The sequence below is a fragment of the Trichoplusia ni genome, chromosome 6 (assembly GCF_003590095.1).
Source record: "Trichoplusia ni isolate ovarian cell line Hi5 chromosome 6, tn1, whole genome shotgun sequence".
Classification (NCBI taxonomy): domain Eukaryota; kingdom Metazoa; phylum Arthropoda; class Insecta; order Lepidoptera; family Noctuidae; genus Trichoplusia; species Trichoplusia ni.
Genome location: NC_039483.1, coordinates 5273073 through 5344992, shown reverse-complemented (window position 1 = coordinate 5344992; position 71920 = coordinate 5273073). Strand labels below are relative to the sequence as shown.

At 35.5% G+C, this 71920-nt stretch overlaps 6 protein-coding genes across 6 annotated transcripts in view; 2 read left to right on the top strand and 4 right to left on the bottom strand.

The window, feature by feature from the left end:
- LOC113495087 (facilitated trehalose transporter Tret1-like) overlaps positions 1 to 334 on the bottom strand; it is an 18055-nt gene extending 17721 nt beyond the window's left edge. Inside the window, exon 1 of the mRNA XM_026873682.1 lies at positions 1 to 334. This exon is cut by the window's left edge and continues 42 nt beyond it. The gene's annotated coding sequence lies outside the window, so the exon portion shown is untranslated.
- A 15721-nt stretch (positions 335 to 16055) lies between these two features.
- On the bottom strand, positions 16056 to 23454 carry LOC113495023 (cytochrome P450 4C1-like). The gene is made up of 10 exons (XM_026873587.1): positions 23152 to 23454; positions 22774 to 22863; positions 22111 to 22221; positions 18935 to 19120; positions 18431 to 18601; positions 18214 to 18297; positions 17918 to 18107; positions 17139 to 17290; positions 16600 to 16779; positions 16056 to 16241 (listed from the first exon to the last, which is right to left on the bottom strand). The coding sequence occupies exons 1-10, from the start codon at positions 23297 to 23299 to the stop codon at positions 16081 to 16083; spliced, it is 1473 nt and encodes a 490-aa protein (XP_026729388.1). The 5' UTR covers positions 23300 to 23454; the 3' UTR covers positions 16056 to 16080.
- Positions 23455 to 30323: 6869 nt separating this feature from the next.
- On the top strand, positions 30324 to 35796 carry LOC113495022 (cytochrome P450 4C1-like). Its single transcript, XM_026873586.1, has 9 exons — positions 30324 to 30431; positions 31305 to 31415; positions 31855 to 32040; positions 32787 to 32983; positions 33297 to 33366; positions 33785 to 33974; positions 34595 to 34740; positions 34919 to 35098; positions 35546 to 35796. The coding sequence occupies exons 1-9, from the start codon at positions 30365 to 30367 to the stop codon at positions 35698 to 35700; spliced, it is 1302 nt and encodes a 433-aa protein (XP_026729387.1). The 5' UTR covers positions 30324 to 30364; the 3' UTR covers positions 35701 to 35796.
- A 483-nt stretch (positions 35797 to 36279) lies between these two features.
- LOC113495107 (cytochrome P450 4g15-like) lies at positions 36280 to 45894 on the bottom strand. The gene is made up of 8 exons (XM_026873702.1): positions 45666 to 45894; positions 44168 to 44335; positions 43484 to 43690; positions 42406 to 42510; positions 41775 to 41964; positions 37600 to 37751; positions 36920 to 37099; positions 36280 to 36560 (listed from the first exon to the last, which is right to left on the bottom strand). The coding sequence occupies exons 1-8, from the start codon at positions 45808 to 45810 to the stop codon at positions 36403 to 36405; spliced, it is 1305 nt and encodes a 434-aa protein (XP_026729503.1). The 5' UTR covers positions 45811 to 45894; the 3' UTR covers positions 36280 to 36402.
- Positions 45895 to 48180: 2286 nt separating this feature from the next.
- On the bottom strand, positions 48181 to 54692 carry LOC113495024 (cytochrome P450 4C1-like). Its single transcript, XM_026873588.1, has 9 exons — positions 54580 to 54692; positions 53759 to 53869; positions 51725 to 51910; positions 50771 to 50964; positions 50494 to 50566; positions 50220 to 50409; positions 49627 to 49778; positions 48905 to 49084; positions 48181 to 48456 (listed from the first exon to the last, which is right to left on the bottom strand). The coding sequence occupies exons 1-9, from the start codon at positions 54665 to 54667 to the stop codon at positions 48302 to 48304; spliced, it is 1329 nt and encodes a 442-aa protein (XP_026729389.1). The 5' UTR covers positions 54668 to 54692; the 3' UTR covers positions 48181 to 48301.
- Positions 54693 to 60467: 5775 nt separating this feature from the next.
- LOC113495105 (cytochrome P450 4C1-like) lies at positions 60468 to 65644 on the top strand. Its single transcript, XM_026873701.1, has 9 exons — positions 60468 to 60655; positions 60861 to 60971; positions 61505 to 61690; positions 62075 to 62271; positions 62765 to 62834; positions 63209 to 63398; positions 64425 to 64585; positions 64988 to 65167; positions 65463 to 65644. Exons 1-9 carry the CDS (start codon positions 60568 to 60570, stop codon positions 65642 to 65644), a joined length of 1365 nt encoding a protein of 454 aa, XP_026729502.1. The 5' UTR covers positions 60468 to 60567.
- Positions 65645 to 71920: the final 6276 nt, after the last annotated feature.

The window sequence follows — 71920 nt, the reverse complement described above, 5'->3', positions numbered from 1 at the left end:
TTTATAAAAGTTCACAATAGAAAATAAACTGTCAGAGTGGTTGCATCGGCGACTGAGTACTCAATAACACAATCTTGATAAGGCCGGACGTCGGATACGTCAAAAATAATAAAACAGACCCAGGGATGAACAAACGTGGGTCGCGGGACGGTATTATTTGACAACTCCTTCGGTGGTGACTGTATACTATGGTATTCAGTGTTTTGTTTTATTTTTCACTTTTTTATTTGTACAACGAATCTGTCATGACTATAATTTAAAAAAATCATAAACTTAGTTTAGATAGATTTAGATAGTTATTCAATCTTCAGTTAGGAGATTTTATGTAGGTATCAGTTTTCAAATCAAAAAATATTTAAATTTCAAGCGTTTCTCTTTCATTACTTGGTTCAATAATTACGGTATAAATGTATAGTCATTTTCACTGCAAATTTCGCAAAATTTTGGAAAACTCTCTATATTTTATCTGCTCTATATTTTGTCACATTGCCTATCTGATTGTACTAAGTAATCTCAAATAATATAGAACTTTAAAAATCCTCAACAAGAAATCACGTCAAGTATCTTAACGACCAATGTATTTACTTTATCTCCAAAATTTATCCCAATATAATCCAAAAACAGTTGGGACGCAGGTTCATTATAAATCGTTTAAACCAATTTATAATAATAATTTATCGTTCTATTTTCGTTCGCAACAGGTGCTTTCTAACCAAAAATATACGAAAACCTTTTGTAATAACAAATTGATTTACAATACCGTTGTGGTGCCGTTAGCTTTCATTAAAGGATGGATGCCACGAAAGCCGGTAACCGCGATCAGTTGAACCATCGATTTCCAATTCCATATCATTTTCGCCGTAAATCTTTTCAAAAGCTGTTGGAATACATTTCTCGGACAGATTCAAAAGAATACAGTATTTGTCCTGGCCACTTCACAACTCAATATCTTGAATTAAGGCAGGTTGACAGAATAATTATTCAATGTTTAGTATTATTTAATCAAAATAACACTAAGGCAGTTTTATCACAAACCCCGTTTAAAAGGAACTTTTAGTAAACCCCATTTAATTTATAGACTATCGCTTCATTAAAACTAGAATGTGCCTGCTTAAAAAGATGATGTTTTGCCTGCCACATTTAATTTTGACAATTTTGATCTCGTTCCCGAGTAACCTCGTTCTTATTACCACGTTTCCTGGTAAAATGGCCCCTTAATAACTTGCAAATTTCCTCTTTGTAATACTTCGCTGATTTCGCTTCAATAAGTTAAGGTAAATTAATTAGTTAATTAAGGAGAGGTAGAATAATTGTTATCTTTAGAACCGTTAAATGGGTTAAATGTATAAATTGTTTGTTCTTTGTTGGTTATTATAACGTTCTTGTGTACAAAACAAATTGAAACTTTCGTTATAATTACAGTTTGTCTTGTGTGTTATCGGATAACACGAGATATATTATCTTCATGGAGATCTACAAATCTTACGTTCAGTAGACGTTTTTGCTAGACAATGCTAATAATGGCTATGAATTTTATAAGGTCCGACGAACGGTGGAGGTCTTTAAGTCTACATTTTAATTATAGGAATTGGAAAAATGAGGAGAGAATATCTTATTAATTGGTAATATCTGCCGGCTTACTTGGGCAGTCTCTCATGTCTGGTTCTTTTACAATTCTTGAAATCTTGCCTAAAATTTCTGAGTTCACGGATGAAAGCGAGTGATTCAGGTTACCGCGGTGTCGCGGGTTTGATCTCCGCATAAGATAAGTAGTCTTGTTCTGAACTGGTTGATTCGTTTGTTTGAGAAACCTCCAGCGCCACAAGTACGAAAGTCCATAAGACGGCCGTCATTAAAAAAAATGAAGTGTGCTACTTGTAGTTTCAATGGCGAAGCAAAACTGAAACAACTAATAACCGTCCAAGAAATATACAAGTTAAAATATAAACAATATATAAATCTCGTCCGCTTGACTACCCCTGGCCCGATACCCCCGGCCCGTCCCGTAACCTCGCGCCTATCTGTCTTAACGCTAAACGCCCATAAACGCGAGATAAACTCCGCTATCGACGACGTGATTTTTATATTATAATAACAAGTATATTTATATATTCTATGTTATATATTTAGGTAACACAATATTAAGAGACTGGTTTAGTACCGAGTAAAAAACAAAATAGTTATATTAGGAGAAATCAAATTCTTAAGTACTTTAATTCATTGGTGAAATTAATGATTCATGATTTTCATTGGTGAGGTGAAACTGAGAAGGGAACTGATACAACACAATATACCGAACCAATTTAAACAATTTTTTCAAAGAAGAAATTATACCAGCATTTTATAGTAAAACACCACAGATTTTAAAGACGCACTGCTTATTTTTAAAACGGGATTCTTTGATTCTCGCGAAGTATCAAAAGGGCGTTTTTGAGTCGCAATTTATTCTACTAATTAGTTTAGTTATTAACAAACGAATGTATTTGAGAGCATTCTATGCACCAACGTTGTTTTGTGGTAGGTTCCAACAAATAGGTATATGGGCATGATGCATTGCCGCGCACTGATTAAATGCGGGAGACGTATCACGGCGGTTCAGTATTAGTCAGTAGGAGTCTGACACTGCCCGCTTCCTCCCTGGGTGTCCATGAGGATTCCCTCGCCTAACAAAAACCCCAAAGCTCACCAGGCCATACTGAACTCGCAAAATATAAATTTTAAAAAATTTGTCATTTAAACAAAATTTATCAACCAGTATCAACCTTAAATTTATAAACAATTAAAGGACAAAGTCGTAAAACAGGTCACCGAAATCAATTGATAGTTTAATTATAAATATTGTGTGGACCTCCAATAAGTGCCTATAACTGTACATTTTATCTCTTCAGTATAAACAATTATAAATCTTACCAATTTCGCTTAATTATCTGCCTCTTCTCATTATTAATCTCATCTGCTCGACTCTGATTCAATTTCATTACGTCTCTTTATTATTAACCTTGACCTGACTTTATTCGGGCTATAGACATTATTCGTTAAAATCTTTTGTTTCCAAAAACGTAAAAGATCCTTCAGAATCCGAGTCTAAAATTGGAATCATAAAGTTCAAAACAACACTACGTGCACACCCACACGAACCGAAACAAATGACAACCCTCGAAACAAAACACGGTGCCGAACAAATTTTCCAGGAATTTTCACACGTTATGCGTCAAAATAGAGAAGGGCCACGGTTTGTGATTCCCCCGCGCCATTTCCACTTATCTAAGGTAGCAGGACTCGGCAAATGGGCCGCCGCGCCATTATCGGGGCCAGACAAAAAACTTTTTTTTTATCTAACAGTGTTTTGACGCGATAAGCAAGGGATATTTTTAAGTTTCTAGCTGTGTCAGCTAGGAGATAAGGTTCATTATAGTGTAAGGGTAACTAAAGTACGGTTTGCGGTTTGATGGTCAATTGTTTATTATGAATATTGCTGGTGATAAGCCAGTGATGTGTTTCGGCTTGAAGTGTCTGGAGAACCAGTTTTTTGTGATAGTTTTTGGTATTCCTTATTGGTATAGTGAAAAAAAACTGCATACGTCAAGAACTAATCAAATCAAACTAATATCATAGGGCTTCAAATTACGAGTTACAAGGTGAAATTATAAATTCAAAATTGCCAGAAACATCCCTCACAAATTTCCCTTTTCAAAAAAGAGTTCGTGAGATCTTGAAATGGCAGGATTCATTTTGAAGGAACATGTCTAAGAACCAGAGCTTAAAACCCACAAATACACACACACGTTGCGGTCTAACTTATGAGCCCGGGGGAGCGTTAGATAAAATAATATTACAAGAGTTGAGTAAGAAGGACATCAGGAAGTATTGCTTTAAAAGGTGGTGACAGGCTCCTTTATTGCTAAATATGAACATCTGTTTAGTCCGTCAGACAGACTTCCAAAAATATAAGTAAGGAAAATAAAAAGCACTTAAGTTGGTAGTGGGGGCTAAAAACATAAATTGCTAGTAAAAAGCACTGGTAAGTGACGTCACACGAGGTTTTAAATCTCTGTATTCCCTTCATTTTTAAAAAATACGTATGAAATATTTTTTGGAAATCTGTCTGACAGAATAAACAGTTACTTTTTTGTCAAATAACCTATTACAACAAAAACTAAAGCTGCTTCTGCGAAATTATTGCGTAGATGGTTGATCATTCGTAAACCGTTTACCGTTACATTAAAACAATACTCATTTCGATTGAGAATAGAGTTCAAATTACTTTATTCGTTAACTCTGACACCTGTCTCAGTCACCTGTTTGAACAAGCTAAGCTGTATCTCGTAATGAGTTGCCATCAGTCAGAGTTAAGCAGCTTACAGCCGACAAGACACATTACTATTGTAATTACGAGATTCAGATTTATTAATGGCCGGGTACTGCGCTTATTACACTATCCTCAATTTAGGATGCTTAATTCAATTGTTTTTAACCCCTGGTGTAATAAGAGAGGGTGCTGCAAGTTTGTCAGCCTGTCTGTGGTGGCTAGTGATAGCTCCCGAAGGGATTGAGTGATTTTAATTTAGATAGTTTTTTTTTTTATTAAGGGTGAGTTATGTACGACTTTTATTTCTATGGTTCAACCATGCAGTCAAAATTTGAGCGGGTTTGTTTGCGTTGAACATTATTAGTTCGTCTTCAAAATACGATTTGAATTTCTCTGAAGTCGGTTGAAAAAGAAACGAGCCCTGCAGAGTATAATTATAAACAGCGTAAGTAGACCACTGTGTCCAACATGTCTCAAGTCCGACCCTCGATTGGGTATTAGATATTGCTTCTTAAGCATGGTTGTCTTTGTGCATGTGACTTGAATGTTTATAAAATCCCTCGCGATATAAGAATTAAATTCCTTAGGACATTAGTTGAGGAGTAATTTTTAATAAAAAAAGTGTGTTCCCTATTAAATATGACCACAAAATCAATTAACAACATAACATCGATCACGAAGAGATGATTAATACCTATATCTGTTAAACTTTGCCCAATGAACGCATGAATGACAGGACAGTGTCAATAAGACTGATTCGCAATGAAACTGTTATTTATGTAGTTACAATTATCAGTGGCATTTCTAGATAATTATAATTGGATTAGATAACATAATTGGATAACATAACATACATATTTAAACATGTGATTGAAGCAATGATTCGAGTTTTTTTTACCCACTGTGAAAAATAAAACCTTTTTATGTCTTAGACTTAATTATTTTCGTTTCCTCAATAGAAGTACTAAAAACAATTAAGAATGTTGTCTTTGTGTGTGTTGAACGACTTTAGACTTACATGACTTTATGATTTCTCAAACTCATTCTTGGGCATGCTATACAATTTTTAACTTTTACTTTATTTAAATTAACATCATTGTAGTATGCAGTATTGCTCTAAATAAGTTTTCGTCTTACGCTTTTTCGATCAGCATCACGTGACCCTGCCACGAGTTTAGATGTTTTTACCCATACAGAAAAAGTGCTCGGCTCCGCTAAAGAAGTTTTCACTTCAAAAATATATAGAGATGGGATATAGAAGATGGCTGAAAACTAATGTTATTTTATTATTAAAAAAAACTACAATCTCATTTTATGATTTTTTACTTAACTCCGATTATCTCGTGAAGGTAACCCTAAAGCTATTTTCACATACACACAAATATATCTAATATTAATATCCTAAAAGCACTCGCTTATATTAATCTTAATATAAAATGAAATTCGGTTGCCTTTGCAGCAACGAAATTAAATAAAGTAGCTTTTACTGAGGGAAACAAATGTGTTTGTTCAAAAATAAGGACTAAATTTGTTTTGGTATAAACATATATTTTCTGTTTCTTTACTTAAATCCTTTGACTTTTTGACCGACTTCAAAAAGGTGGTTATCAATTCGTTGTATTTTTTATGTTTGTTACCTCATAACTTCGGACTGGATGGACCGAATTTGATGATTCAATTTTCATTTATCGTAAAATATCTGTCATTTGTTATCATAATAATTTCATCAGGTTTGGACTAGTAGCTTGATTTTTTTTCTATTATAATAACAACATAGCTTTCACACGATTGGTTTAGCCAAATTACACCCACAGAGTATTGAACCCACCACTAGACCATCAGTCAATAGCACTAATCAAATCACCCAAATGTCTTTGCAAGAAAAGCACAACGACCTAGGTGTATATTTATAAAATATTACAATGTAGCAATAATTAAAATAATATATTGTTTTCAATTGATAAGTTCATGTTCACGCATGGCGTTAATGACTGAATGCATGTGGACGCGCACGTACGCCGTTATAAAAATAGGGCGTAATGTCTCTAGAGTCTCATAGATATAAAGACTCCTCCTCTCTCCTACTATTGTTATATGCCGTGCCGGACAGGGTCCATAATTGTTACTAAATTATGTATAAAGTACATGTATAAATTATGGTACGCAATAAAGAATTGAAAATTAATGGTGTTAACAGCTGATTGGATCAAAAGCGGGTTGTAAAAGAGGCAAAAATCATAATGAACTGAGAACTGCATGACAGGGTGAGTTTTGATATTTTATTTTTTAACAGCAGTTAGTCCTTTTTTGGTAACTCGCGGCGTTTTCATGAACACCTACCTTCTCAGATGAGGAAGTGGGTTTTGTGAGACTTTTAAGGGCTAAACCTGAACCGCCGTACCACGTCTCTCGCATTTGGTCGTTGCTTGGCAATTGCGCTTTATAATACATTGTTGTATGTAGCTTGAGGCAATGGTATGACTGCTTCACCAGACTTCAAAGACTTAGTTACCCATGGGGGGGGGGGTGATCAGTGTTCAATCTACATGGGAAAACCTTTTTTTGGCTTTTGTAAAATACGAATGACTTCAACCACTTAAAAAGGAGTGGGGATATATCTGACTCTCGCCGAATAGAAAACTCCGGGTCCAGGCATGCTCTGCGCGACTCTGGTAAGCTTTTCTATTTGGAATTCTTCTTGAAGAATCCTAAATTTCTCCCCTCATTTCTCATAAGTGAGGACGTCCTTCTCCGTCTTGATCTGTTTACTGATCGGGTGGAGAGATGCTCTACTCGCCACTCGCAGGCAAGATTGATGGTGGTTGCAGATCGTGAAGTGGGAAACCTACTAGAATGCATCAAATAAATTTTATTACTCAGATGTTATCAATATATCAATGTTTGTATTACTTGTTTTTCGTATCTCATGACTTTCTAATCTCCTTTACGAATGTTTTGTAATAGTGATAGTTATGTTTATTAAAACAAATGTTATATTTAATTAAACTTTGATACAGAAGTTTATCTGCAAATTATCGATTTTTTATCAGCTTGCGAATTGAAAAAAAACTTATCTTCGAAGTCCAAAATTAATTAATTTTCATAAATATTTAGCGATTGCTAAAATAAATATCGAATTATCTTGTGGCATGAACGTAACGTGTGGATGCTTTATTAGCATATAGGCAGGAACAAATCTTAAATTGACTTGACATTGTAATTAGGGAGATAAAAATTAAAATTAATTGTTTTAAAAATATTGACCTATAAATTTTAATAACTTTTTTTGCTCAGGCATATCAAGCCTAAAATGGGTGTGTGGTCTTTTTTGTTCGAATGATGTAAACTGTACCAATGTTTATACCTATGTCATGCAATAGCAGATAATTATCTTGAGCGAAATAATAATGCTTCAGACGTGATATTTTCTTTCATTGTTTGTTGTTGTTGGCAAAATGATCTTGAGTCTTAGAAGACGCCCTCGTTAGTTCTGTATTCCATTGCTGCCTGTGTTAAGCCTAGAAAAATTTAAATATTGGTATTTTTATACTTGGAACAAAGTGTTTACGTGTTTGTACATATCTTACTACTTGGAAAAAAAATTGAATAATAAAATAAAACTTCGTTTTCATTGAATTCCACATCAAACTACCACTTCAGTAGGTAGGTTTCAGTCAGTAAAAATAGGATAGTCCATACCGCTCAATCGAAGGCGGGAGAAGTAATTTGACAATTTCCCGTAAATAATAATAATATTTAAAATTCACCGTTTCCATTCGTCATTTCATGCATTCATCATTCATCATTTCATCTAAAATAAAAAAGGATATAGCCTCGAAGAGGGATATAGGTCCTTCGACTGCGTCATCAGTGCTCCCGTGTCTTAAACAGGCTAATATCACACATATCACAACGATGGTGTGATCAAAGTACGTGCAGCTATCACGTTACGTAATTGTTTGTCTGTATGTTTAGTCTAACGGGCCGCCAAGCCTTGACCCCTAATTATCTATTGCACGCTATCTGCATTCGTGGCGCCAAGGAAATAAGGTGTTTTATATCTTACTTAGATGCGTTTTAAATTGTTTTAGGAAGAGATGATTATTGTAGGTCCAGTTACGTGATGACGAGGGTTGTGGATGATGATGACGAGTTAGTTACAATTTTATTAATACAATTGGTAAACAAATGGAAGAAAATCGCTCACAGCAAATTTCTGTGCTCCGTTTATCACCAACATTTTCAAGTACGAATAGAGCTCGCAACACTTTCTTACAAGTAGGCTATAGACAAACAAATCTTTAAAGATTTTCCTTTGAAATTTGGTCAGCCATCAAGTTCATCATTGTAATCGAACGTTGCTAATCAGAAAAAAAAACTGTCATACAGCCTGGTGTCATAGTTATGGGCAGTCGGACCTGTAACGGAGGCTAAGGGTTCCGTATTCTTACTATTTTTTTAAAATTTAATTTGCCAATCTTTTTAGCTAGTTGAAAGTCATTCACAAATGCTCTACCCCTTCAAAGCACAATAGATCTTACAGATTACACACAGCGAAGAAACATTCACTACAGTTCCTTTCCAATCTTAATTACAACCCCTGAAAGTTTTAACTCTTAATCTAATCAAGGGCGCTAACGATAGCAAACAAACCACGTAGAGATTCCAAAAGTTTTGTTCCAAACTCATTAATGTACAAAAGTACGTTTCAGTTAATCCTTTGGATCGGCAAAGGGTCTAAATAAATACTGCAAAACTTTTGACGACCTAAATGATTCGCTAAGTTGTTTTTAGTCAGTTTAAGTTCAGAAGTACTGATTAAGGAATTTAATTTGATGCTTGTTACGGTCAAAACTGAACGTCGGATATGTTTCAGTGTGTTGTGTGCGGAGTTTGTATGAGGTTATACGTACGAAAGGTTAAAAAAGGTTCGTGGGCGACCTAGGAAGCGGTGGCGAAACGACCTCAACGCTTACCAACTAGACTGGTTCCATGAGGCCCAGAATAGAGAGTCGTGGAAGGATTTGGGGGAGGCCTTTGCCCAGCAGTGGGACACAGTAGGCTAGGAAAAAAAAATGAGGTTATAAGGGACCGTCCTTTATAACCTCGATATACGGTTGAAAAAAACGTACGAGTTGTGTAAAGAAGTGCAATGGATTCGGGTCTGATAAGATAGCTTCTTGTATATATGATTTTCATCTTGAATCCGATGTTGCTGAAAAGATTAACAGGCTAAAAGGATCATTAGTAAAATATGATGAGCCACATCAGCTGTAGCAAAAAGTTCAATATGCTTCACAGATAATGAGAACTAAAGATTTTTGGATTTTACAATTCGGATGCACTAGGCGTCAAGACATATAAGAAGAGGATGCCCCGAGAAAAACAGTCAACCGGTTGCTCAATGATAGAAAACACTTAAACGTGCCTGAATCATCTCATATATATATATGTGCCGCGATTTTTTGTCGTTTTTGAGTTATAAACTTTTTTGTAGTTTTTAAGTAAAGTCCGACTTCCATAAGATTACTGCTCTTACTACCGTGGTTAGAATACAAGCATTATATTTTATACCGTACACCAATGTCATGCATTAAATTTACAAACAGTTAATCTTTGTAGCCTTGCATAAAGATGAACCTAAAACCCTTCTGCAGCGCTCTTGTCCAATCATAAACAAAAAAACCAGATGATTTAATAAAAAAAAAATTTTTATTATCTCTATGTATTCGATTAAAAGATACCTCTTCGAAATAAATACGAAAAAAGCAAGAAATCCATTAAAAAAAACAAATTTCCTGACTTAGTAATCTCATGGGTTTTATCACGACTTTGCTCACCAACAATGGTTTTATTGTATCTATTTTCGATTCTGACTTTAAATTCAAATCCAAACTTGGTTTATGGAATTTGCGAACTCTGGTTCAAGTTGAATCAGGCCAGGTCCCTTGTCACCAAAGTTAGTGAATGCGGTGATAATTTTGATCAGGAAACCTTTACGAAATTGTCAAATATTTTCGTTCACAATAAGGAATGCTAATGAGACAGAATCATTTGCTTTCAAAGATTTGACATCGAAATGTTACAAAAATTCATCAAGGCTTAATTTTTTCTGTCAATGAATTAAATTAAGACAGTTTTATATTTAAATGATAAAAATTGCTAAAGTCTTATTCTAATTTTTTCTATTGTCTTAATTGTTCTATTCAAAATCGAAATACGTCCATTTATGTTACGTAGTAACTCCTAAAATAACCAAACGAAACTTTGCCTAGTTAAAATCCAAGTAAGTTAATCTTAAACGAGTTGCTGGCTCATTCTATTTAATCTTATGTCTCTAAATAGTTTATCGGTAGTACAAGTAGTTAAGTATACGGAACTTCGGGAACTTGATCTCTTTGATCTGTATGTTGGTAGCGACATCTATTAGAGTTCGTTGGAACTACTGATGCGACTATGCTGGAAAATGTTTGACTTGTATGTGAATGTTGTTTCATAAACACGACTGTAATGATCGAAGTTTTGAGTAAATAAATAAATCGTATTATTTTTGAAAGAAATCACCTGAGAAACCGAGAAAAGTTATTTAAAAAGGCACCTGTTCAGCAGTGCAATGACAAGAGCTGCGTTGATATTGTCACAGAAATACAAGTAATATTCTTTAAGAACATTTTTTTATTCACACTACCAATAAAATTACCGACATGGAAAAATTAACTTGCAATATTTTCTAATGATTATGTGCATTGAATTGGCATAAAAAATATTTCAATGCTTAGTTATATAGGAACCTACCAATCTATTAAATCCAGATTTCACTATAAGTTATCATAAAAACGAGCTAAGAACATCACTACACCAAACAAATCAACCCATATTCCCCTTCTAAAAGAAACTTCAAAGCAGAAACTCAGGAGTCGTATTGAACAAATTTCATTAAGTGACAACAAGAAAATTGTGGTTTTTAAGAAATCGCCTTAACTTCTGAGCGAAATATCAATTTAACTTATCTCCTTTGGTTAGAAAAACTTTCTAGCAGTCGTCGTCAAGTTGGATTTCGATTACTCTTAGGGTTGCCACACTCGGATTTCTTGAAACGCCATGTTATACACGGTGATTTTTTAGTCGTCTTACAAAAGCAGCCCAGTTCATGTATCCGACGTAAAATATTCCTAGGCGCGATTATTATTTTTTTATCATCAACTAAGATAATAAGTACGAAGAAAATTTAACAAGAGAAATCTGAAATATACTCTTAAAAATGATAAAAACGCCGCCGCCCCCGCCCCTCATCATTGTTATAAGGCTCGGACTGCGCTTGCAATAGAGCTGTTTCTAAAAAACTACGAATTGCATCATAATATCGAATAAAAATTGCATTTTTTTTTTCAAATCTTATAAATTTATTATTTATTATCCTATTTTTTTTATAATGAACGTGTTCTAGTCATTAGATACATGAACTGGGCTGCTTTTGTAAGACGACTAAAAAATCACGGTGTATAATGGAGTTTTCATAGTAACTATCGTGAGAATGATTCGTTATCTATACATCTATACTATCTATACTAATATATAAAGCTGAAGAGTTTGTTTGTTTGTTTGTTTGAACGCGCTAATCTCGGGAACCACTTGTTCGATTTGAAAAATTCTTTTTGTGTTGAATAGACCATTTATCGAGGAAGGCTATAGGCTATATAACATCACGCTGCGACTAATAGGAGCGAAGATACAATGGAAAATGGGGAAAATTCTAACCACGTGGACGAAGTCGCGGGCAACAGCTAGTACTAATATATAAAGCTGAAGAGTTTGTTTGTTTGAACGCGCTAATCTCAGGAACTACTGGTCCAAACTGAAAAATTATTTTTGTGTTGAATAGACCATTCATCGAGGAAGGCTTTAGGCTATAAACCATCACGCTGTGACTAATAGGAGCTAAGATACAATGGAAAATGTGAAAAAAACCGGGCAGGTATACCTAAATCAAAACTTATATCTTCTACCCACGGGGACGAAGTCGCGGGCAACAGCTAGTTAAATGATAATGATGGTTTACTCACGCGTATTTTTCGGAATTGCCCGACTACTTAGTTTTATTATTTATAAGTAAGTATATGATTAAGGACTGCGGTTAGGTCCGGAACTAGTCGGACAAACCCAATAAATACGCGTGAATAAACCGTTGTATCATTATTTGAATGACGAGAGTTGCTTTGACTTCTGGTTTGCAGTGGTGATAGGGAATATTTCGTTACGCTTAAAATTTGTATCTGTTAAATAATTTTCTTTTTATTTTACACTGATTTGAAATCTTTAGTATTTAAATTGCTTAATCGTTTTCCATGATATGCACATTTTAAGTAACTATACAATTGATTCAAAAAATACTAAACACACGGTATGCTGAATTAACGTCTTTCTTAAAGCTCATTTGTACACTTAAGGATTATTCTTTGAGAAGTAAAAGCTAATATAATTACAACAAATCCTTTTAATAACTTTGTGACATCCCTAGCGACAAACCCGACCGATTGCTGGGGCCTTAACTTCGTTGAATTAACACCCTGTGTATTTTCTGAAAACACGTTTTATTTCGCTTTTTTTTTAATTTATAATGTTTGAATTAAATAGTCCTTAACTTAGTTTTACCAAGACTTACTCTAGGAACTGCTTTTCTCTTTTAAGCGCTAGGTACTGGAATTGTCAAAGATCGGTTTTTAAATACATATCCCTCTACAAGACAGGGTCGATGTGTGATCCCCGTCACTCCAAAACTAAGACTGTTTTTTGCTTCCCTTGTATTAACCAACATGATAAAAGTGGAATGCGTAAAGGCTTACTTTATGAAAACTGGTGGTCAATTTGATAGCCTAAAGATGTATAAGAGCGAAAGTAGGTTACATGTATAGGAGAATGTTTAATGGCCATACACACTAGCGCCATATGCAGGGGGTAGCGCATTTTTATTAACATACTTCAATAAAAATGTAATAAGTAAAAGGAGTAATTAAAGTGTAAGTGAAGCAATTAAGAGGACTAAGCAAAATGAGCCTCATCATTTACTGAATAGCTTTTTTTTTTTAATGCTGACATCACACACATTGTTCTGAACCCAAAGTAAGTTGCTTAAGCACTTGTGATATGGAATTCAGATCCAACGAAGGTACCACAAACACCTAGACCCGAGACAATGTAGAAATGTGAATTTTTACATTGACCCGACCGGGGATCGAACCCGGGACCTCAAAGCTAGCGACACCTTGAAACCGGTGTGTACGCCACTCGACCACGGAGGTCGTCATTTCTCTCTCCAATTAGAAAAAAATAATCGAAACAGAGGCCCCCTTAATTACAATAACTTTAAAACATTTGAAGTCAAACATCGATCAGAGTATGCGTTTAATTTCGAGTAGCTTTTCTTGTAACTGTGTTTTCAATTACAAATGCCATCGGTGGAGGTATACACAATAGGTAATTGCAGTCGAAATAATTCGTTTCGTTTGTTTATAGAAAAAAAATATGTCTGTGATAAGTTTGATTTTCAATATTCCGAAAGAACCATTGAATAAATCTGTTCTACCTACCTCAAGAAGTGATAAATTCTTTTCAATATCAACAGTATCAGCTTTCAATTGAATATCCGAACTCACGTGAGATGAGACCCTCGTTTTGTCATCCCAAAATTTTATACCTCAAAGCGATCCAACACTCTCATATAATTCTTTTATGACCTACTAAATTTGCTCTTTTTATTCAATGCTGAGATCTTTCTCAAAAGTACGGAATCGTTGGTTAATTCTTTATGATATAATATTTGAGTGTTTAGTGCTTGTGGCTATGAGCGCTTTTTTATTAGATTCGGGGAATTTTATCATAGTCAGACTTAAAAGTTGAGCGTGGTTTCACTGACATCCAAAATACTGCACTGACTAAAGTAAATGGTCTTTTAAATAATTTTAGGTCAGTTTCATTGAATTTGGTCGCTACTTAATAATTAATTAGGCTAGATAATTATGAAATACTCCAAAATATCTGAGCGCAGAGTTATTTTTCTGAACTGGTTTTATCTTTAATATGTAAAATTAAACCATTTATTTTATGTCGCACAATATAAATGAGACAATGAAGAATGAATGTGTGCACCAGCTCAGTATCAAAAAAAATCTATAATAACATACCTATGCCTAAAACTCTGAAAACATTCTAACTTTTGCATCATGTACAATTTTTTATACAAGATTTTGCTTCATCCAGTACCTAAAGAAATTCAATTTAGCATAATTTGACAAAAGATGCCATTAAAACATGTCAAAAAATGATCTAAATATTGTCCCAAAATTAAATTTACGACACAAGACAAAAACAAGGGGCCGAAAATAGAAAACAAAAGAAAGATGCCTGTCCGAGTAGATAAAATGCAAATTCGGCGTCCCCTTGTCCGTCTGTATTAGGTACATCAACAACGACGCTTACTTAGCGGCCTAACGCGAGTTTTATCCATTTTTTGGGGCGATCCATCAATCATGTGGTGATTCGTCTTCTTCGCTGATGTGACGTCACGAGAATGACTAAACTGGAAGGGACAGTGTTTTGGAATTATCGACATTTGTTTTACATTGTTACGGAATGCTTAACATACTTTTTTGATCCAAGTTTCGTGCCCAAAATCAAATAAATATTTCTTTCCTGGCTTACCATGAAAATTGTCAATTCTACGGCAGAAATTTGTATGGGAGGACAGACATATGACCTGTGTTAGTATAAACATGTCGTGAATACCTTTATTTGTAGTGGAATGTTCTATGATTAGATTCACATTTTTCCATCCTAAATAAAATTGATGGCTTGATATTGAGACCAGGTTACACCAACAAATGCAGGGTCTGGTCTTTTAATTTAATACCTAATTTGATAGAAGCAATGTCGAAATTAACTTATCTTGTTCCTTTATCTTCCTTGATATCGTCATAAACATTATAATATAATATAATAATATATCCTGGGACAACTCACACACGGTTATCTGATCCCAAGCTAAGCAGAGCTTGTGTTATGGTAACCAGACAACTGATAAAGTTACTTATATATTTCTAAATACATACATATTATAGATAAATTACACTCAGACACCAGAACAAATGATCATGCTCATCACACAACATTTGTCCTGGGCGGGAATCGAACCCACGACCTCCGGTATAGCAGTCAGGGTCACTAACCACTAGACCAACAGGCCCGTCGACAACATTTTTTGTAACGTACTTATTATATTTTAAGCATTACGTATCCAGTTCTCTGCGTATTATTACATCCTAGTTGATACCAAGTCATCAATCATTTGCAGATAATTTTTAACATGGCGTGATGTCGGTTAGCTTTTCGTTCAAAAAAAGCAAACATTATTATTATTAATCTAACACTCTGTAACATTCAATGTTAGGTTAATGAACTAGTCATGGTGGCCTTGCAGTTATGTGCATGGATTTGTATTCACGAGGCGCATGTTCGATCCCAATGTAGGTAAAGTACCAATTTGACTCTTTCAGTTATTTGTACTTTTTTATTTTTTCCGAGACGCCTTTATCGAAATAGTGAAGGAAAAAAAGATGATGAAACCTCGGTTCCAAATATTGGAACTTGAAATTACCAACCGGCAATGATGTGTGGTGATCAATTCTCAAAACCTTCTCTAAACGAGAAGAGACCTGTGTCGAGAAGGATATATTTATAAGAAAAATAAATTTCTAATAGGAATCTTTATTTTAAAACTAAACTCGTGTTCTTAATTCCAATTTGATATGTTGTCCAGTTACTGGTTTCATCAGGATATCAGATCGTGATACCACTTTGTTGATATCCCCGAAGACACGATACCGACGCAGTATATGTGCTAAAGTTGTTTTCATTGCCATCATGCCGTATGAGCGACCTGCAATTAATATTCATACATATTAATATTATAAAAATATGTTTATTTACATTGCATTATACTAACAATTTGTTTTTAATCTGTACGGACGTTACAACACCTGATTATGAAGTAACATGTACTTTAATCAGGGATTTTAAAATTCAGTAACATGTCTTTTTCCCGTTTTTGTAACGTATTTAATTACTTACTACTTGGCACCTATCAGTTGAAATTTTATTTCTTATGTCCTTCCTTGACAAATGGGTTATCTAACACTTTGTATATTTTTTTAATCGTACCTTTAGTTTCTGGCATTAGAGCTTTAAACAAACAAATCACCTTTGAATATTAGAACAGGTATAATGATAGTACCCACCTAAACAGACTCGCTTCCCAATACTGAAAGAGGCGAAAGCGTTGGGGTTGATAGGCAAACTGTCCGGATCCAACCATCGTTCAGGTCTAAATTCTTCCGCGTCTGCTCCCCACATAGGATGCCGGTTGATCCCGTACAAAGCCAAAAAGCAAGAAGAGCCAGCTGGTATCTTGTAGTTTCCTGGAACACATATAGAAAACAGAATGAATACTAAACATAAAATTGACCTTTGTCAAATTTAAAAAAGGTGTTTTTTAAATTTAAAAAACGGAACCCTATTACTAACGAATTCTCCGCTGTCTGTCTGTCACCAGTCTGTATCTAATGATCGATTACAAATCAAAATTGTGGATAAGCAACGATTGGTAGGTACAGTCATACATTTGATGGGTCACAATTTATTTGGTTATATGTGCTTTTCTTCAGTCTATTTATAAGAAGTCCTCAGTCCGCGAGTCCGTAACACACTTGGCCGAATTTTAAGGTTATAATATGTTTTATCATGAACTACAGATTATGTTCTTGTAATATAAACATACTTATCTGAATATCCGATGTCACATCTCTTGCTACAAAGGGCACTGGAGGGTAGAGCCTTAAACTCTCCTTTAAAACAGCCTCTAGGTATACTAATTTTGGTAAATCATTTTTAGTTACATCCCTGTCTTCATCACCTAATACTGATTTCAACCTGTAATCAAATTCAGGTAGGTCCAAGATAGCTACGTTTAGACAAATAGACACATAACACTAAAAACGTTTTAAAGGTCATCGTAGGACTGTGGTAGAAGAGCGAAGTTAAGAAATGAAATACAAATTTATCGAATTTTATAAACCAGATAACAGAGATCTGATCAACTATTTTTTTAACCATTTCAAGTCAAGGCAGTCAAGGAAAACAGAACTTTGCACTGCATATGACCATTCCTGATTGTATAAAGTTTTCAAAGTGAAATCTATGTAGAGCAAGGATGAGCAGAGGCTGAAGACAAATAAAATAAGAAAGAGGATTGAAGCGACGGGAAAATTAAAATAAATGGCAATGATGATGATGATAAAGCCGTTCCTAATATCTTTTTTGGTTTCGCGGGAGAAACCGGGTAGTGTCTCTCTTAATAAGTAAACCTGAACCGCCGTGCACTGTCTCCCGCATTCGTTAGGCGTATGGCAATGCATAGCAATTCATCATGAGCGGTGGATGTTGTCGATCCCCGGTAGATGCCTCATTACATTTCCAATAAAAGTTCTCAAAATAAACAAAGTCTCTTCCCATGAATGATCCCAAGAATAAAAAAAAGATAAATAAATGTATCTTAACTCTTTCCAAATTCGTTCTTGTAACTGCGCATCTGATCCGATTAATACCAATGTATATGTCACTGAAGTTGCTGTTGTATCATAAGCTGCTGCTACAATTGTGTCTAGATGTTCCCTTATCTCTTCATCTGAGAAAGCGTCTTGATTCTCAGCCAGCTCGAGCATTTGATCCAAGAGTGGCTTGAATTTGTCTGAAGCAAAATTATTAGAAATTATTAATAATAATAAAAATTAAAACCAATTTAATACAATCTAAGCATCTTATTAGATCTAAACACATTCATTGAAAGTATTCACCTGATTTAGTGTCAATGCTCTTTTCATTATTATTTTTCAACTTTAATTCAGATCTTCGATTCTTTATAACCTGAAAAAAAACATCTTATTTTCTGCAAATTGCATACACTAATGCAAATTTCAATAAAAAAAATTAAAAACCTGAGTCAAATTAAAATAAATTAAACTACGCAAAAAAAAATATTAAGTACCCCATTGATTACTCGTTTAGTAATACCCCCGAAGTTGTCTTCCTTTTTCTTCAATGAACTTAAGTTATATAGTTGTGGTAAATGCAGCCATAGTTTCGGGATCCTCTCCCCAAATACAAGGAATAAAGCTTCAGTCGCATGAGCGTAGTCTGTATCAATCATTCTTTGATCTTTTTCTCTAAATCCAAGCGACGTCCCTATAACGAAAGGCCAATCGAAATTTTAATAAAATTTACATTACCCGTTACAAAAAAGTACGAATCCGCAAAGGAGGTTTTCACATCAAAACAAAAAGATTCATTCAGGGCTAAGCGAGGAAGTAGGCTTTGCCATATGTCAAAGTCATTTTTTACCCCTTTATACAATTATCTTAATGTGAAAGGAGTACGAAACTTTTTCGATACTACTTAAGATCTGGGATTGGCTATCCCTTATTCCAATATTAGTATTATTGGAATCTGATATCATAAAGAACGACTGTACTCGTCTACTTCAAACGATGATGTACACAGACAAACGGTAATACTTACGACACACAGTCTTCAAAGACATATTGACCAAATACGGCTGCACGTCAAATGGCTCCTTTCCTACTTTAGGTTCCAACAAGGAGACTAAATCCTTGGCTTGCACATTAAATTCAGCAATAAATGTATTCAGCACTTGCAGATTAAATGCTGGGTTTAAGAGTTTCCGATGTGGTTTCCATGTTGATTCTGTAATGGGATTTAAAATATTAAAATTTTATTGATTGTCTATAAAATATTTAATTGGATCTGATGATGATGATAGATTTTTTCATAATCAGACAAATATTTATGTCATTCCTCTATGGATTGTAAAAGTATGTCAATTCCATAGTCTCGATTAAAAAAAAAATGCACACTTTCGAATATATATTTATATATCTATATATATAAAAATGAAATGCTGTTCGTTAGTCTCACTAAAACTCGAAAACGGCTGAACCGATTTGGCTTTTGTTAGTCTTGAAATATTCGTAGAAGTCCAGGGAAGGTTTAAACGGTGAGAAAATTCGAAAAAATTGCGGAAAAACCGAAAAAATAACAAATTTAATTAACTTAGGTAAAGGCACCATATTTCGATATTGTAAAAAATAACGGTCTTATCAAAGCAATTAAAAAGTTACTTTTGTTTGCAAGATACATTATTTAATTAATTATTTAGCTGTTTTTTTTAATAAATGATGTACACACACAAATTTCAAATAATCGCTCAGTTTAAGGCTAGCAGCTACTGCTACTTAAATGCATGTTTCATACTAAATTTGCTAAATAGTGTTTTAGATGATAGTTTTATATTGTGTGACTTTTTGTTTAGTTTAAAATATTATAAGGTTTATATTATTTATCGAAAACACTTAACTCTTGAGTATTTCTTCACAAATTGAGGAGAAAATTAAGTTTTTAAATACTAAGACTGATTTAAAATCCAAAGACAATAAAGAGATTTGCCTTTCTCCTTTCCTTAATATTTTTTACACTCAGAAATAGGAACCAAATGCATCGAAATTAGAATTTTTAAATCGGCATAAGGTGCCTCAGACTTCTTTACATTTTACACTATTTAACATTTTTTATCTTTTTTACAGTCAATCTGTGAGTATATTTCAAAATTAAGATAAATAACACTTCTAATAAAAATTTCCAATTCTGCAGAAAGGTATATTCAATACTAAATTTATGTTCTTTTAAGTTATAATGAAAACACCGCGGAATTAGGTGCCTTTACCTTACTTTCCTGTCAAGCATTTGACATATTTTGATGTCATAGTTTGAAAAGTAAATTAAAAGAAGTTTTTATTGTTTTATATATTGTCATAAAACCTACGTAGTAGCCAACGGAGCAGTCACTTACATTTTACTTGATCAAGAAGTGGTGAAGTTAACTCACAATAAAACTATAACCATGACTAAAAAAAAGGTTAATCTTTCCCAACGTTTCAAAGGAGCTAAAATATGGAGGATCATAAGGTCCTAAGAATCTATCGAAGAGCGTCAGGAGAGAGTGGATGCTGTTCGGGAACATCAGGCTGCAACTCGCTCCGTAGCATTAATTGCGTTTGATTTATCAGCGTATCTAGAGACAAGTGCAGAACATGATGCGCGACAGTCCGCTAATCGTGAACATCATGCATTGTATCGGAGACGTTAATTTACCGATAGAAAATTACGCTTGAGTTCTAAGCGAATTCGCATATCTACTAATAGGTCTTTTGAAACAAGTGATGAACGTGACGGTGAACAGTTTGACCGAGATTAACATAAATTGTACCGAACACTCACACAACAAAATATTAATAATCATAAGTCAGAAAGAAAGTATAACTGGACAAGAAGAGGCAGAAGAAGAGCGCAACGAACATTTGAACTCGGATCGCCTTCGACATTCTTTGAACAATGTCGAAATCATCTGACATAACGTTTTGGATGTGTCTCAAAATGTTCCTTATCAACCTAAGGAACGGAGTGCATTTTCCTATACTCCTTTGATTGACTGTGCTACAGATTCCGCCATCAGATATGGTTCGGTACATATTATGAAGGTGTTAAATGGCAAAAAGAAACAAACGGTATGTTCTTCTCAGTTGGAAAAGTACATACTGAAATATTAAAAAATCCTTCAGAAATATTAAAACTGCTAAGCGGTGACCATTCACATTCCGTCTTTAGGTGCAACAGATTTAAGAAGGCCGACATTTAATGTGCAAGCCCAAGTTTACCCTCTTATTGGTTCATATTTATAATAATTGCCTAAAAATTACCTTAAGTTTTTACAAATATATTTTGCTTCGAATTATCATGATCAGACACAACACAAGAAAATGACCCACCGGCTCATATTTCTGACCGGCAGAAGCACGCGATCGGTGTGTAAAGGACTGAAACACTCTACCATTCACGGACACAAAAAACGCGTATTACCTTACCTATGTACATCGCATAGGTTTAGGTTTAGAAGTTTAAGATAATGTAACTTTCATCACAAGACTTGCTGCCACGTCCCCACGACGTCGTTATAAGGCGACTTTGTTTGGGTATATAAAGTGTGTAAGTGCGAAAAACCCTGTCCGATCTTTGAAGGACAAGTGACTTGCCAGACGTGCAGAAAAGTAACATGGCTTTCTATTTAGTAAAATAATTTACAAAATCGGTTCAGCCTATTATGTTGAGATTACCCCCCACGATGTCACAGACTCACAAATTTTACCTGTTTATGATATTATTAAAAAAATATACCTTAAGTTTAATTCCTATATGCACATAACCTACATATACATACTTATATTATAAAGCTGAAGAGTTTATCAAGCTTGAACGCCCTAATCTCAGAAACTACTGAGCGGTATGAAAACATATTTCAGTGTTAGTCATGATCATCAATCTATGATTAATAGGAGCAGATAAGAAATGAAATATTTTACAAATAAGGGCAGAAACGCAAAAAAACTAATCCGATTAAAAAAAAAAATCATCTAACCTAACCACGCGGACGAAGTCGCGGGTAACAGCTAGTATATATATATTTATTACTAGAAATCTTGCCTATAACCTTTGAATTGGCAGTCCTGAGTCAGTCCTGATTTACTGCTTACTAAAGAATGATTTCAGACCCAAAAACCTAAGGGCTATATTACAAGCACTGGTCAGTGTTACAAGATAATCATCGTTACTCTGATACATACCATTAGCTGTTACGAGCCCTCTACCATAACAATCCTTTGCAAATGAATAAAAGTAAGGTTTATCCATACAGGTGTTGGCAATGGTTAGGCATTCATCGGGTTCTGTCATAACTGAAAACAAAAGAAAATTATGAACAGAGTGCAAAAGTTAACTATAATTATAATAACTTTCATAAGGCAGGTTCATAATTATTTATTTAATAACAGTTTCCTAACATATTTATCTTAACAGCATGACTCGACTATGACCCAACCCTAGTCTTTAATCGAGAATCCTAAAACTTTATTATATAAATAGAGTAAGTATCGAATGCATCGTGATCGCATTTTCGATATACAGAGTGTTTCAAATTTTATTTCTAAGATTTCGAACCTCAAAGTTTAAAACGAAACCTTAACCCTATTTTGCTGTCCATCATTACCAAGTATGCCCAATAATAAAAGGGGATCATAAGCAACGGTTGGTAAGGTTTAAAATAGTTTTTCTTTAGACCTATTTACGGAATTCTGAGTGAGGAGGGTCCGACTCCAAAATGACCGAAGCAAAAGGTGTTGAATATTTATATATTTTAGATTGGTGCCAATTCCCTAATTTTTATGAATCTTTAACTTAAACATAATTTCAGATCATTTCTTGATGGCGCATATTTGAAAAAAGCTTACCAAATGCTTGATGTGGCCCAAATAGTAGTTTTACTATTCCGCCATTCTTTAGGCAGAAGTGAAATAACTTTTTTTCGAACGTCAACCAATCTGCAGAGGACAAAAAAGAAAATATAATTTACCAAAAAAGTGTAAACTTGATACTAATTCGATGAATCGATATGGAATAAAAAGAAATGTATCATAGTTTCCAAAACTGTGAAGGAAGGATGGAAATATTACAATATAGGCCTAAAACGGTTTATTTTCAAAAAAATGTCTTTACCGTATGCGTTATTTCAAAAAGCCTTTATAAATACCATAAGTAACTTGTTAAAAACGTGAAGAAAATGAACGTAAACATCCTCAAAATAAAATCTCCCAAAAAATTCAACATACGAACGGCATCTCCAATCATCTGGTGGACGTTTCCTATTAGCGGTAAAGAGCCAGGGTATGTAGGAGGAGAAGGGCTCCTGGGTCTCACCCAAGACCACACGAACATCACTGCACACCATGTCACTATCAACACGACGACTACAAACATTATGACCAAATATTCTGTCTGTAGATACAGTGCCCTTATTTATACACAATGCGCACTTACCAGATAAACAACTTCCTCGTAAAGTTAACCTTAGCTTTAGAAGGTACCGGTCTATCGGGCCTTTCGAAATTTAAATTGTTGAAAACTACCCTTCCTCTTCCTCTTCCCTTTCATTTTGAATTTCACTTTAGTCGTGTTAGTACGCAGTAAATTTTTGCCGTGCATAACACATGCACGGCAAAAATTTTGTATTTAAAATTTATAATCCTGGAAGGTAAGTATGGTTAAAAAAAATTTAGGAGCCTCTCAGATATGTCTTCTTTTGTACATTATTTTTTCAATATTTTGTGTGTACAAACAAAATTAAAAATAAATAAATGCCATGTGTACACTTCTATGCCATATATAGAATTATAATAAACATTTGGTAGTTTATGACATCATGCGATTTTTTTATATGAAGTTAGAAGAATATAATTCAGTGATATAATTTTCTCGCATCTACAGCATCATATTTTAGAATTATATAGATTAAACCTAAAATCTTAGTTTCGCTCGTAGTGAGGTCGATAGGTAGTCTTACATATAGGGGATACTAAGGCCCCCACATCAGTGACAATGTGAAATTAAATCCACATCGGTAGCTAGGTTAATAAAGATCATCCCCCGTACTAAGATGATTTGAACAAGAAAAATAAAGTGAACGATCTGGAACATTACTATAGTAGCCTCTCGCTTCCACAACAGGCGAAATAAATGACAATCAGAATCACATGATTAAAAAAGATTATTTAAGTAATACTATACAATTACTGGCCATTTACACGAAACAACCATAACTACCATCTTTATTTGATCGCTTATTATCAGCTATAATTAAAGTTAAAGCAATACTTTCTATTGCGGGAGCGAGACAGCTGATTAAATTGTGTATAACTTCATCTCGCTTCCACAGAGATATAAATCCTTTTTTGTGATGATCACAGATTATCTTTTATCTCACGTTTCAAGAGCATGTTAATGATTAACGTTTATGGTTGCTCGTACATGGCACTTAAAAATGGTTTCATACATGACGTGTTAAAAACGTGCTAATTATCAAGTTGTAAACAGTAAAATCTGAGGTAAGCATTATTACTAAGGTAGGTAATTTATTAATACCACCAATATAGGATTATAGCCACTACAAATTATTAAGGTTCCGTAAACAAAGGATATAAACGAAACCCCAAGAAGACTCAGCTGTCCGCCCGTCTGACCGTCTGTGTCGGTCATCACCAGGCGGTACTTTTTTGTGTAATATTTTCGTCTGTCACAGATCAAAATAAAAAAAATAAAGAATATTTTATTACATTTCTTATAATAATTTTCTTAATAGGGATGATGACTGTTTATAAAAAGAAAAAATCTCATTAGTCACTCAGTTAGATAATTGAAAAGTATGAGACACGTATTTTTTCCTTTTTCAGAAAAACTAGAATTGACAAAGATTAACTGCTTTAAAGTTAAGGAGAGGGGGCTTGTGACGTAACGATAGAGTAAAATTTATACTCAATCATGACGTCACGCGTAAGTTTCATTCACTGAAATTTTGTCAATTTATGTTTGCGGAACAAATTAAAAAATACGTATCCATTAATATACAAAAAAACTACAAGACGGACACTGCAAAAAAAATGTCATCATCCCTATTCCATCCTAACATAAAGTCCAGGCTCTGGTTCCATCAGAATCAGATTTTGATACCACTTTTTCGATATTCTTGAAAATAGAAGGCGTCATAAGGATTAAATTCATTAATAAGGGAGTCGTTTAAAAAATATATGCCTTTAATAATGGTTTGTTAATAAAAGGTAATAATTAGCAGCAGTTTACATTATGGAACAGTTCATGGACAGGTCTCTGATTATTTTTTATGATCGCGGAATTCTCATTTACAAAGTAGTTAATTGTTTGCATAAATATTTTCGCATTTGCAATCGAATAAAAATAATAGTATAGAACAATTTTGCTCTATTCTGCGATTTATTTTTTCTGTCCTCATGGACTCTCTCCATGTACTCCAGAAAGAAAGCACACTACTAGCTCTTATTTTCTATGATAAGACCATTATATCCTCATGAACGGATGACCATGTGACCTTAAGGATTTCCTAAAAATATAAGTCACATGCACTAGGATACCCTGACTAAAACAAACATTCGTTAATCATCCACCGATCCGCGACACGTCGCTTAAGATTTGATCCGCGGTTTTGTCGTAGTGACCTATATTTTTATGTCGTTTTTTTATTATTCTATGTCTGACTGTACTAACTAGAAACAATTATATTGACATATTAAACAATGCGTAATAAAAATTTAGTTTTCTTACATTCAAAGGTTCAAAACGATTTGTTTAGCAACATTGTATTAATACGAATGTTTCAAGGTAATCTTAAGTTACATAACAACGACTTTTATTTATAAAATCCTAGGCTTAGAATGACTTTGAGCGGTCTTGTCCGGCAAAAGAAAATAACAATCATAAAAAATACTAAACTCTCCCTTGACAATCAGATTTCCATATTCATAATTCATATCACACTACCAATTTTCTTATCAAACGAAGCTAAGAACTCTCGCGATAAGCTCATCAATATTCTTTTCCAATACGCTTTCATTCGGCTATTCTTCATTTTTTTCACCCCAACAACTTTTAAACAGCTCAAATTATTTTTCAATCAAACAGTGGGCCATAATTCACTTAGGGACAAAATTGCTGAATACATTCAGTAACTATTGCAACAGACATTTTAGAAATCACCAATTAAAACAAGATTCTTACTGCATAAAAAAACAGAAGAAAAACGCAATGTCTAAATTAAGTACAACGCCATCTAGGCTACTTTCTCGTACTAAATATGCAAGCAGTGCAGAATGAAGGAGAGCCACTGTATTTTTTATATCAAGTTGTTCGTAACGATAGCAAGATGGCAGTTAAAGCGAAATGTAAAAAAAATGTGTCTTAATAATCTATAGTGTAAAAGCAATTTGTGATGGAAAATGTGTCCAATGTCTTTTGCCACTTGATAATTGCATTTTTATTTCCGTTTTTTATTTTATTTTTGTTCTCCGATTTGAAAAATTACTCCTGACGTAAATATGACGGGATGATATAAGTTTGACTTGTCTGTGAGGTTGTCTGTGGCATCGTAGCTCATGGATTGAAAATTATTTTTTAAAGTAAATAGATCGGGAATGTAATGAGCAAATGATGAAAATCAGTGGAGTAAATTCAGGAGAACAAAAATATAATAATTCATTATCATCATTATCTCATGATACCTACTTACGGCTCACTACAAAACATAATAAGCACAGTCTAAAGTCAAAACTGAAATATTTCCTCCCATAAGTTAAATGTAAAATATTTGTCCTACGATTTGGGTTAAAAGGATTTCCTTATTTAGCCCACAAGAAAAGGGTAAAATTATGGTTTCGAAGATGATATTCCTTTTTCACGTTGAAAAAGGTTTTCCATGTGAAGTGGCAAAACATATTATGGGGCACAAATTGAGGAACTTCATAATATATCTTTATCATCCATATATCCTCATGTTCATTAAAGAAATGATAAAGTAGACAAAAATGTCGTGGTTGCCTTGCGGTTTCTTGCAAGGGGCAGGTTCGATGCGTACGCAAGCTTTCCCTTTGTAGCCTAGCCTTGTTTCCAGCAGTAGAATAAATGCAAGCTATTAGGTATTATTATTTATGACATAAAATATTTTAGTAGACAGAGAGGCAGACCCAGACGGAGATGGCGGGATGACCTGGATTCGTTCTTACCGAACTGGTCACTCGCGGCTCATGACAGAGACAAGTGGAAGAAGAGTGGGGAGGCCTTTGCCCAGCAGTGATAACATTCCAGGCTAGTAATAATAATAAATAATAATAAAATATTTTAGTGGAAAAAATAATTTGCTAAAATATTAGTGAGCGAGTTGATATTACGAAAAAGTATAAAACTAACCTCAAATGACTGAAAATTTATTATTACCTGCTAGATTCGAGATAATTATATTTTATTATGTTGACCTCCAGCAAAGGCAAAAGGAAGATTTGAAAAAAATACGTTGAAATTGCATCCTTCTTTTTTAATAAAAAGACCGATACCCGCAACAAGAATTTATGAATCACACAAAACGCTTTTCCTACGCGGGGTTCGTACTCCCTACACATCGAGCACATTGGTTTGGCCTATTGATCTCAATACAAATCCAAAAAAAAACACGTAAAGATACGTACCTAATATTTTTGAAAATCTCCCCAACGGACTAAACAGATTTTTTGTCAAATAACTGCTCTTGGTCTCTCTCTTTATATTATTGTTTCTTTGCATAAAATATAGGGCTCCAGACAAAGGGACAGGTAATAAAAGCTAATTAAGATTGAAAACTACTGATTTTTCTATGGTAACAGAAGCCTTTAGGTTACAATGTAACACTTACTTTGCTAGATACCTATTAAACAACAACTTTGAACTGAGACATTGCATCAAACAATGTTGCGAAATAAGTAGTTTTGATTATATACAGGTAAATTACATGTACTAGTTGTTGTTTTATTACGCTTTGTTGAAAATTATGGTATAGTGGTATATAGTACAGTCATCTCCTAAAGTGTCGACACAACAGGTGCGTCCCTTTAAAGCAAAGCCTCATATAGACATTACGAGAATTATTGTGCAGTAGTAATTCATGACGGTGCCACGCGTTTCTAAAAACAGAATTTTTTATCAGTTTACATTTTTGTACACACATAAACATTAACAGCCTCGCACACAAGTGTATCGATCACAGGTTAACCTGCGCTTGATAAGGTTAGTCTGTGGATGGGTGGCCATCTATGTCATAACGAGTTCCTCCGTGTTTTGGAAAGCACGTTAAATTGTGGGTCCCAGCTGTAAATAACAGATCTTGCACAGTTGTTACGAATATTCAAAAGCTAGAAAGTCTGACAACCAGTCTAATTATGGGGTTTCGTGTTGCCCAGGTAACTGGGTTGAGGAGGTCTGATGGGCAGTCCGTCCTTGTAAAAAACTGGCACTTAGCTGCATCCTGTTAAACTGGAAGCCGAACCCATCATAATTAAAAAAAGGCTAGGATGATGATGACTTTGCAATTTTATTGATCAACTTTTGTTGCTAACAGTACATTTGTATTAAACTTTTCTGACGTAAGCTGCAAAATTCACGTTAATCTGTGGACTATGCTTGAACGAATGTACCTTTGTCTGAGATCTGTGATTGTGTTGAAGTAGGTCTAAGTTACTGTGAAAGAGAGACGCCGATAAACCGATTTAATGCGCCATCTTGCTCCCACAACGGCATCGATTTAGCAAGATGATAGAAATAATTACCTAGCTAATACTGTTACACATAAACTGCAAGTAAGTGTATTTATTAGTTAAATTAATCTTTTATAAACAAGACTAGCTGTTGCCCGCGGATGCGCTCGCTTTAAATCGGAAATGAACCCAAAGGAACACGAAATCGTAGTAAAAAAATATCTCATGTTTTAATCCTGGTTATAAACTTTTTGTGTATGAAGTTTTGTCTAAATTCGTTCCGTAGTTTTTGCATGAGAGGAACAGACACTCAAACATTCATACAAACTTTCGCATTTATAACATTAGTAGGATATTATCGTTGTGTACGAAAATTTGCTACGTGTAGTGTTCTTAGTTCTTTCCCTCCCATAATTTTGACAGTCTCGGCATAAGGGATTATAACTTTTTTTTTTTTTTTTTTTTTGTTTTTTTTTGTTTAGGCGGGGGAATCCTCATGGACACCCACTCCCTCGGGGGAGGAAATGGGTAGTGTCAGACTTTTACTGACTAAACCTGAACCGCCGAGGTACGTCATCCGCGTTTTTGTGTCGGTGTATGGCAATGCGTTGCAATCCTTCATACACCGCAATCCTTCATACACGTGAGGGATTATAACTAATGTAAATTTAATTTTACGTAAACACTGACATTTAGGCCTTTAATGCCTAAATCTGCCTAAATGAAGCCTTTAAATTCATGCTTACTTTTGAAAATCTATATTTTTCTAATACTATAAATTAAACAATTACTTGAACTTTGATCGAAGAAGTTCTATTCCAAACAGTGATAACTTATGGCTATAAGAGTAACCGAGGAAAGATCTTAGTGTCACGACAAAGTCATTTCGAATTCATATATCTTCATGTGCCATAAGTAATTAACACAATCTTTTAGTGTGATAATTCACAATTTTATAAAGAGCATTTCAAGCTCTTTTTTCAATTATGGGCAGTTTCAACTCTGACACCAGTTTCTTCATCAACCAAATGATAAAGAGAATTTCGCGAGTAAAGAAAAACCAATCTTTGAATCTTGGATGCAGCCAAAATCTAAGGCGGTAATAATTTATCTACATATTTTGTAGATAGACCTGAGATACGACCCCCCCCCCCCCTTAGTTTTAATTAAAGGTTAAACGCTACCTTGAATTACTACGCTAGATTGTGTATAAATAAGGGCACGGTATCTAACAACAACATTGTTGGTCATAATGTTTGTTCTCGTCGTGTTGATAGTGACATGGTGTGCAGTGATGGTCGTGTGGTCCTGGATGAAACCCAGGGGCCTTTCTCCTCCTACCTACCCTGGCGCTCTACCGATCCTAGGAAACGCTCACCAGATGATGGGAGATGCCATTCGTAAGATATTGAAAATGCATAATTTCTAAATTGTACGCGTTTTTAATTAGGTCGCGGATTAATTATTTAAATAATTAAACATGATCATTGATTTTTTTATCAAATTTGTGAAATTATTTTGGATATGGTTATGCAATTTTTAGAAAAGGAATTGGAAATACTATTAATTTACTATGATTTTGCAAAAATAAAAGTGTAGTATGCGAAGATGAATAAGACTTGTAATACGACTGTTCGATTTTTTAGCTCAAAATTAAGAGTTTCAACTTTTTTCTTAAATCTTTTACAGAATTATAATTTTCTTCTTTATTCCAGATTGGTTTGAGTACGAAAAATATATGTTCAATTACTGCTTGAAGAATGGTGGAATAATGAAACTTCTAATTGGTCCACATCAAGCATTCAGTAAGTTTTCTGCAATTTAGAAATTATCAAGTGATTTTTAAGTTAAAACTCTACTCAAATTTAGGAATTAATAAAGAAATCAAACTCGTGCAAGAGATAATTCAAATATTTGTGACTAGCTGTTGCTCGCGGCTCCGGCCGCGTGGACTTCAGTTAACAACGCGCGGAGGTTCCCGTTTCCAAGGGAAATGCCGGGATAAAATGTAACCTTGACCCCACCTCCTTCATCCTCGCTTAAAATCTTTTTTTATAATCCACTGAACTGTTACATTTTCGCTGCGTTTTTTAGAGGACGCAATTTATTTTTCTTATGCGTAGGGGGGGGGGGGTCAGTGTAAAGCTGTAAATATAATGTTTTTCTCGAGTTTCTGAACATTTTCGCTCATAACTTTTTATTTATAGTTCTACGACAAATAATTGCTGAACTAAATTAATTTGCATAAAAAATGGAAACAATTTTTTTTTGATAAGATTAATAGTTTAAGAGGTAATATTTCGTAAAAACCATTACAAATGGCACTATTTTCAAGATGGCGGCCGTTGGACAAGGGTGGCAACGACATAAACAAGGTTTTAGATTTAGGTACACTGATGTGGGATCAGTGTACCTAAATCTACACATCAGAAAATTAAAATATGTCCTCTAAAGAACGCAAGGTTAGGCCTAAAAAATCAAACATTTCAATTGAGTTTAAATATTGAAACCTATATTTCTTAAAGGCCATTCAAGGTTTTTAAGGAATATACAAAAAGAAACTAAATTGGCCCATCCATTCTTGAGTAATGCGCTTACCAACAGTCATTTTCATTCGATCTCAGATCTGTCGATAATTTGTCTCCAACTCTAACGGAAGAATTTCTTTTGTTTTCCAGTCATGACCGAACCCGATGAGTGCCTGATCGTTGCCAACGCCTGCATGAACAAACCTTACTTGTATGAGTTCGGAAAGGACTGTTATGGTAGAGGCCTGGTGACAGCTAAGGGTATGTATCAAAGAAACGATGATTATGTTTTAATACTAGCAAGTTCTTGCAATGGATTTCTCATTTTCACGTTCTAGGTTTTGGTGTACTATATCTATAATGTGTATTCTGAAGTATATAAGGCCGTTTATCAGTTGTCTAGCACTTATAATAAAACCTTTGCAGAGTTTGAGACTAGATGGCGTTGTGCGAAAGTTGTGGAATATTATTTTATAGTGACATCAATTATTTCTTGTTAAGGAGTTCTCACATTATTATGTAGCTTTCACGATAGAAATTTGGAAACTTGGATTTTATTTATAAAAAAGTAATAACAAAAATAGACACTAAGGGATAACGAATATTAGGGAGAGAAACTTGTCTTATTGTGAATAAACTAACTATCGGATTATATCCCAGGCTCATAACTGTTTTTAATTTTAAATATCTACCATTACAGAATCAACATGGAAACCTCATCGCAAACTCCTAAACCCAGCATTTAATCTGCAAGTGCTGAATAAATTTATTGCTGAATTTAATGTGCAAGCCAGAGAGTTGGTCTCCTTGTTGGAACCTAAAGTAGGAAAGGAGTCATTTGATGTGCAACCATACCTAGTTAGTAATTCACTGAAAAATGTTTGTCGTGAGTATTGTCCTTTTTTTAATCATTTTATGTATTGTATTTTAAAGTGACTTCTAAAAAAGGAGGTTATCAAGTCAAAAAACATATTGGTATATGATCAGTTTATTGTTTTTTTTTTGTGAAAACACTTAGCGCAGACCTTTTAATATCTATATGTTTGCTAGTCCAAAAGATTGCTAAGATTGCTTTACTAGCCAAGATTCAAAGTTCAAAGTTCCAGTATTTTGCCAGGATTAATAAAACCTGGCAAAATACTGGAATCTGGAAGCAGAATTTTATAGCTAACATGCGTTTTGATTGTCTTTAGTATTATATATACTAACTATGACTAATCGCCAGTTCATCAAATCAATAAAAAGACAATCAAAACGCATGTTAGCTATAAAATTTTGGACTAACAACGTGTAATGACAAGTGACGTCACACGAAATTTCAAGTTAGGTACCTACCATCTCGTATTACCTTATTTGTTTATTGATTGAAAGAGATTTTTAATAATAAAAAAACGTATCCCATATATTTATGAAATCTATCTTACGTCTTCATTATATTTTTTTTCTTCAAATACCTAATTATTATTAGTATTTTTTACTAGCCAAGAATGTACATTTATAAGAGCTTAATCGTGAAGGCACCGGTAATCGGGACCAAAAATATCAAATCCTGGCTTCAGAATGTTACACTATACGGCTCTTCGAGCAGATTTGGTTTATTATTTTTTTTTAAGTCCAATTCTTATATTCTAGGAACAACTCTGGGCTTTAGAGAGCAAGATCAAATAATGGTTGACAAAGACTACGCTCAGGCCACAGAAAATCTATTTCATTTGTTTGGAGAGAGAATCCCGAAATTCTGGCTGCATGTGCCTTTTTTATACAATTTGAGTTCATTAAAGAGAAAAGAAAATAAATTAACTGGAGTCACCAAAAGAGTAATTAATGGGGTAATATTTTTGTTGTTATTTACTAGCATTAGCCCGCGGCTTCGAGTCGATTTAGTTATACGAGTGAGTAGTATTGGATATTGGCATAAGGATCTCTAGTGTTGTGCAATAGTATTGTGGTACTTAGCGTTCCATCCTTAACGGATTGCTGCATGAAGTCAAAGTAGCTAAATTTTGAGATTTTTCTCATGCTTATTTACAATACATTTACAAATTAGTCGCCTTAAAGAGCTTTAAGTCCCATCCTTATTTCTTACAGGACACTTGTGCAAAGCGTTCAAATAAGATACTAAAGCAAAAAAATTACTTTCAGATTATAAAGAAGCGAAGGTCTGAGATGAAGTTAAACAGCAACTATGAAATGAACAGTGACTCAAAATCAGGTAATGCTAATATTGGTGATGAATTTCCTTTTTGCACTGGTTGTTTGGTCGATTGTGCATAGTCCTATAAAGATATAATGAATATCTGGTATCTTTTTTCAATATAGGCTCTCTGCACGAATAAGCGAGTGGTTGAGGTCACCACGTCAAACCCGCTATGCTCAGCGTGCCGCGGGTTCGATCCCCGAGTAGGACAAACGTTTGTGTGATCCACGAATGCTTGTTCTCAGTCTGGGTGTTTTTGTGCCCGACTTTTGACTTGAATGTTTGTGACTTGAAGGATCAAATTCCTTAATATAGGAGTAGTTTTTTTTTAAATATATTATTTGGTTTTAAAAATTAACTTGGTTTAGCTTTTGTCCATAAGTTAAACAAAGTGACAATTTTGACTTAATGCTATTTTATAATTACATTTCAGACAAATTCAAGCCACTCTTGGATCAAATGCTCGAGCTGGCTGAGAATCAAGACGCTTTCTCAGATGAAGAGATAAGGGAACATCTAGACACAATTGTAGCAGCAGCTTTCGATACAACGGCAACTTCTATGACATATACATTGCTAGTAATTGGATCAGATTCTGTGATGCAAGAACGAATTTATAAAGAGTAAGATATTAGACATTTTGAATTTGTGAAGAGTTACGGAGGGACAAATAGTGCCTTTTTTCGAATATTAATAAAAATGTGATGGGTGATCTACCAATATAATCGCCCTCGGTCGTTGGTAGAACTTTAATATTTCCAAATATTGTCATTGTCTCGCAAAATTACTTCTGGTTATGCTCCTTTACCTTCTACTAACTACTAACTCTACTATGACCCCATGATGATTTTTAATGTGTGATGTGTCCCGTATACATGCAAAAAGACCATGACATTTCATTGCTTTTCTGGAATCCTTGCTTCTATTTGGGTAAGAGCGCAACTCGAGCCAGCAAAGGTATAATATGAACAGACAGTGTTATTGATTTTTTGGCACGGTGGTATCCTGAATTATAAGTCACATTTGATAGGGTTTAGATAGTTGGCACTTCGCAGTACAAGTCTCAGATACCCAAAGACTTTAGTCACCAACATGACACCTGCCTTTATTTTGTCATTTTTTAATAAAGTATTTCAAAATTTGATGTAAAGGTGAACAATAGTCGTTTCTCTAAATGGCAAAACGCATTCTTTAATTCTTCAACAAGATTCATCATGATTTTAGTCTTTAATATTTTTTGCAGGTTAAAATCAGAATTAGGGGACAGAGATGTAACCAAGCATGATTTACCAAAGCTAGTTTACCTGGATGCTGTTTTGAAGGAAAGTTTAAGGCTATATGCTCCGGTTCCGCTAGCAGCCAGGAATGTAGATTCAGATATACAGATAAGTAAGTTCATAGAGAAAACTATTAATTTTAAAAGTAAAACCTTAACTATTAACCTCAGAGGAAAATATAGTTCGATCAAATCGATTAAAAGATCTTTTTTTTGGGAGTTGCCAATCGAAAGATGAATCAATTTACACCTTACCTATTCTTACCAATAATTACATTTTCGCTATTTAAGGAAACTACACACTACCAGCTGGTTCAACCTGCGTGTTTTCTTTGTACGGAATCAACCGGCATTCTATGTGGGGCGCAGATGTGGAAGAGTTTAGACCTGAACGATGGTTGAACCCTGAAACTTTGCCTAAAAACCCCAACGCTTTCGCTACCTTTGGCATTGGGAAGCGAGTTTGTTTAGGTGTGTATTTTTGAACCTCCAAAGTGAAATAGAGGTCAGAGGTGTTATAAACTTGACCTCTATGTGTGTATCTATGTGTTTGCCTGGGTGTGTGTCGGGACCGTGACACTTAAACGGGGGAAACAATTTGGATGCCTTTTTTATATGAGAGGTGTTTCTAGAGATGACTGGAGCTGAAATCGGTCCAGCCACGTGATCATCTTCAAATCATCTTCTTTTTTTTTTATAACAAGTTTGGCCGCTTTATCTTACTGTCTGTCTGTATGTATGTGGGCCTGCTTGTGCCACCATCCTTTCTAAACGGGTGAACAGATTAAGATGCGGTTGTTTTGACATTTTTATATTTACCTTGTTAAGTATGTATTTACGGTATATACCAGGTGAGGTAAACTTTTTATTGACATTTGTACTGAGTTTTTTTTTTATTTCAACCATTTTTTCTTTCAGGTCGCTCATACAGCATGATGGCAATGAAAACAACTTTAGCACATATACTGCGTCGGTATCGTGTCTTCGGGGATATCAACAAAGTGTTATCACGATCTGATATACTCATGAAACCAGTTACTGGACATCATATAAGGCTTGAATTGAGAATGTAAATAGAAATGTGTATATATTTATTTAATAAGCTGTAAATTAAAATGTAAAAAATATTTTATAATGCAAGTAACTGAACGGTTAACGATGATAGCACAAATTGAAATAAATAATACAAAAATAAGCCAAAATAAACACAAAAAATAAACCAATTTTATTAACAAAAAAAAAAACGTTATGTATTTTGAATAACATTCGGCTTTATAATGATTTATTTAAGAATTGATTATTCACGCATATTTATCGGGACAGCCTGACTAGTTTCAAAACCAACCGGAGACCTGAAACCTGCAATCCAGCTGCAGTCCGGTTAGATCTGAAACTAGACGGGCTATCCCAATACCGACGCTTGAGTAATCCGTAATTAAATAAATCAACATTAATTAGGCTTATAAAAGTAATTGTAAAATCATCGCCTGGCGATTTCCCATGTCCCGTATTACCACTCTTACAGCAACGTGGTTACTAAACTTTGAACGAATAAAAAACAAATCTGGGGACACGGTAGTGCCCCCGCCAAGTCGAGCCAAGCGAAGTGCACGAACACTAACTACCTCTCTCGAAGCACTTCGTCGTTTTTTTTAACAATCATAACTCCTAATAATCCTCGGTTTGGATTATGCTAGATCAACGAAATTTTCGGGATATAGTATAATTTATTCTTATAATGGTGTAATAAATAGTTCAACAGCGTGTATCAGCAACTACTTTCGATATTGTATTTTGACTTCGTGTTCGTTCTTTGGAACTTGGAAGAATGCTCCACATTGCGACTGTATATTTGGCGATGAACTTGTGAAGTGGTATTTTCTTAACAGATGCACTAGAGTTACCTTCATTACCAGTATAGCATACGTTTTACCTGCAAAATAAACAATTTTTTTTTGTCAATATAACTATGTTATATAGTCTAATAAATTCTATTGTAATGTAAGACTATAGCCAAATTACCAAGACTATAGCTGAATGGTTGAGGTAACCAGGTAAAACCAGCTGTGCCCGACATGTCGCAGCTTCAGTCAATGCTTATGACAAACGTTTGTGTGATCCAATATTGCTTTTTCAGAGTCTGGATGTATTTATCATAACACACAGGGATGAAATTTCATAAGGCGGGAATCGTTTTAAAAAAAGTAAGAAAAAAATAGACGAATAGAAAATAGCCATGAATACGATTTAAACTTATAGCAGATGTGGAAAGAAAGCTTAATTTGACAGTACCTATACAGTTTCGTTTGCCTAAACTGAAGGTGGCGAAAGCGTTAGGATTGCCAGGCAGTGAGGCGGGGTCCAGCCATCGCTCAGGTCTAAACAGGTCCGCGTCTGCGCCCCACATCGGATGCCGGTTGATCGAGTGTATTGAGATGAGAACTTCGCTGCCAGCCTTCAACGTATATTCTTCTGCAATGATTATAAATTAAAAAAAAACATAAGTGTAAGGTTAAAGTAATCTAATAATAAAAAAATGTAAAGTATAAACAATCTTATATAAAACAAGTATTTTTCAAGCGACTTTAAAAAGGAAGAGGATTTCAATTCATCTGTATTTTGTTTTTTTATTTACCTCAGTAGTTAGGTTTGGATGTACTGTATGTGGTGTGTGTGTTGATTCCCTTTTCATTTAACGTGAAATCGCTGTCATTTATTCTTAACGAAAAATCTTTAAGTGTAGGGTTTTATTTGAAGAGCCCCGCGGTCGGTTTATAAAGGATTGCAACGCATTGCCATACACCGACACAAATATGCGGATGACGTAGCACGGCGATTCAGGTTTAGTCAGTAAGACTCTGACACTACCCATTTCCTCCCCCGGGGAAGTGGGTGTCCATGAGGATTCCCTCGCCTTACAAAAAGGGTTTTATCTAAAGTTGGTTGTATGGTTTTGTTTTAAAAACACTTACTTAATTTAACATCTGTGTCAATGCATCGTACGATTCTTGGTCCAGGAGGGTAGAGTCTCAAACTTTCTTTGATGACAGCATCAAAGTACACGAGCTTGTGTAAATCTGTTTTGTCCACGTCTCTGTCTTTCTCTTTGAACACTTCATTTAATCTGGATGATAAACAAACTTATATTTTATAATTTTCATAACGTCTTGGTTTTTGGGTTTGAAAAGAAGCCCAATAGGGATGATGACCGGGTATGAAAAGGAAAAAAATATATACCAAAATGGTCACGGACATAGGTCCAACGCACAGAGGCCTTCTTGAGAACTTTAATATACAATGTGATGGGGCATCTACTAGGCATAATTCACCTCCGCTCTATGGGAGAACAGACATGAAGAATTCAACGTAGATGCAAAACTATTTCAATATGTATGTAAAACTAAATAGGCTATTATATAAATGAGACATGTTAAGTGGACCATCATTGGCCTAGCCTTTTCCCAACTATGTTGCGGTCGGCTACCAGTCCAATCAGTTTCAGCTAAGTACCAGTGTTTTACAGGGAGCGACTGCCTATCTGACCTCCTTAACCCAGTTACCTGGGCAACACGATACCCCTTGGTTAGACTGGCTGTCAGACTTTTTCAAGCTTCTGACCACCTGTAACGACTGTCAAAGATGTAGGAATAACAGCCGGGACCCACAATTTAACGTGCCTTCCGAAACACGGAGGAACTCGTTATGACAAAGATGGTCACCCATCTACGGACCAACCGCGTCAAGCATAGCTTAACCTGTGATCGAATCACTTATGCGGTTATAGCTTAGCCACGAGCTCCTCAGACATGTTAAGTGGACCAGTTCCTTAAAATTATTATTACCGCCGAGAGTGGCACCTGCCACACCTGCCATGGCGCCTGCACATGGTAATGCAAACAATTAGGCAGGCAATTATTATTATTATTATTTCCTTTATTTAAATTAAATAATATATAAATTACATTTTTAAATATAGGTATATAAAAAAAAACAACATATATTTAAAAATATAAAAAATAGTGTCCAACCGGCAACGGGAACAGGGCCCAGCTGCCGGTGGTCAGGGCTCCAGAGAGAGGAACCTCCTCACGATGCGCGCCTTGCCTAGAAGTACCGCTCTCTGAATTAAACCCTTGACCCAGACGCCCAACGAGAGCCTCCGAAGATGTTGATCGGGCTCTTGGCTATTAAGCCATTGGCACTTACGACTATCGGGACAATGATTGCCGAGTCCACCTCCCACAAGTCGACAACCTCGTGAGCTAAATCCAAATATTTCAATTGTTTTTCTTTTTCTGCTTTCACGAGGTTCTCGTCATGGGGGATGGTGATATCAACAATCATTGTCCGACGCTCTGATCGATCGATCACCACTATATCAGGCTTATTGGCAACAATAGTCCTGTCAGTGATGATAGACCGATCCCAGTACAGTGTGATATGACCACTTTCGAGAACTGGGTCGGGCACATACTTATAGTACGGCACCTCAGATTCCACAAGTTTGTACTTCAGAGCAAGCTGCTGATGGAAAATCCTGGCCACTTGGTTGTCTGTGCAAGTAACCCCGTTAGCAAGACGAGAACATCCCGAAACTATATGTCTCAAGGATTCATCGGGACAGTGACATGCCCGACAGATGTCAACTGTACCATCCTTAGTTATATATTTTCGGTAGTTATTCGTCATGATAACTTCATCCATAATTGCACATACAAACCCTTCGGTTTCTCCAAAGAGATCTCCAAAGCGTAGCCAGGCCACGGACGCTAAGAAATCTACATCGGCCCCGTGAAGGGTCCGATAATAGCGTCCGTATAGCTCCTTGCTTTGCCATACATCTTTGTGGTCTTTGACGCTTAGTACGACAGGTTTGTGCCAGTTCTCTTTACCTAGAGAGAGCGGAGTGAAGCCCTTATCCACTGCCACCACATCTCGGTGCATCCCCACGTCCACTCGGAGGACATACTCCCTGAGGTTACATACCTCGCGATTATGGAGGGTCTTGGCATTTAGGAAGCCACGACCCCCACACTTTCGCGGGATATATAACATCATTACCGATGATCGCGGGTGGTGCATTCGATTTGCGGTGAGCAGTGTGCGGACTCTTCTACCCAAGGCGTCCAGTTCGGTCTGTGTCCACTTGAGTATGCCAAAGGAGTACATTATCACTGGCATGACTCAACTTTTAAGGGCACGCACCTTGTTACCGCCCGATAAGGAACTTTTTAGTATCTTATTCAGGCGGCCAAAGAAACGTGTCTGTAACGATTGTTTCATGTCAGCGCCATTAATGCCTAACGCCTCTGACATACCCAAGTATTTGTAGGTTTCCGTTGAGGAGAGGTACCTCAGGTTTATAGAATCCGAGAGCTGTATGCCCTGGGATTCTACAATCCCACCTCGTTTTACATGCATGACTGCACATTTGTCAACACCAAATTCCATTCTGATGGAATTACTGAAGCTTTCAGTAATCTTCAGTAACTTCATCAGTTGCAACTTGTTGGAAGCAAACAATTTCAGGTCATCCATGTACAACAAGTGGGAGATTACCTGGCTTCCTCTCCGCAACGAATAGCCCAGCCTTGAATTCTCAAGCAGAGTGCTAAGAGGATTCAAGCGTAAACAGAACCACAAGGGACTCAAACTGTCACCTTGAAATATTCCCCGCTCAATCCTAATAAGTTGACCGCTCTTTTGGATATCCCGACATCCTGGATAGTGAAGCACCGTAGTCCATTGCCCCATACATGACTTCAAAAAAGTGCGTAGAGTTGTATTGATTTAATACAACTCTAGCACCCTCATGAGCCATGCATGTGGCACCGAATCATAGGCCTTCTTATAATCTATCCAACATGTCGACACACCCGAGGCAGACATGATAGAAAATTGTTCAATATGGTCATTAATCTTTTCTCTCAGAATGGATGTAAGCAGTTTGTAGATGGTGGGTAAACATGTTATCGGTCTATAATTTTTGGGGTCTGTGGTACTACCTGTTTTGTGGAGCAGATGGGTGGAACCAGTAGTCAAGAACTGTGGGAGCATGCCCGAGTCTACGGCAGATTGGAATTGGGATGCTAAGCAACCATGTGAACTTGGTAGCCATTTCAACCAGAAGTTATGCAGTCCATCCGGGCCCGGGGCTTTCCAATTGACCAACGGACGGACTGCATTGGCTACGTCTTGGGGACTAATATCAATAGCCCCCATTTCTTCTATTCGTTCACACGATTGCTCAACAGCACGTATCCAATCCCCCTCAGAGTGGGTTACAGGCGCCGACCAGATGCTGCGCCAAAACAAATTTGTGGCGACATCATCCGGCAGGCGTCCGGCACCCTCCTCCGACGCAGGTTGCTCCCAAGATCTGTACACCCATCTTTGGTCTCTTTGGAACATACGGTTCTGGTGAAATCGGTCCACTCGAGTCTTGTAACGTCGAATACGGCTTGCCCAGGCACACACCTTATGCTTAAAAAAGTCAATACGTTCTGTAACTCGGGCGGTGTATTCGCTGGGGCTAATATTAGTCCCAGCAAACGCCCGCTTTACAAAACGCATGACCCTAGGACGAGTGTTTCCGCCCCGAAACGCAACAAGTTTGGCTATGAGTGTCCTGGCCTCAACAACACGCTTCTCAATCCTGCACTGCCAGGCTGGTGCTGCTTGCTTAGGCCGTGCAGCTATTATTATTATTATTTTTATATATCCTGGGACAACTCACACACGGTTATCATATCCCAAGCTAACCAGAGCTTGTGTTATGGTAACCAGACAACTGATAAACTTACTTATATATTTCTAAATGCATATATATACATACTGTAGTTAAATTACACCAAGACACCAGAACAAATGATCATGCTCATCATACAACATTTGTCCTGGGTGGAAAACGAACCCACGACCTCTGGTACAGCAGTCAGGGTCACTAACCACTAGACCAACAAGGACGAAGTGCAAGAACGACACTGGAAGAAAAGTCCAACATGAAAGTTAAGACCTCATTCGTGATTAAAAATTTAGGAAGACTAAGAGCACTTAAGATCATGAAATGTGTGGTAGTGGTTGGTACTGGCTGGTGAAAAAGTACTGGTAGGTGAAGTTATTTTAATCTAACGAAACATATACGTACTCCTGAAGAACTCTTGATTGCACGTCGGGATGAGATCCAAGTAAGATCAGTGCAAAAGTAATACTAATGGCAGTTGTCTCATAAGTAGCTGCGATCATTGTGTTGACATGTTCCTTTATCTCATCGACGGTGAAGGCATCCTGTGTTTTATATAAATGCAGCATTCGATCCAATAGTGGTTGAAATTTATCTGTAATAATAGTATTGAAAAGTCGATTGTAAAAGAGAGGAACCCTTGGCGAAGCTACAACTCCCCAAGTTGATAACAGGTTAAGTTACACTTGATACTGGTAATTGATATTATAATCATGAATTGTGAAAGAGAGGAACCCTTTTAAAAAACTACAACTGTGCAAGTTGATAACAGGTTAAGGTGCACTTGATACTGGGGTTAATGAATGTATTGTGGAGCATTTACCCCTTACTCGGACTGGCTGTTAGATTGTCTAGATTCTGACTGGGACCCACAATTTAACGTGCCTTCCGAAACACGGAGCACCTCGTTAAGACATTGATCAGATATAGTCCTATCAGCTGTCAGACCATATCAAACGTACCTTAACCTGCGATCGATAAATTTGCGCAATACAACAAATGCGTGTTGATTCATTTAATTGTTTAACATACTAACCTTGACTATTTTCTATAACTGTACTTTCTTTATCGTTTAATTTACGTTGGATGATCTGAAATTCAAAATGGAAAAAATCATTTAATCGGCGTCCGATAGGGGGAGCTACTCTCAATTACTCGCATTAAAAAGTTTATTTCTTGTGTCCAATACCAAATACCAAATGTTATTCATCCCCCTATATTTTATGAGAAGACGTCCATCCCTAATTCTTTTTTAATTATATGTATATTTTTTCTTTACCATATATTCCCTATATAATTTATATGGAAAAACAAAGTAGTTGCCTGGGTCAGCTAGTAAACTTACAAAATTTTTAAAAACATACCTGCATTGTAATACCGTTTAAGATTTTCACTTCGGCGTCAAATGGTTTCTTATAAGAACTTAGATTAAACAAAAACTGTAAATGCAACCAGAATTTAATCACTCTCAATGTATAAATATAAGACGCATGTTTTGTCGCGTCAATGTAAGCTTTGATAATAGAACTATCTTCTGATGTTAAGCCAAGCGTTGTTTCTGGAAATAAATAATCAATTCAGCTTTGTGGTGGTGAAATGTGGCATGTCTCTGACATGAGAGTTGGATGTAATTTTTTCAATATTTATTAGAACTCTTTTTGCGTGGGGGTTAAAAAACATTATAACAGCGAATAATGGTCAAACCTATCGAAACCGTAGTATACCTAAACGATCTAGAAGTTCGAGTCAAACATATCCGATTGTCAACGGGCCCTAGGTCTCAGCTCATGAAAAAAATTGTAAACAAAACAGCAAACTTAGAGTTTTAAAGGAAGAAGCTATGTAATAATTTCTGTAAGAATCTCACTTTTCTGCTTTTCACACCAAGAGAAAAAGAATTAAAACCGACTATTGTGTAGTAAAATGTTCAATCGGAATCCGGGCAGTAGATGTAATAACTGGAAACGACAGTATACCTAAATAAGGTTTCTAAATATATATGTAAAAGTCCAGGTGTACATGCACAAGTCCATGCATAAAACCGCAAGGCCACAACCACTTTATCACTAATTGTGATATTGCATTACTTCACATAAAAAGCGGGACTTATTTTGATTTTAAGTTAAAATACTTACGGCAAGACGTTCGCAGAAGGAAAGTTGTTAAATACGTTTCTACATCTAACGTATCCTTCCCGACTTCCATATCAAGTTCAGAGACAAGTCTTCGAGACTGATCGTTAAACACACCCAGAAATGAATTCAATATTTGCTGACTGAACGATGGGTTTAACAGCTTACGATGCACTTTCCACATAGATACTGCAAAAGAGCAAGGTTGTCTCAATATCACGAAAGAGACTTCGGCAATATTTTTAGGTACATACGCTTACATTTCAAAATGTATGTTTAAGACGTTTATTTGGGAAGATCGTTTCGAAAGTTGGTTACGTGTTTCGTAAACAAGCGTCTAGTTTCTACTAAATAAATAAGTATTTTTTGCAAATACAGCTCAAAAGTGCAAGTCTTTTCTACAGCAACAGAATAATCATCACATTATTTTTTTTAAACAATACGTAAGGAATAAACAATCTAGCTGACATATATTTTAATATCTTTGTCCATATGCTCACTTACACTAAAATATATTCATTAACACTGCACACACTTCAGTTATTTAATATTAGTTTGATGAATCCAATATACACCAGTCATAAAAACGCAAAGTCTTGGATTTTTCTGTTCATTGATTAAGAAAAGTAAAGCAAAAAAATGCACATGAATGATCCTTGCACTTACCCTCTGATGTTGCTAAACCCCTTCCATATAGTTCGCTCGCAAAATTTTGCATATAACTTTTAGAGAAACAAGTGTTGGCTACCAGGATAGCATCGTCAGGATCTGACAGAACTGGAAAATAAATAATAAAGCCAGTGTTAATGACGCTTCGATAATATACCTTTCGTTCTTATGGCAGATCATCAAATGACACCTCTCGCTTTGGGTTGAGCGGAAAGGAGTGTCACACTTCTACTGACTAAACCCACCCATGTTCCTTCTTTTGCCTTTCGTGTACCGGGGCCACAGTAACCATTCCAAGCCAAATCAATAGTCAATTCGATCCCAAGGCACGCAACGACTTTTAATGTTGGTTGTTCTTTAGAAATAAACTAGCTGACCCAGCACACGTGGTTTTGCCTAGTAAATTGTTTCAAGTTGTATGTATTTTTAATGCCACATTATAAAAAAAATAAAAACAAAAAATTTCGTCCGAAAAATAAAATATTTTTTTTTAGTGTGAGCAACCCTTAGCACTTAGGAGTATGAAATATAGATGTTGTTCTATTCTCAGACCTACCCAATATGTATACAAAATTTCATAAAAATGGCTCGAACGGTTTCGGAGGAGTACGGTAACTAACATCGTGACACGGGAATTTTATATATTAGATATGACAGCTACCATGTTTTGGAAAGCACTTAAAAAGAGAACAGGGGTTACACCTGTGTTGGCGTACACGCTTGTACATTGTAACACATTGTGGCGTACAAATAAAAAAAATGTGAACATTGGGAAATAATGTTTAAACTCAATTACATGAAATAATTTAACAATCTTACCGTACAAAGGTCTTCCCATAATTGATATTACAGCGAGTCCTCCACATTCCATAGAAAAGTCAAAAATCTTTTTTTGCCATTCCCAGAAAGCTGTAAGAAATATATTTGATGGTTCGTTCAAATCGCTTTGTATGCTTTCAGGGATATGTATGTAGGAATACTACAATTCTAACATTGTTACGTATAAGAACTACAAAAAAAAATGAATAGCCCGCAACAAGCGAAACCGCATCCGCCTCAGTTCACCCGTTTATGATCTAAACCACAGACAGAAACGATTCAATGCCTTAGAATCCACAGCGAAATTAATAAGAAATAGTAAAAAAAGGAGGGGTAAGAAAACATATTTCACTCATTCCCTTTAAAACAAAGAAGAAAAAAATAATAACGGTACTTGTAGCAAAAAAAGAGGTGAATTACTCTCAATTGCCAGGCACCGCGAATAAAAACTAACAAGTTAATGAGTCCTATAATTTAGGAGCTGTTATTTTGATTCAAATTATAAGTATGGCAAAAACCTCTAAAAGTACGAATATTTGCTCTAGTTCCAACAAGGTATTCATTGTAAACAATACCAGGTGACGGTTACAAACTATGCAATGGGATTTTACGCTTGTCCTGCCACAGACCACACTCCCACAAAATGTGATAGGAGAAATTTAAATTTCTGTCTTACCCTGAGGTTCTCTTGGCACAGCTAGGACATGTCCAATGACTGGTAACGCCCCCGGACAAATTGGAGGCAATGGATGACGATATCTCATCCATAACCAAACCAACAAAACGCAACTTAATATCACGAGCAATAACAACTCCATCATCGCGGACCGACAACAGTTCTTGCCTTAGGGAACTTTGGACATATATATTGTCTATAATATCTAATGTGACATTAGAATTTAAGGTTTTATTGAAGCAAATTAGCATATAAAATATATTATAGATATATCCTCAATTTATATTTTAAATGAGTTTGCTAGTTGGTTTGTTTGGTTAATGTTTCAAGGTTGCGTACCCTATGAAGAAAAATAATTGAAAGGGATACATGTTACTAAGCCACATTTTCCGTCCGGGTGTCCGTATGTCTGTCACCAGACTGTACTGTACTTTGTAATGAACAAACCGTGATAGGTAGACGGTCCTAAAAATTTTTGTGGTTGTTGTATCTCCGAATCATTATTAAAATTGGAGATCGGTATTATATTATCGTTCGGTACTATACAGTCACAAATTTTCTGGATGTTCATTTTTTTTTCTTGATCCTATTTCTAAGAAACTCTCTGGGTTGTGAGTCCGTAACGCACTTACCAGGTTTTTAATCTTCTATTTTTATTCAGTTGTTTCGACCTTGCTTGTCATCTCAAATAATGGAGTCTATCTAAACAACTTGAGTTCTGTGACGGCTGTATTCGGAAAGTAGCCTTAAACAAGTTCGAAAAACCAAACGTCAAAACCGTCAATGTGGACATAGGCAAACATCCCTGATGCAATACAGAGTCGGCGAAGCAGTATTATTAGTACTGTATAATGTGGTATTGGATCGATGACAGAGCGAAGCGTACCCGTGCGAAGTGATTTGATGCTAAATTAATCGTACCTTAAAAGGGACCTAACAACGGAAAAAATCACGTTACATACATTGCCAGACGTATTCAGAAACAAGTTGCAAATTTCCCTGGGTTTTGGCAAGCAACACCGCGGCAAAAACATATGCCAACTCGATGTGACGCGACGTGTGAACAAAACCTGTTTTAAAACTAAATAGACATAATAAGAAAAAAAAATAGTTTTCTCACAGTCAAAAACAAAGGCACATAGCAATTTTGTGGTTACGGTAATGGATCTTATGACTACCGTATAAATTACAAATTAATATGAGCTAAAAATACTTAGTGTAACGTATTATGCTTCCTTGTTTTGAAAATGTTTACGTCTTCAAATCGATAGCACAAGCAGGCTTTTGGTAAGCCTTTCTGAAAATCTACTGACCGTGGTAAACCTTACTTTTCACCATCGTAAGATTCATGATTAAATGATTCTTAATCATGTGCTGACTTGCGGGTCACGAGTCGAACTCGACTCCGGTTGGTTCCGAAACTAGTCGGGCACTCCTGATAAATACTCGTGAGTATACCGTTGTATTATTTAATAATGAAGTCTTATGAGAGTAACTATTAAAATAAGGCCTGCCCAAATCATTTCTTAATTCCCAGTCTACAGAAATAGACCCCAATTCGTGTCCCTATCACTTCGCTTCGACATTTAGTTTCAAATTTTATTGTTTTAGTTATTTTTTATAGTTATTAATTGAATTTTAATATTGTGTGTGTGACCTGTTTTTTTTCTTTTAAAGAACCATTCTCGTATATATACGCCAGTCATAGAGTTCATCATTATATGAACAATTTCGTGGCAAAAACTCCAAATTCCATACCTTTAAAGTTAATTGAACCTTATTTTGGCAGACTGAAGATTGTCGTGATGAAAAAAAAAACATTTAAAAAAGTGATAAACATCTTCGCGACCTCGCGCCTCTGTTTTTAACTGTGAGAAAACCAATTTTGTGTTTTATTGACCAGTAAGTTTAGAAACCAGTTTTTTTGCAATTCGATTTAACTAATACTAATTTTGTTCCCGGATTGACTATCTATACAGGAACTGTTTTGACAAGTACTTTGATGTTGTATGGTGACCAGGGTCTAATACAGAAGCTGAAGAGAGGCGACCAAGGAATTATCATCCAATAAAATGATACAAGCCAAGGGGTTTTTGCTTTCATTCATGTTGAGGAGTTAGCCAATGGTTGGATCTTTGCAGAGTAGTACAAAATAATAATTAAGTAACAGTTTAGGAATTGAATCCTTGTGTCGCGGGGATTTGACATACATCAAGTCACATACACCTAGACATGCAGACTCGGGACAAGTATTAGTGGATCACACAAATGCTTGTCGTACGCAGAGACGCCCGCGACACGTCGCTCTCAGCGGGTTTGGCGAAGACCTCAATTTCTCGGCTATTCGTACAATCAACATATTATAACTTGCGTTTTTGAAAGTTATATAGGTGATGGTGATGGTGACTCCTTGTACCACCTAGGTACAAGGAGTATTTTGATCCTGTACGGTCACAGGGTACGATGCTGAAGCTAAAAGATGACTAAAGGAACTTCTTAAATAAAACAAAACAAAGAAGTGTTTTTTTTTATTTAAATATAATAAAAACCTGTTTTGTATAATTTCAACTTGAGTCTGATAAAAAAAAAATAAGGATGTCACTAAAATAATATTGGTGAGTATCATTTTCCTTTGACTATCTCCTTAGTTGTATGTTTATTTTGTATCCCATCGCTGGGCTTTGGAGTAAATCGTATTGTGTCTTTAACTCCGCCGAAGTACTCGTAATGGAGTACTTTAGTAAAATATGTGCAAGACTTATCTTCATCATCATCATTGCTTGTATTTTACCTGTCAAATACAAAATCATTGAGGCAACCAGATTTGATGGAATAATTTTTGCTGTTACTTTTAGGGATTATGTTAGGTTACTCGGAAAGTAAAAACGGAACTTTATTATCAAGGTTACGCAGTCTGTCCATCTGGCTGTTTGTCCGTCAGTCTGTCACTAAACCGTATCTCTTGAGCTGTGATAGCTAGACATTAAACTGACGGAAATGATCAATTGCAGATTAAACCATTGGTTAACCTTTTTTTTAATTTTAAGGCCAGTATTGTTACCATCACAAATTTAAAGGGTCATGATTTTATGTATTTTTATCACTCTTATTGCCCCTACCCTAACATTAAACAATACGATGGAACAGTATTTTTTCATTACTCTGCGCAAGCTTATTTCTCGCCAAACGCCTTAAAGTTTTCACCTATGGTAAAATATAGTATGCGGTAAATATAATACCTATGCAGTTCCTTTTGCCTAAGCTAAAGCTGGCGAAAGCATTAGGATTGTCAGGCAGTGAGGCGGGGTCCAGCCATCGCTCAGGTCTGAACAGGTCCGCGTCCGCGCCCCACATCGGATGCCGGTTGATAGCGTGAAGTGATATTACGGAGGTACTGCCAGCTCGTAATGTGAAATTTTCTGTAAATGTATAACAGCTGTGAAATTAACTTAGTAAGAAATCTGGTGTAATCGAACTTTCGCGTTGCATAAGTATATTAACGTGGTCACGAGCAGACCGGAGCGGCGAGTCACTCCGTTGATGAGGCAGCTTAATCTTCTTCCACCCTCAGATTTTCACCAGACCAGTCTGCTCGTGACCACGGCCGGTGTAACCTGGTCGAAACGTCGGGCTAATCAAGGTAAAAATTCGCGTTAATCCCCGTATTCTTCTATGTTAATATACCTAGCCAATTTTAATATCGACTGGACCCTGTACCATGCAGTTTTGAAACCCTTCAAAATCGTGCAAGCAACAACGCACTTTTTTTGAGTCCCCACTCGAGTATATTCGCAGACATTCGATTATTCTTCCCAGTTTCAACTTTTACAACTTTCAAACGGTTCAGACAGTTTTCTCAAAGATAAACTTGCATGCATGCATTTTCGGGATAAGTTCATATTTCCTTGTTCATCAAAATAGTGTATAATATTACTATGTCAAAAAGCGCAGTTTCACATACTTAGTTTGACTTCAGATTGGTTGAGTCGGGCTACTCTTGGCACTGGCGGGTAAAGCCTCAAACTCTCTTTTATGACAGCTTCTAGATAAACTAGTTTCTGAAGATCAAATTTATTCAAGTTTCTGCCTTCATCTCCCAATACTTCATACAACCTGTGGAATAAATCATTTTTTTAAATCAGTCGTAGTTCGATAACGTACTCTTAACACTCTGGCGTTTAGAGGAAAACCACCGCCTCCTTGTTAGTGATAATGTTGCAGTTCAGGAAACAGGACAACGCACTAAACGATGTTATTCAATGTCTCGTTATCACATCAATCTTCAAAAGAGTGGTAGAGTCTTTATTATCATGATCATCATCTTAAACTTTTCCGAACTATGTTGGGGTCGGCTTCCAGTCTAACCTGATGCAGCTAAGTAAATGTGTTTACAAGTTACATTGACTGCCTATTTGACCTCCTCAGCCAAGTTACTAGGGTAACACGATACCTTCTAATCTGGCTGGTTTTCAGACTTTCTAGCTTATTACTAACAGTATTACCCCAAAATTCATACATGGCAATAGGTTAAAATATATTTTTGAAAATACTTACTCCTTAAACAGTTTAGATTGGACGTCGTCATGACATCCAACTAAAATCAGAGTGAACAATATAGACTTGGCACTTGTACTGTAAGCAGCTCCTACCATTGTGTTCACGTGGTCTCTTATGTCATCATCAGCAAATTCATCTTCTGTGCCCGTAAAGTCCAGCATTCGATCCAACAGAGGTCGGAATTTATCTTTTCAAACAAAAGTAAATTTTAGATGAAAACGATATAAAAGTACAATTAATTGAAATATGTGAGAAACTTATTTTGAAATACCTGAGTTTTGATCACAGCTTTTTGGTAATTTTTTGTTATCTTGTTTAATTTGCAATTTGCGTTTGTATATCACCTGAAACACATCAAAATTGAGATTACTCTGAAATCAATTCAATACTTAATAATTGCATCAAGCATCCGACTTAATCGCGCCGTTCGTTCTGCATCCAAAAAAGACAAAAATTGCCCGTCGGATCATTTTAGATCTGTAGCGAACGTAGCAGCTGGCAACCATTTAAGGTATAAAACTTTTTATTTGTCACTGGTTCAAGAATACCTCATCTGAAATATCTTTCAATGTTCTGACTAGTACGTCGTGTTTTTTCTTTAGAGAACATCTATTGAAGATGCACTGTAAATGAAGCCAGAACTTAATTGCCCTTTGAAGATAGATGCTGTACAGCTCTTGAGTTGCTGAAGCATAGTCTTTTATTATCGCACCATCATCAGGGCTTAGTCCAAGCGTTGTATCTGAAACCGAAACACGGATCATAGAATCCAATAAGAATGTGAATTGATCGTTTAAAAAAAACACTTCCCTATAAGGAATTTAATCTTTGTGTGGGTTTCACAAACATTCAAATCACGTGCACTAAGACGACAAGACTTAAAACAAGCATTCCTGGATCCCACAAACACTTACCCTACGCAGGGAAAGCCTGCGACACGTCGTGCACAGTGGTTTTGGGGTGACCTCTACCACTCGAATATCCATGCAGTCTATAATATATTGTTTTGTAACTCTTTTCCTTTCATACTGGCCTTGTTACGTTTCATTTAAGGTTGGAGTATATTTTTTTCTTCCACTCTGTCCTGTTACTTGTCGCGATATCACTAACTGCCTTTTCCTTCTTATCACTTTTCACACAGTAAACCCATCTCCCTCTCCATCGATCCATTATGATAAAACTCATAAATCTTTTAGCAATATGCGTTTCATCCCTCCTGTTTACATAACCGTACCAAGACATACGATTCCCTTCTAATTTTTTAGTCACTGGCGCTTTACTCTTTACTTTGATTCCCGTCACACCATACATCCATCTATCTATTCATCTACAATTTTATCTCCTTGCATTTTGTTGGTCCTCACACAAAACTGAACCAGCTCATGACAATTTTGTTTTTTTAAGAATTGATTACATTGTTGTATTGTATTTCAAAGGTTGTTTTTCAAATTCGCCATAACATCAAAGAACATAATATATTGCTGTTCTAAAGTAATACTTACGACAAGTGGTTTTTATAAAATGATTCGACAAATGTGTTTCCAAATCAATGTCATTCTTCCCTGTTTCGGTAGCCAACTGAGCTACGAGTCTCTGTGCCTGATCGTTGAAAACATCCAGCAAGGAGTTTAGTATTTGGATGTTAAAAGCAGGATTTAGTAGCTTACGGTGACGTTTCCATGTTGACTCTGGAATTAAATTTAATTTGTGAATTTCATGACTATATTCCAAGGAAATTATATTCTAAGAAAAAATAATCTACAATGTTTGTTGTATCGCAGGTTAACTCGATGATCACGTACGTTAAAGTCACACTATCAACCGGATTCAGCTAAGTACCTTTGAGCGACTGCCTATCTGACCGCCTCAACCCAGTTACCTGGGCAGTTACCAGTTACCCTTTGGTTAGACTGGTTGTCAGACTTTTCAAGCTTTTGACTACCTGTAACGACTGTCAAAGATGTAGGAATAACATCCAGGACACAAGATTTAACGTGCCTTCCGAAAAACGGAGGAACTCGTTATGACGAAGACGGTCACCCGTCTACGGATCTACCGCGTCAAGCGTAGCTTAACTTGTGATCGATTCACATATGCGTTTATAGTTTAGCCACGAGCTCCTCCGTTATTATTCCGACGTTAAATTCAAACTAGTCAAAAGAGACTTCGTTCGCTCATGCATGTCCTTTCAAATAATATTTTTTTAATTCCATTGAAATAGCTATAGGTACGTATCTGCCTTCCAACATACTATGGTCTTTGACTTGTGCTTGGTTTGAAATAAACAATTTCAATTTCATTCCTAACCCACTTTAATAATGAGGAGGTTGTTCATTCGGTTGTCATATTTTTTTTTCTGTTTAGTAGTAGTATTTCGATTACGCCTAATGTGATTATTTATGCACTTCTTCAATAGTTTCTCAGTTCCTATCTCTTAGACTAAGAATATAGTAATTCTTTGTTTATTTCGAAGCCCTAACGGGTTTGGGGTCTTTATTTAGCGACGAGTGAAACCAACACTTCTTTCAATAAAGAATTCCTATACATTTAGAACTCCGAATGCGACAACATTAAAATTCATTCATCGGTAGGTTATCTAAGCTTGTTCTTGGCTCACAGTACCAGAAACATTGAAGACACATACTTACTCATTTCATTTAATGTAAAGCTCAGACAAAGTCGCGGGAGACAGCAAGTATTGTCTAAATAGTAAAAACAGTTTGACTTTCCGGTCTAAAGTATTTACAAGACCTCCGTCTGTCACACCACAGCGTCATTGCCTGGAGCATAGCCCTGAACTTTGTAAGTCATCTCTATTTGCGCTGGCTTGTACCAACACAATGTACCTTTCGTCTGAATAATCCATATGTGAACTTAGGCATAACCAGCCAGAGATGGACCAGGATGGAGTGTGGTCTTTGTTAACAGACCATCCATCAGTTTCACATCTCAAAGTATGGTTTATTATACACTCGCTATTCGCCCGCGGCTTCGCCGGGACAAAAACTATCCTATGTTCTTTCTCAAGGTCAACTCTATCTCTGTACCAAATTTCATTGAAATCAGTTCAGTGGTTTAGACGTGAAAGCGTAACAGACTGAATAATGTTATCGAGTTACTTTCGCATTTATAATATTAGTAGGGATTGATGCACGGATAGATTTTGCGGATTAAAGGTACTGTAAGTACAAGCCAGCACATATAAAAATGACAAATAGAGGTCTGGACTATGCGCCAGGCGTTGACGTTGTGGGGATAGGGTTCGCGTATATACTATAGGCCGGAGAGTAAAACTGTTTCCACATGATATGAACGTGTATACTTCGATCCAACTTGAAAGATAGGATATAATAGCTTGCATCTCACTTTATATATTTCCTTGCAAAATATTTATCTATATTACGTATCCTCCCACTTACCACGCGGACAAAGTGGGCAACAGCTAGTACGACTATATTATATACACGTGTTATATCTTTTTCTTTTAATTATCAAAAAAAGTGTAATAAAGTTTTTTTATTTTATCATAGACTTACCTTCCGCAGTATTTAGGCCATTATTGTACAGTTCTTTGGCAAAATTATACACATATGGTTTGCTTAAACATGTGTTGGCGACTTGTAAACTGTCATTAGGATCGGATAGAACTGAAAAGCAAGAAAATACAACATTATTTTGTGATAACTTTGTATACAAGGAAAATTTGAAAAATGATAATTCTGTCTGTGTCAGTTTTGTTGCTTTTATTAAGCTCTTTAATTTAACTTTGGACTGCACGGACAGGTAACCACGGAAAACTTGCGGTTCGAGACGTGAAGCGCGGGTTTGTTCCCGTTGGCAAAGCGTAAAGATACCGACTTTGAAAAGGTTGTTTGTGACCTCAGAACCTCGGACTGTCATTAGGTCTCGTCTAAGTCAAGTTTGGCTCAATGGTTAAAATGATATAATTTTGAGTCCGTTTGTCTTTGTGTATATGAATTCACTGTCATAAAATCGCTGCACAAAGAAATAAATTCCTTTGTGAGAGATTTAATTTTGACGGGCCTGTTGGTCTAGTGGTTAGTGACCCTGACTGCTATACCGGAGGTCGTGGGTTCGATTCCCGCCCAGGACAAATGTTGTGTGATGAGCATGATCATTTTTTCTGGTGTCTGGGTGTAATTTATCTATAATATGTATGTATTTAGAAATATATATGTAAGTTTATCAGTTGTCTGGTTACCATAACACAAGCTCTGCTTAGCTTTGGATCAGATAACCGTGTGTGAGTTGTCCCAGAATATATTATATTATTATATTATATTTAAACAATAATTTAATGATTAAAAACTATACCGATAAGTTGATAATAACTCACAATAGAACGGGTGTGTTCCAATGAAAACTGTCACGATTCCACCGCTACGCAATGAATACTCGTAAACTTTCCTCTCCCAGTCCGACATACCTGAAACAAACGTATTTTGTAAGTACCAGAAATGTATAATAAACAATCATTGTAAAAAAATTGTCTTCAATAATACTGGAGAGCGTCACCACGTCAATAACGGGTGTATGTTTGTCAATTCACGGGTTCGAAACCCGCGCGGGACAATAGTTTGTGGGAGCCATTGTTCTGAATCTGAGTGTCTCTGCATTTCGTTTAAGAAGCGAAGGGCAAGACAAGGATTAAATTCCGGGCAGATTGCATTTTTTAAGAAAATAAATATGAAGGCGTATATGGACGTAATATAAGTAATTCTGTCGTTATTACAACAATATATTTTTCCAGACAGCAGTGAAGAATACCACGAAAGACCATGGCTACATCTTCTTTCTTCTAATATATAAAATTCCCGTGTCACGATGTAAGTTACCGTACTCCTCCGAAACGGTTCGACCGATTCTTATGAAATTTTGTATACATATTGGTTAGGTCTAAGAATAGAACAACATCTATTTTTCATACCCCTAAGTGACAAGGGTTACCCACACTAAAACAAAATATTTTATTTTTTGGAGGAAATTGTTTGTCTTTATTTTTTTATAGTGAGGCATTAAAAATACGTACACCTACAAAAAAAATATTAGTCAAAACAACGTTTGCTGGGTCAGGTAGTAAAAATATATTTCAAACTCTTTGCTAGATTTTACGTAAAAACTATGTGTAAAACTTAGAAGACCTATTTTGCCCTTGCGTTAAAGTCAAAGTCAAAAGTATATTTATTATGTTGATGGAGTAGGTTACAGATGTTTAAAATAATAATACAATACAAATCAGCATATTTAGGCAAGCAATAATTAAATCCCAGTCTTGCAGTTAGATAATAATTACAAAATTATACTAAGGTAACGTTGACTCTCTATTCCGAATCTAGTAAAATCAAAATAAAAAATAAAACTTCAATTTCAAAAAGACTATTTCCCAAGCCCTTTTAAAACGTTATAGTGATGACTCAAAATGGTATGGGAAAGAACATAAAACCAAATGGAGCGAATGTGATTTTTATCTATCTTGTACTTTTTACTGTTTAGACAATTTGACAATTGACGGAATATAACGATATGCTTATAAATGGCAACACTGACTCACCAATATTGTCTCTTGGTAATTCTAGAACATGTCCTAGAAGCGGTAAAGCGCCTGGGAATATTGGAGGATCCAGATGACGTGTTTTTTTGCGGTGCCAAACGACCATCGCACCGCACCATACTATAATTAATACAACCACAAACATAGCAACAAGATAAAGGTACTAATACCTAAAAATCCAACACGTTTATTTATAAGTAGCAGACTTCAAAAAAAGGTTGTACTTCGGTTCAGTCATAACTTAGAGTTTTTCTATAGGTATTTGTGTTTATAATTAACGTTGTTTTTATTTCTGTACAATGAATTAGCTAAATGCTATATAGATTTTTCGGGTTCTGTAGCGTGTAAGATATAAACTGTTGCAGTGCTGTTGTCTGTCCAAATATCAATACCTCTTGTTTGTCAAAGGCTTTCATACCAAACGCTTTGTATTGGTTTTTTTCCATGTATTCTTCTGCAAAGATTTGGGGATTCTCAAACATGCATGTCACTTGCTCATTCAAGACAACCAGGCTCAGAACAATCATTCGTGGATCACACAAATGCTTTGACCAGTGGGACGAACCCACTAATATTGTAAGTATGGATGGCTATTTGTTGCAGTTATTGGAAAAACTGCAAACATCCTTATAGCATCAAGTAATTGAAAAGACATTTACCCTCCGTAAAGTGCCTCTCAACATTTTCAAGATGTAATCATTTTGATTTCATAATACTGATTATTTTTTACACCACGCTACGCTAATCGATTATATAATAGGTTCGCAGCCACCAGCTAGTGTCTTATGTTGTTGCCAAGAGTCCAATCCACGGACTACCAATTGACAATACTAACTGAAGGTCATAATAGACATTTTTAAGCATAATATTTCTAGCGATTTGCATATAAAACAAAATAGATAATATAATAAAAACTCAGAATAAAATAATTCCCTTTGAGAATCTTAACCGCCCAATGCTCACTTAAAGCTTGAACAAAAATCATTCAAATCGATCCAGCTGTTTAACAGCAGTCCAGTGACAAACAAACAGACAGCATACAGTACAAATATATAATTACTAGCTGTGTTCCGCGGGATTGCCCGCTACAAATTGAAAGTGATCCAACGGGAACATAAAATCGGGATAAAAATCTATACTACATATTAATCCTGGTTATAAACTATCTGTGTACCAAGTTTCGTCTAAATCTGTTTAGTGATTTTTGCGTGAAAGAGGAACAAAAATCCATGCATAAAAAATCCACGTCTATAATATAAGTAGAGTAGCAAGATGTAAAGATTAAATTTGCCAAATCCCATACAACTTGTGCGTGTGTGATAATTGATCTTGTAATAAAAGTCACATTAAAATGTCATGTTGATATGAACAAAGACCCCCAGTTTCTCTTAAACTGATTGTAACCAAAACAGATCCCACGATCGGACTACACACATTATATCTACTCATTACTCGTGGGATTTAGGATGGTAGTATTTTTATTATTAAAATTTATGAGATGTAATTTTTAAGATCTTTGCTGTTTTTAACAAGTTCTGTACAAACCGGTTTTTGGAGTACACGTTACATGCTGTAATTTGGGGTATATTGTATTAAATTAAGGCTTACAAATTAATATTTTCTCTACTATCCGACTTTATTTGTATTCCCGATCGGTTATAATAAATGAGGTGTGGATAAAACAATGCTGGTTTAGCCAAAGTGACAATCTACGGTCATCAACGACTATTTGTATGCACGAGGTGCAGGTTCGATCCCAAGACAGACAAATCTCCAATGAGTCTTTCACCCTGTATATGTAGTCACCGGCACGGATCTTGAGAGCTCGACGAAAGAGTGGGGATCGCTTTGAGCATCGTAAAATAGAACGCCAATCAATTGTGCGTACTCGTCTTGGGGTGCACGCAACTGCAGCAAAGAACAAATTTCAACTAATCACGAGTGACGGCTATGACGCCATGCGCTGCGGGCCGATCACTGCACGTTATCCGCTCCGCGCCTCACTTCATAGGGACCCAAAAAATCACTTCTGCGCAGGTGAAGGTCAGCGCTCAAGATCCGTGCCGGTAACTATATGAGAGCTTAAGGATATTTAAAAAAGGAGAGACAAGTTTAGAATGAAAGGATGCCATATCCTTCGATAAGAAACTAACAAGTTAAAATCGAATGCCGAGATAAACGGCATGGGGTATTCGATTAAGAAAATCCAATAAGTCCGTTCGATAAATTTCCATGAGTTATCGCTTACATGTTTTCTCTTTTAAACCTCATTTTTTTTACGAAAAGTGACTGATTTAGCCCATATTTCCATGGTTGTTATTGTTTAACCAGATGTAGAACATCTTTGATCGACTTTTATCATCCTATTTTTATGGATACAATGAAATAAAAAATGTGGATCTAATAGTTTTGTTTTAAATCCACCTGACCCTTTCTTGTATACCAAGACGTGCAAAACACTACAATTGACATTTCAGATTCAAATTACGGATAGGACAAAAAAGCAAAATGTGAAAACTAAATTGGTCTCCCATCAAATGTATGACTGCAATCATTCATATCCAGGCTATACGGTTCATAAGATAGAGCCCAGTGACGTAGACATGGATAGACAGCAGAGGTTCCTCTGCAACTTTTTTGTACGGAATCCTAAAAAAAAGAGTTACCGCAAAAAGAGCAAATAAGGCATTTAATAAACTGTGGATAAAACGGCCAGCCTCAGATAGCTACAAAAGTTATTTGTGAATGGACATTTGTAAAAAATGAACTTAAATTGTCTTGTTTCTTAATTGGTCATATATTAGCTTTTTGACTTTTCTATGCGTGCCTTGATAAATCTTTTCTTTCTTAGTTAGGTCACCGTCACCACATGCTAAGACAAACGTCTTAGCATGTGGTGACGGGCTAGACAATGTCAGCTGAATGTAACCAAAAATGTTAGGTAGCAATTTTAGGTTCTAATTAAATTAAGATATATGCAATAAGGAGAAAAACGTTATCGTATTTTAACCATACCTTTTGTACATAGTTTTAAAACGGAAATCATAAGAATCATTTACAGGGAATCGACAATTTATTATCCAGATGAAAATATGAAATTAGTCGTGAATTGTCTACAATTTGAACATAGAAATGAACATTTTTAATTACATTAAAAAATTTCATTTCTATGGGCAGAAATTGGCATTTTAAATGACTGGCTTAAAGATGATTCATGCTTAAATGATTTAACGGTTTACTCTCGGCGATAAAGAGTTTGTCCCGCAACCTCAAATCAAATCCTGTCAAATCATCTCATGAATAATTACTCTGGTTAGGTCCGTATCTAGTCGGGCAATCCTAAAACAGCGCAAATTTAACTGTTGCTTGTTTAAAAAAAATACCTTGAATACTTACAACTCACCTACGACATATCCGTCATGGAAACTGTGAAAACTTTGGAGGAAATTGATGATACATCCTATCTTCAGAATAAATAAATTCTACTCACATTTAATCGGTGTCTTGTAACATTTTGTTTTTGAAAGTGGTGAAATATTAATTTTACTATTCACAAAATCTGACCTTACAACCACTGCTCTCATTTGAATACCTACATACATGTGATGTCTTTTTAATTTATCCATTTATTATTGGGTAAATGTCTACAATTGAAAAAAAACATTAGGTATTTTGTATAAATTACATCTATATCAAACAATTGCATAGAAAAATTTTCACGTACTTTTGGGGTAACCCTGTAATGAGATGTGAGAAAAATTTCAAAATTTCCATAATTTATGACTTATTATTAGATGCTAAGTTCATAGAAAGATAAACAAACTATTGCTATATAAATTTAATGTTAAGGTAAACTCGTTTAATCGAGTGTTTTCTTTGAAACAAGATCATTATTTTTGATAATGTTTGTGTTTGTTATAGTCATCATCTGTGTAATTATTTTCTTGTCAACGCGAGTGAAAAGACGTCACCCTTCGCCCCCAATGTTTCCTGGAGCTTTGCCAATTATTGGCCATTTAAATCTTATACCTCGAGACCATATAAGTAAGACATCACGATCTATATGTAAAAAACCAGATAGCAAAAAAATTCAAGTCCGCAACTTTTAAAATGTCCGACTGATTTTTCTAAAGCATATTTCAGATAACTAGCGCATAAAATTCAATAAACAAAACTTAATTGTAATCTCTCAATCCTCTCAGAGTTATTATGCCACAGACAGACTGAAAGGCACGTCAAACTTATAATACCCCTCTTTTTGCGTCGGGGGTTAACAAAGGAAAACAGTTAACTAACATGTAGCAGTTTTATTTATATCTAGCAAACAGCATGCTAAAGATTTCCTCCAGCTCCGACCAAGCCAAAATGGAAGTGTTTTCAGCTGGTAGCAGTTGAAGACCACGCATTCGTACTGTGCCGTATGCCTAGGTACTAGGTACTTGGTGATGGGCTCCCTTTTTCCGCAAATCGGCCCATTGTGCGTAAGGTGGCTTTAGGAGACAGTTAGTCCAGCCATCCGTAACTCGCTCCAGAAGCGCAGAAGACTTCTGGGACGTTCCTGTAAATGGAACTAAAGTATCAACTGGACCCAGTTAATATGAGCTCATTCATTTTAATTTATTTACCAACTATATAATTTTGCCGCGGAAGATTCATCCAAACTCAATTGGACAGATTTGTGGATCACAAATAATAATAATAATGCCATAAATAATTTTACATAGCGGTGCCTTCAAATAGTTCTTAACTTAGTTAACATTTTCCTACACAGGTATGTGGAAATGGGAGAAAAGTGTCCACGAATTTTCATTAAAGAATGGTGGAGTTGCTGAAATTCTTTTTGGCACATATTCTATTTTTGGTGAGTCTATTATATCCTGTTGTATGTATCCTGTTTACTTTTACAGAAACTTATTTCACTTAAATTAAAGAACATTGAGCCTTTTTGATTACAATTTTAGGCTACAAATTTATTTTATAATGTGGTCATTTGTGTACATAAATAGAATAATTCCAAAATTTAATATCTTATGTTATAAAGGGTCCTCAAATTGTCTTTGTTGCAGTTGTTACAGACCCGGATGACAGTTTGACCATAGCCAATTCATGTTACAGTAAACCTTCTATCTATGACTTCGCAAAAGAAATGTATAATAGAGGCCTAGTCACTGCTGGTGGTAAGTTAATAAAGGTACCTTAATAAAATACTTTCTCAAACCCTATGAGGAATATAATTGCCAAGGAGCGCTAATATAGAGAAGGCTTTTGTTATTTTAGAACTAAATTATTGAACAATCTTAATAATATTCCATTTTACTGAAGACAAAGTTATATTTATTTAAAATTATATTAATTTCACTTAGGCCTTTGATAATGTGAAATACGGAAACTTACTTTACTAACTGACTTTTAAAAAAACTAGACAGACGCAGTTTCAAAATAAGTCTTGATAACCTTTTATTGAATTTTGAAAAAAAATTGCATTTTAAATTTATTCAAATCTCATAAATACCTATTTTTTTTTTATCATGAACGTGTTCTAGTCATTGGATACATGAACTGGGCTGCTTTTGTAAGACGACTAAAAAATCACGGTGTATATAAATATATATATACTTCATTATACTCTCTCTTACTACCCTGAGAAAACTGGTTGTCAAGTCTAGATTCCAATGTATCCTAAACTTCTATAAATTTTTTGTTCTTCCAGAGTCAACATGGAAGTCGCATCGTAAGCTTCTAAACCCATCATTCCGACAACAGGTTCTTAACTCTTTACTAGATATATTCAGCGAGCAGGCTGAAACATTAGTCTCCAATCTAGAAGCAGAAGTCGGGAAGCATTCTTTTGACGTGGAACCGTACTTAATATCCCATTTTATTAACACTGCTAGCCGTAAGTATGAAACGAAGAAATCTTTACATATTTACGTAAATACTATTTATGGATGTTTAGGGTCACAAATTAACCCTAAACGCGCCCTAGAACGAAGTTTACTGTGGAAGGTTGGTTAAGATTCAAAATTCAGTCCAGCACAAAGTGCGCCGGATCAGCTAGTGAGATAATTTTTTTCATTGCTTTTCGGGTCTTTAATTTCTTTGTTTTGTATTTCTATAACATTTCGACGGATTTTGTATATAAAAATGTTATTTTTTTACTATTTAGTATATTTAACAAAATTTGCTAAGCGTTTATGCCTTAAAACAAAACTGAACTCTTCGTTCGTATTCTAGTTAATCAGCAAACAAATGACAACCTAACATATTTATTCCTTTACAGAAACGACTCTGGGTCTGAAAACAGACGACGACAGTGTTATCACAAAACATTACGGCCCTGCAACGAAGGGTCTATTTGAAATTTATCTAGATCGCTTCGTGAAACCCTGGTTGCATGTACAGTGTTTGTACAAAATAAGTTACTTGAAGCAAAAGCAGGACGCTCTCATGAAAATCATTAGTGATATTTCTATTTCGGTAAATATACCTGAATTTTTTGTCTTCTTTAACTATTAAATTATGAATGTTTCATTCAACATTTTTTTTGTTCACTTAAGGACATAATGTTTCTGCTAACATTAACGATGATAGGTACGATTCTCAAAAACTTATAGAAATAACATACCGTTTGAGATCAATTCAAAAATAGTTAAAAAATCCCTTTTAAATAAAACAACATTGTCCCATAGTAAACTGAATTAAAAAGAGAGGCACCAACAGAATCTATGAAAAAAATATAAACATTAATTAGAAATTGAAAAAAAAGTGCCAACGGGATAAATATTGTCTTCAATTCGGTGAAAAACAGTCACAAAGAATACATGTCATTAGTTATTTTTTTCTATGGCCATATTTCAACTAACTTTTAACAGAAGTAGCAATAAATTATTTTACATTATAACTTGTATCACTTAACACACAATTTAAATAATTTATAACATGTTAATTCACATAATAAATATTTTTTCAGATAATAAAACAACGTAAACTAGAACAAAAGCAAAACCGAGCATTGAATTACGAACATTTGTCAACATCAGGTAATTTGGTTTTTTTACAATTTAAGTTGCATTAGGATTTATTTATAAACAAAAAGTTACATTACATTACACATTTAGATATAATATTTATGTGTAATTCTAAACACTTGAAATAAAATTACATAAAAACAATAGTTTTTTTTTTGCATTATAAAAAGAATTACCTACTATTGCAGTTTTATTTAATGAAAGCGTTTCGGACAACTTATCGGAATCGGCAGATTGGATTTTAAAAAGTTACATAAAACTTTGTTTGCCGAGCATGGCTTGTCTTCCACAAATTAAAACGAAAAAATCATTAAAAAATATTTTGGACTTATCCTTTTCTTCAATCCGATCTTCAATAACATCCTAAAAGCATTCCTTCATTGCAGATAAGTTCAAACCACTGCTCGATCAATTGTTGGAATTAGCTGATACTAAAGACGCCTTCACTGACGACGAAATTGCAGAACACCTTAACACAATGGTAACCGCTGCGTACGATACTACTGCTAAGGCCTTGTACTTCATATTGATACTACTTGGATCTCATCAAGATGTTCAAACGAGAATTTTTCAAGAGTAAGTACCTCTCTTTTCTGCTCCTCATAATAAACTTTATTTGTTTCTAAAAGTGTAAGTGCTTCATTGATTTCTAGACAGATCACTTGGTGGTAGGCCCCTTCTCAAAACTTAAGCTCCAGATTGTTCTATTAGAATTGTTTTGCAAAGCAGTCATTCCAGCCTAACTCCCTCCATAGGCGCAAAATTCTCCTGAGAGGTCTGGCGGTTTTTGAGAGGGATAGCAACACTTACTTCATTGTAACGTTTTCTCTTCTCTGGATGTCAGTTTTTATGGAAAATTTTAACATTTTGCTATTTAATACTTGTTTTGCTAATTTACGCTGTTTTTGCAGACATTAATTATGATGTAAAATGTTACTATAATATATTATTTTATTTTGAAAAGAGTAACTTATGGAGTTTCTTGCCGGTTCTTCTCCATAAGAATTATACTTTGGAACCGTACAACTAGAGTCAGTAATGCAACGTTTTAAAAGTGCCTGAGAAACGGCCTATTTTTTTGATCTCGATGCACCGAGAATTGCTACCCGGTAGTTTGCTACTCCCGTGCTCTAGCAAAGGAGTAAAATCATCGTTAGTAGTAGTAACAAGCTCATTTCTCAGATCTTTGGACAGAAATTCACCAATTTTTTTTAAAAAATACTAGAAATGAACATGCCTTACACAAACCTTTCCACGTGATGTTCATTTCGCCAAACAACATTAATCGTAACAGATTAAATCTTGAAAACGTGACTACAAGTAACAGTTATAATTATTCTTCGAACAATCATTTCACATAAATTAGTGACTAATACCATTCATGACGTCATGAACGCTATAAACAATGCTATTCCCATTGCAAACATTTAGAATGAAAAAAGTTACGAGACCTGTTCAGTTAATAAGAAAACATTATTTAAGAAGTCATGTTAACTATTTTTGGATTTCATGTTAATATATTTAAATAATATTCTCACAATTATTACCATATCTTAATCTCATTGGTTGTAAAATAAGTTTCATAATTTTATCTCATTACAGACTTCACGAAGTATTAGGAGCGGAGCTTGCACAAGACAGAAACTTGAACAAACATGATTTACAAGGACTTGTGTATTTAGAAGCTGTGATAAAAGAGAGTTTGCGGTTATATCCCCCAGCGCCAAGAATAGCACGATATCTCAACGTAGATGTGAAACTAAGTAAGATTTATTTTGATGATTATAAAATTATTATTGGTGAAAGATGTTGTAGTATCTTAAGCCGATCTTATCAATATCAGCACTAATACTAATTTCCAATGTCACTGTTGTTTGATATGTTATTGTTCTTGTGACATAAGCATAGCAACTATGACCAATTCAACACAAGCCACACATGCATTTTTCTTCTATTCGTCATCGTTCTATGCTTAAGTTACTTCTTTACAGATGACTATATCATCCATGACTTCATTTTAAATTATGTCCCTAGTTTGGTCGATAATTTTTGGCTTTTTTGAATCAATTGTTTTTATTTAGATCCTCCTTTTTTCAATATTTAACTTTCCCCTTTTCGAAACGCATGTTTCTGGTCAATTATTATCATGCTGTTCTTTTTCCCAGAAAACTACGTATTGCCAGCTGGATCCACGGGAGTTATATCAGTTCACTCAATCAACCGGCATCCGATGTGGGGCGCAGACGCGGACCTGTTCAGACCTGAGCGGTGGCTGGACCCCGCCTCACTGCCTGACAATCCCAACGCATTCGCCAGCTTTAGCTTGGGCAGGCGTAACTGCATCGGTACTTAAGTATAATGAGTTATCTTTAAATAGTCTGAAAAACTTCATAGATCTTCCATTTTTCCCACGTTTTTACACACAAACAAACAAGAAAGTGTCTTGTGTGTTTGTTTGTCGTTTGTATTTTTGTAACTCAATTTTGGGGAATTCCCTATAAGCCAGCAGGCTGAAATTTTCAGGACGACAATGAAATTTAAAATACAAAAACGGCTAGACCAATTTTGAAAAAAATTCAATGGAGTGACATTTAAAAACGTGGAAATTTTCAATTTTTAAAATCTGTATATTTTTTACAGGAAAGACATACGCCATGATGGCACTTAAAACAACTCTAGTACACTTATGTCGGCGGTACCACATCATCAGCCTAACATCAAATCTACAGATACTCTGTCATGCTCTCCAAAGCCCAGTTCATGGACATCATATAAGTATAGAACTCCGAACCTTATGTATTGAGGGTGTAAATCAACCGTGAAAATTAGTCTATCAATGAAACATATTTCTTTATATTGGACTGTTAATTTTAAGTGTTATTTTTCTTCTTAATCGACCTCGATCTCTGATTTGCAAAGGTCGAATGAATTTTACTCTGCAAAGAGAGTCGTCTTCTGCTATAGTCCATACATCCGAATATGTAGCAGTGAGTTCAAAAATACTATAAACCTCTACTGTTGAAGGTTAGTAAAAGTAAAGTTATATTTTTTCTCTGCAAAACAATAACTCGGCCTCTATACACGGTGATTTTTTAGTCGTCTTACAAAAGGAGCCCAGTTCATGTATCCGACGTAAAATACCCCTAGGCGCGATTATTATTTTTTTATCATCAACTAAGATAATAAGTACGAAGAAAAATTAAACAAGAGAAATCTGAAAATACTCTTAAAAATGTTAAAATCGCCGCCGCTCGCGCCCCTTAACATTGTTACAAGGCTCGGGCCGCGCTCGCAACATAGCTGTGTTTCTAAAAAACTACGAATTGCATCATAATATTGAATAAAAATTACATTTTAAATTTATTCAAATGTCATAAATACCTATTTTTTTATCATGAACGTGTTCTAGTCATTGGATAAATGAACTGGGCTGCTTTTGTAAGACGACTAAAAAATCACGGTGTATAGATCATGTGGATTGTGTAGGTAAGCTCGACTAGGAGTCTTTTCACTACTTGACAATAAGATACGAAAGAGGTTCTATGCGACGTAGTTTATGCATCGCGCACGGATTTTTTGAAACGAATACATAGTTTGCCTTCTCACATACTCGTATCTCATTTTACATTTTAATATTTTTTTTCGACTTTAGCCCAACAAAATACATAATGAAAAGAAACATGGTACTTTGTCTAATTGTGATAGCGTCCTCTTTGACATTTGTCGCCACGCGGTTGTTTGACAGGAACTCGTGAGGCGGTGGTAAAATAGGTCCCTAGTTAAATAAAATGTAAACATTTTGAGACAATCTTCGCTGTTGTAGTAATAAATCTTTAAAAATGTTAATGTTTTATTACTATCCTATTTGTAGGACAATACCTTTGATCTGTAATGGGCAGTTAAAACCTTTTATTGCTTATTCCATCACTTAACGTAAAACTTTGTACGAGAATAAATTATGAATAATATTAATATTATGTTTCTTAAATTGTGTTTTGTTTTTATAACTTGGCCTTCACACATGGGCCTCAATGCTGAGGGTCGTGACCACCTCGTGGAAACGTCGGGCGTAAACCACGCCAAAAGAGAGCGACTTGTCGCAGGTTCGATACTCGCGTAATACAAACTTATGTGTGAACCACGAATGATTGTCCTGAATGCGGCTGTCTGTACATGTGACTTGAATGTCGATAAAAACTTCTGCGACACAAGGACTAAATTCCTTAAAGTCTTCGTTTTAAAATCAAATAAAAATTATGGTTTTAATACTTAAACGGGAAACTGATAAATGTATTATGCATTTAACTCGTAGTAATAAGAACTCGAAAAATAACACCCAGACAGAAAAACCTTACCCCAAATTTTGGTCCTAGAAGGGAAAAACGCAAATCAGTCATATCTATCAAGGTCACTAACCACTAAACCAACAGGCAATTCAATTTTGTATACATATACAATTGTAAACTTTGAGACTTTCTCATTAAGATCCATAATTATTTGCGACAAATTGTGCTTCATTATCAAATATTCATGTTTAATTAAACGGTAAGGCAACCGTTGTTTCGAAAACGATGTCCTTTGTGTCACAGATTTAAAACTTTCAGACAATGGTGACTAATGAGAATATTGTTCCATCGATTGTACCGTTTCAGCTGATTAAAATTTTGCCCTAATTCTTGTGGGTTAGGGCTGTCGAAGAATCATTCAAATTTTGTGCGGCATTTTCGTGATTGTACAAAAATGTATTTTGAATTGCACTGTCGATGATAAGGCAGCGAACAAGCATGATGTGTTTTGATAAATAAATAACAAAATTTCGGATATAAATGGTTCACCCATTTTTTAAGAGGTTTAAAACTCATTTTACTGCGGTAAGACAAAGTGCAAAAAGTTTTAACAAAGACGTGATGCTTGCTATTTACCCGTTTGGTCGCTACTAATGAATATTATTTTTAGCCAGATTTAATTTTACGATTTGTTTTTTAAACAGGTAATTTATTACCACGAAAACGTAATTCGCATTAAAAAAATAACGTATATAAAATTACAAACTAAATAGTTAATTAACATTTTTATTTTATGACGGACTACTCGACTTGCAGGAAAACGTACAACAATATCTGCGAAGGTCTGGTTGCTCGAGAAAAACATTTTCATTACTTAACATTTTCATAAATTTTGACTTGTATAAAATGTAAATACCCAATTTCTCGGGGTGAATCACCACAGTCACTCATTTGGAGAGACTCTTTGAATCTGTTTCAGCGGCGAGAATCTGAAAGACTCAACTCCTGAAGAGTGATAGCAGTTTCTTATTGACTCAACCTGAACCGAACCACCGTTCAATGTCTCCTAATCCGTTTGATCGTCATTTGGACCCTTTAATGGCCTGCGCCTCATACACGCTCAATCTAAAAAGCAATTCGTGCGTGTCGTCATGGATTGGTCAAGAATGAACGTTTCCATTGCAATCACAGATGCGACTCGAAACTGGGCAGTGCGTCATCTAGCTTTTACAAATGAAACAGCATGACTATTAGGGGGTAAACTGCTTTAATTTATATGCTTGCACTATCTTGTTTTTGAAGAAAAGGTTTTGATACAAAAAGGTGATATTTCGTCAACATTTCTTCGACGATTTTAATTTTACCAGCCCTACGATATACGGGCTGTTACTCGCAGAGATCTCTCTTCTAATTAGTAATTTAATACAGCCTTGTCTTTTGAATTTCTCTAGATCCCGGTCGTTAATGATAGCTTCTTTAGCCATTCTTTATCTTTTGTCTATACAAATTAAATTGAGAAAGGGAATTGGGTTTAAAACAAACCTTTGTTATGTTATTGGCAGATGATTTAATGTCGTTTTTAAGTTTCCTTACCAAAGGGTAAAAAATAAAGCCTATTACTTAGCCACCGCTATCTTCGGCTGTCTGTGCATCTGTCACCAGGCAATATCTCACGAAATATTTTTTAAGGAAACCCTCAGTATCGCGAAGCCGACTTGATCTTGATTTTTAATGTGACGCATTTTCAAAACAAAAATTAAGCAATTATTTTATAAATAGTCATGATTAAAGCAAATAGAAATTAAATAGTTAATTAAATGTCTGATGCCTATATTTAGCACCGGTTGTTATATTAATATTAGGCTAATTAATTTATAATTTGACACTTAGAATATAATTATTTTCTAGATTAAGCAACGGATGTTTAGGTCATAAATTTGTTAGGTGACAAATAAGTAATCATCGACCATCAAATGTATTTCACGCTAGTAACTAATATAATTGACTAAATAGTGTTTCCCTTAATGCTATGTATTAATTTGTAAACAAACCTTAATTCATTAGTGTCATTAATAACAATTATCTCATGTCGCCTAAATGAATAATTATGATAATAGTTTATAGTTTAAATAGAATAAATAAATATTTTTTTCTTTCATAATAACCATATTTAACAATTGAATGACACATTTAAACACTATTTCTATGATTATATTTACTCCGATACAAAAATAAAGCGTGTCTGTCTGCGGCATCATAGCTCCCGAACAGATCAAGCGATTTTGATTTATTTAGATGATGAGTATTCTGTTAGTTTTGTGGCTCTTGATTTTCATTTTAAAGTGACACAAGGATTTAATTCCCATTAGTATTTCAGCATATATCACATAGTACGAGCAGTTCAGATACATCGATTATGAATAATAGTAAACACTACATTTCTATATCTAGCTCCGTTTGAGCTATTTTTATATAGTTTTAGTTTGACCTTATGACCGTATACACAAGAATTGTGCAATACGTTCATTAAGTGTAATTTTAATAGAACTATTAAGAAGCATACCTATTCTTATAATTATCTTTTACACTGTAATTATCCTTGTAATTCCGATTAGCACTTACCAGTCTAGAAACCAAACAAAACTTAGCTATTTTTAAATTCAATACACGTGGAAATACCACAAAAGTTACTACATTTGGCTGGCGTCTGTGATGGCAAAGGGGAAGTGTTTGACTTCAACCCACGGCAAGGGGATATGTCGGACTCCCACCGACTAAAAACACCCCGGGCACCTTCAACTGCCTCAGCCAGAGCCACGGGATCGCTCGCGCATGCTCAGCGCGACCTATGTCTTTCTCTGGCCGGCCTATGTCCTTTTGGACTCCTTCTCAAAAGGTTGATTTAAAAAGAAAACTCCTCATTCTCGTAAGAACGGACGTGGAGGACGACACGTCCGTCTCCTTGGCCTGTTAGCTCGGTTGGCAGGGTGCCCTCCCTGCCACTCGCAGGCCTGATCTAACGGTGGTACCAGGACGTGTTATTCTCTCTCGTAAGCTAGCTTTCATCGGAGGGTCACTATGCAGACATGACGCTCTACATTTTGTAGTGCCCTGTCCCGCTTTGATAGCGGCAATAACATTAGGAGTCATTGGTGGCTCTAGTGCAATGACAATCATGATCCGACATGACGAAAACAAAAAAAATGTTTGGTTGAAATTTTTTCGGCACTGTACACTACCATGTAAACGTGTTTTTCTTATTCGAAGACTAGCTGTTGCCCGCGACTTCGTCCGCGTGGTTAGAAAGATAAAATTGTTAATAAAGCTTATCAAATGTTTGGCTTTGTAATGCGGGCATCCAGAGAATTTCATCGTCCTTCTACTTACTTACATTTATATAAATCCAATAAACGGCCGCAGTTAGAGTATGCAGTACCTATTTAGAATCCTCTTTACAATAAATATGTCGAGATATTAGAGTCAGTACAACGCAAATACCTACGTGCTATGCACTATAGATGTTTTCGCAAAAAAATACCCTATCTATCCCTACTGAATACACATAATATGTTATCCCTACAAGCAAGACGCACTTTCCTCGAAATGATGACTTTGTTCAGTGTATGCCGCAACAAGTTTGACTGTATTGATCTTGTGAACAGTTTGTGCTACCTGGTCCCTCGCACAGTGCAAGGTCGGGAGGTTCACACCAACCAACACACCAACACCACTAACTCTGGCGTTCACTCACCGCTGCACAGATTGGTTGACAAATATAATAAGCAGTTCGGCTCATTTGACATTATGTTTCTCAGTAGAAATGTTTTTAGAAGTAAAATAATTTCAATTCTAAATGATAAGCTTTGAAAGGATGATATGAGCAAAACTATTTACTAGTTTTCTTTTCTGTAAAATTGTAAGTTTAGAATTATAAATATCGATGCAGCATAAACACGTCATTATTAACAGCTATTCAGTATTGTAATCTGCGGATAGCGTTGTGGGTAGTATGTTTATTATTTTAGCAAATAAGTACTTGAAATGTAAACCTTAATACGCTACTGTTTGTTGCCAAATAAAAAAAAATCCATTGTACCTTCGCTCCTATTAGTTGCAGCGTGATTATATAGCCTAAAACCTTCCTCGATGAATGGTCTATTGAACACAAAAATCCTTAGCGAAAGCACGTACGAGTAAGTGGTGGCACTTTTATAATATGACCGATATCAACAAAACCATTTAAAAATAGTCTAGAAGTTTCCTCTTCTTTTTAAGTCACGAGACTGACTGAGTTTAAATAGCACGTACATAAGCATGTAAGCTATAATTTTATGGATTAAACCGGAATAAAGTGATTTGATCTTTTGATACGTTGACTTATTAGTATTATACACCTGGTACACGTGACGACGAAATGTCGCTACGCAGAATGTCATATCTTATGTCTTCCTTTATTAACATAGTTGCCCTTTAAAGGGGGAGTTTACACTAGATGAAATCGCTACCCATTTGCTCGCTTGGCTAAAATAGCCTGAACCTCGGTTTTTCATCAGCAGCTCGGTTGGTTTCTCAAAATATTATTAAATGATGTAACGGTTTACTCACGCGTATTTATCGGGGTAGCCCGACTAGTTTCGGACCCAACCGGAGTCCTTAATCAGGAGCAGACGCGGCGGGATCGCGAGTCGAACTGACTGACAGTGACTCCGGTTGGGTCCGTTTCATCATTTAATAATGAATCATTCTCACGACAGTTACTATCTCAAAATATTAAGCACAATAAGAGTTCACAGAAACTCCTCCATGCCTCGG

What these genes read in the sequence shown, in the direction of transcription:
- LOC113495023 (XM_026873587.1), bottom strand. Translation starts at nt 23,299, where the DNA reads ATGTTTGTAGTCGTCGTGTTGATAGTGACATGGTGTGCAGTGATGTTC. An exon ending in AGGGCTCGTAACAGCTAATG is followed by an intron (nt 19,121 to 22,110) that starts GTATGTATCAGA and finishes ATCCCATTACAG; the next exon opens with AATCAACATGGAAACCACAT. An exon ending in CAAGAACGAATTTGGAAAGA is followed by an intron (nt 17,291 to 17,917) that starts GTTAAGATACAT and finishes ATTTGATTACAG; the next exon opens with GTTGAAATCAGTATTAGGTG.
- LOC113495107 (XM_026873702.1), bottom strand. Translation starts at nt 45,810, where the DNA reads ATGATGGAGTTGTTATTGCTCGTGATATTAAGTTGCGTTTTGTTGGTT. An exon ending in GGGTTTAGCAACATCAGAGG is followed by an intron (nt 43,691 to 44,167) that starts GTAAGTGCAAGG and finishes GCTCTTTTGCAG; the next exon opens with TATCTATGTGGAAAGTGCAT. An exon ending in AGTTATAGAAAATAGTCAAG is followed by an intron (nt 41,965 to 42,405) that starts GTTAGTATGTTA and finishes CTATTATTACAG; the next exon opens with ATAAATTTCAACCACTATTG.
- LOC113495105 (XM_026873701.1), top strand. Translation starts at nt 60,568, where the DNA reads ATGTGGAAATGGGAGAAAAGTGTCCACGAATTTTCATTAAAGAATGGT. An exon ending in CAAACGAGAATTTTTCAAGA is followed by an intron (nt 63,399 to 64,424) that starts GTAAGTACCTCT and finishes ATCTCATTACAG; the next exon opens with ACTTCACGAAGTATTAGGAG. An exon ending in GGGCAGGCGTAACTGCATCG is followed by an intron (nt 65,168 to 65,462) that starts GTACTTAAGTAT and finishes TATTTTTTACAG; the next exon opens with GAAAGACATACGCCATGATG.
- LOC113495024 (XM_026873588.1), bottom strand. Translation starts at nt 54,667, where the DNA reads ATGTCGGACTGGGAGAGGAAAGTTTACGAGTATTCATTGCGTAGCGGT. An exon ending in TGAAAGATATTTCAGATGAG is followed by an intron (nt 50,567 to 50,770) that starts GTATTCTTGAAC and finishes GATGTGTTTCAG; the next exon opens with GTGATATACAAACGCAAATT. An exon ending in CCAATCTGAAGTCAAACTAA is followed by an intron (nt 49,085 to 49,626) that starts GTATGTGAAACT and finishes ATACATTTACAG; the next exon opens with AAAATTTCACATTACGAGCT.
- LOC113495022 (XM_026873586.1), top strand. Translation starts at nt 30,365, where the DNA reads ATGTTCAATTACTGCTTGAAGAATGGTGGAATAATGAAACTTCTAATT. An exon ending in AGGCCTGGTGACAGCTAAGG is followed by an intron (nt 31,416 to 31,854) that starts GTATGTATCAAA and finishes CTACCATTACAG; the next exon opens with AATCAACATGGAAACCTCAT. An exon ending in TTCACTGAAAAATGTTTGTC is followed by an intron (nt 32,041 to 32,786) that starts GTGAGTATTGTC and finishes CTTATATTCTAG; the next exon opens with GAACAACTCTGGGCTTTAGA.